Source organism: Papaver somniferum, chromosome 7 (genome assembly GCF_003573695.1).
Source record: "Papaver somniferum cultivar HN1 chromosome 7, ASM357369v1, whole genome shotgun sequence".
NCBI classification, from domain to species: Eukaryota; Viridiplantae; Streptophyta; class Magnoliopsida; order Ranunculales; family Papaveraceae; genus Papaver; species Papaver somniferum.
The window spans coordinates 17,255,472-17,327,560 of record NC_039364.1 but is presented as its reverse complement, the minus strand read 5'-3'; the positions used below and the strand labels follow the sequence as shown (position 1 = coordinate 17,327,560).

General features: G+C 35.5%; 2 protein-coding genes and 2 long non-coding RNA genes across 6 annotated transcripts; 3 read left to right on the top strand and 1 right to left on the bottom strand.

The window, feature by feature from the left end:
• The first annotated feature begins 2,421 nt into the window (after positions 1-2,421).
• Positions 2,422-4,106, top strand: LOC113293828. The gene is made up of 3 exons (XR_003332596.1): positions 2,422-2,525; positions 3,073-3,120; positions 3,499-4,106. It is a non-coding gene; the product is annotated as an uncharacterized LOC113293828 (long non-coding RNA).
• Positions 4,107-12,496: 8,390 nt separating this feature from the next.
• Positions 12,497-14,859, bottom strand: LOC113300555. Of its 3 annotated transcripts, none has more exons than XR_003335832.1 (7): positions 14,534-14,859; positions 14,150-14,283; positions 13,703-13,983; positions 13,549-13,624; positions 13,333-13,404; positions 13,092-13,193; positions 12,497-12,990 (listed from the first exon to the last, which is right to left on the bottom strand). XR_003335832.1 is itself a non-coding variant. In XM_026549760.1 (7 exons), coding segments are annotated over exons 2-7 (393 nt in total). In that variant the 5' UTR covers positions 14,152-14,283; positions 14,534-14,859; the 3' UTR covers positions 12,497-12,951. The 3 variants fall into 3 exon arrangements, 2 of the variants coding, with proteins under 2 accessions (XP_026405545.1, XP_026405544.1); XM_026549760.1 differs by having other exon boundaries at positions 13,882-13,983; XM_026549759.1 differs by lacking the exon at positions 14,150-14,283 and having other exon boundaries at positions 13,882-13,983.
• A 9,711-nt stretch (positions 14,860-24,570) lies between these two features.
• On the top strand, positions 24,571-25,422 carry LOC113294235. The gene has a single exon (XM_026542641.1). It carries the CDS (start codon positions 24,571-24,573, stop codon positions 25,420-25,422), a length of 852 nt encoding a protein of 283 aa, XP_026398426.1.
• Positions 25,423-36,479: 11,057 nt separating this feature from the next.
• On the top strand, positions 36,480-39,723 carry LOC113296411. Its single transcript, XR_003333040.1, has 3 exons — positions 36,480-38,245; positions 38,889-38,973; positions 39,489-39,723. It is a non-coding gene; the product is annotated as an uncharacterized LOC113296411 (long non-coding RNA).
• Positions 39,724-72,089: the final 32,366 nt, after the last annotated feature.

The following is a 72,089-nucleotide window of genomic DNA, read 5'->3' as shown; positions in this document are numbered from 1 at the left end:
AATTTGTTTGATGGTACTTGCTACTCGGATAACCGTAGTAATTCTAGAGCTAATACGTGCAACAAACCCCGACTTCAGGAAGGGATGCATTTATTAGATAAAAGGTCGACGCGGTCTTTGCCCGTTGCTCAGATGATTCATGATAACTTGATGGATCGCAAGGCCTTTGTGCTAGCGACGCATCATTCAAATTTCTGCCCTATCAACTTTCGATGGTAAGATAGTGGCCTACTATGGTGGTGACGGGTGACGGAGAATTAGGGTTCGATTCCGGAGAGGGAGCCTGAAAAACGGCAACCACATCCAAGGAAGGCAGCAGGCGCTCAAATTACCCAATCCTAACACGGGGAGGTAGTGACAATAAATTACAATACAGGTCTTTTCGAGTTTGGTAATTGGAATGAGTACAATATAAATCCCTTAACGAGGATCCATTGGAGGGAAAGTCTGGTGCCAGCAGCCGCGGTAATTCCAACTCCAATAGCGTATATTTAAGTTGTTGGAGTTAAAAAGCTCGTAGTTGGACTTTGGGTTGGGTCATCCGGTCCGCCCTTTGGGTGTGCACCGGTTGTCTCGTCCCTTCTACCGGCGATGCGTTCCTAGTCTTAATTGGACGGGTCGTGCCTCCGGTGTTGTTACTTTGAAGAAATTAGACTTCTCAAAGCAAGCCCAAGTTCTGGATACATTAGCATGGGATAACATCATAGGATTTCAGTCCTATTACGTTGGCTTTCGGGATCAGAGTAATGATTAACATGGACAGTCGGGGGCATTCGTATTTCATAGTCAGAGGTGAAATTCTTGGATTTATGAAAGACGGACAATTGCAAAAGCATTTGCCAAGGATGTTTTCATTAATCAAGAACAAAAGTTGGGGGCTCGAAGACGAACAGATATTGTCCTAATCTCAACCATAAACGATCCCGACCAGGGATCAGCGGATGTTGCTTTTAGGACTCCGCCGGCACCTTATGAGAAATCAAAGTTTTTCGGTTCCGGAGGGAGTATGGTCGCAAGGCTGAAACTTAAAGGAATTGATGGAAGGGCAGCACCAGGAGTGGAGCCTGCGGCTTAATTTGACTCAGCACGGGGAAACTTACCAGGTCCATACATAGTAAGGATTGACAAACTGAGAGCTTTTTCTTGATTCTATGGGTGGTGGTGCATGGCCGTTCTTAGTTGGTGAGGCAATTTGTCTGGTTAATTCCATTAACGAACGAGACCTCAGCCTGCTAACTATCTATGCATAGGATTCCCTCTGCGGCCAGCTTCTTAGAGGGACTATGGCCGTTTAGACCACGGATGTTTGAGGCAATAACAGGTCTGTGATGCCCTTAGATGTTCTGGGCGGCACGCGCGCTACACTGATGTATTCGACGAGTATATAGCCTTGGACGACAGGCCCAGGTAATCTTTGAAAATTTCATCGTGATGGGGATAGATTATTGCAGGTGTATTGTGGCATCTGGCGTTGTTATCGTAGCATCTGGCACAACAATGTTGAGCGTTAAGGCCGTTATCGTAGCATCTGGTGTTTGCCCATCTAGGTGTCTTAAGATATACCTAGACCTCCAGGTGTATGCTCGCCTGCGACCAGGGTCACACTCTATGAACGGCTATACCTCAACATGCAAACTTGTTACATCATCCTCTTGGTGGACACATGTCCCCTGGGCAGGAATAAAGTGGATTTGCTGCGATAACGGTTGCGAATGCGTAAACCCTGCTAGAACAGTTCATCCGCTCCCTGCTCATAACAAAAACGACACGCAATGTGTTAAGGATTTTTCCTTATGTTCAGGTGGGTTGTGTCTCGACGGGGTGGCATCCGGTGTAAAAACTTTCACCGCATTCTTGGAGATACGGTCGTTACGCGATACTATCTCTAGCCTACCTGATACTTGTTATTGGAAAAGGCTTCTAGTTCTGGCGGGTATGGGGATAAATCAGAAGTTGACATGTATCTTTCTTATTTATTATCTCAACAAATGTTTTCCAAAAACAAAAATGATAAAATATATTCAGTTAAGATAACTAATATCCTCTCCAAAAATATAGAGCTATCCTCACCGAAATCCCAAGGTTTCAATTTTGCCTTGTACACGGACAAAGTTTAAGTTTTGCTGAGTTGACGGACAAAATCGGTTGCCCGTCCATATTTTCTAAGTTTTGCTTTTCTATTCCAAGATTACCCCTTAACCATAGTTAGTAGGAGACAACTATAGTTACTTGTAATATGGGTAGCTTTTATAACCCGCATCCAATGGGTACTATAGTTACTTACCCTTTGTTTACCGACTCTCCTTCTTCTCCTCTGTTTTCTTTTTTTTTTTCCGTCAATCACTCCATTACTCCCGTTTCTTCTTGTTCTTATTCTTATTGTGCTCTACAAATGAAAAAATATTTAGCTTCAAAATCCAATTCTTTCTGAAACCATAATTGCATATTAAGCATTAGAACTTGCTTTTAATTTCTTTCTTTTTTACCATGGCAGTATAAATCCCAAAGAGAAACTATGGGTTCTGGTAAGTAAATCTATCATAACTCACATTTTTATTTATATTTTAAGATTAATTGTTTGATGAAAAATTAGTGTTAGCCATTTTGTTAATTCTATTAAGATTTTAATCTTTATTTTATTTTATTTTCCTGTGTGTGTGTTTATGGTATGAATGTAGGGATTTTTATAAAGCTATGGGTTCTGTTTGGTGATTTTAGGATATGGGTTCTTGATTTTGTTTTGTTCATCAGAAGGGTTTAAACTTTTTTGATTTGAGGGGTATTTGATTTATGGTTCATCAGAAAAATTATGGTCTCCTTTAGGAATCTTTTGTTCATGCAATTACTGATTTGGTGTGTTGGTTTTTGGAGAGAAAAAAATGATCTGATTGGTGGCCAGAAATAGCACATTCAACTTGCTTGTGCTCCAGATCAGTTAAAGATTTTTATCCCTTCTTTTTCAGTGAATTAATTGTTGTAAAGTCTTGGATTAGTAGATGTAGCTTATAAGCATGTACTAAGTAGAGGTGAATAATAAAGACTAACAACTTTATGTGATCCTATTTTCTACAGGATTTCGTTGAAGAAATATTTTACAGGGAGCATTCCGTTGGAATAGCTGTAAGTGTACATCATGTGCTTAGAATTACCCTTCTTTTTTGGACGACCATATGACTCAGTTACCCATTTTAATTTATAGCATCGTCTGAACTATCTACCCATTTTAATTTAGACGACCATGGGACCAACATACTTGATATATTTTATACGAATTTCTTATTGAGGCATCCAATAATATATGGTCCTTGCAAAATCCTGGTTTAGCTAACAGAATTGTGCAGATGAATATTTTTGATTGGTTTCTTGAATGGTTTCAAAATCCAATTGGATCTGACGAGCAAAAGTAGAAACTAATTCAATCTGTAGGTACAACAATGTGGTTTATTTGGAAGAGCAGGTGCAACTTGATCTAAGGAGTAACCATGCATAACTATGCAGGGGTAAAGCAATGGATGAGGAACGGGCGGAAGCAATTGGAGCCTGGGAAGCTATTTGTTGGCGAAGGAAAGAAACATCACTCATCTGCATCTGGAGGGTGATAATGCTCACGTAATAGCAACATAGAATGGAAATACTTCAGTGGTTCAGTGCACAACTAATTCTATTGTTAAAGATTGCTTAACTTTATTCGTTGAGATTGATGAATGGAAGTGTAGTCATGTCATGGTAGGATGAATATAATTGGGTATCACAGCACATGGTTGTATAAAATAAGTTGAGTCATCCGATCCTTGGGCGCATACATTAAAATGGGTAAGTGATGCAGACCGTCGAAAATTGGTACTCGAATCAGATATATTGGGTCTCTAATCGTTTGAATTAGTTTGCAACATGGGAGAGCTAAGAAAAACCAACCATTTTCACTTGCCATAATCTAGAGATGGTGCAGTTATTCTTTATATTACAAACTCAATGCTAATACACGAATCTGAAAAACATTTCAACTGATATGTAACAACATTTTTCAACAATAACTGCAAAACAACTGGATCATCCAAGGATTCTTCCTAAAGTCTTCTCCATCAGCTCCAACTCTCCTCTTCTACCCAATAATCCACACCAAGATATCCAACTCCACTAGCTACCGCTTCCTTCTGCTCATTGTAATCATTGTAATATCTGACATTGTTCAAGACCGGATGGTTCAGGTGGTCTAATGTTGGTGATCTTAAATGATCCAATCACAAAGGCTTTGAAGAGCAAAACAATACCGAGAACAAATATGAGATGTTTGACATGCTTATTCAACGTAGACACGACACTCCTGGGTACAATATAATACTAACCACACTGCATTCATACAGTAAAACCAACATAAAAACATCAATAATCTCAAAATACGGATTGGGTTCTCAAAATATACAATTTACCTGCACATTATGTCTATGTGAACGAACCAGAATCCTGTACTAGACAAAAAGACTACACGAACGCATGGCCTACAAGAAAACTTTAATAATTAGATTATGTAATAAGGAAGAAGTGTACGCCTGATATTGGGGTACCCCTTTAATTATTCAACCGAAAATGGATTCTCAGAGGTATTAGATAATTTTCTCGATCATGACAGTATGGAAATGAATAAAAACATTACTGGTTCATGTACTTCAGCACGATATACCTCAAATTCCGATAAACATACTTGGTGTCCTCTGGTTTAATCATACAAATTAGTTACTCCTTGTGACACTTCAAACACACCAAATGAAAGAAGTGAAAACATAACATATGTGATCTAGCTGAATATTCGTACTAAAGTGTTTTTTCTATCGGTCAATAGGAAAAGATTCATCGAAAAAGAGATACTTAAGGATACCTAAACCCAATAAACACAACTGACACAAAAAGAAAAGGAGACCGAGATTGAAATCGATCACCTAAAGGATAGGACAAAGAAAAAGAATAATAAACATTAAAAAAAATTATATCTTAATAAACATTCTACGAAAAAATCATATTTTATTAACAGGATGATTTATATTTAATTTCAGTAGAAAAAACAGACAGAAAGAAGCGGTTGACTTTGGGCCATTGGGGAGAACTAAATTGATTATAGGAGAAATGATATTTTGAAGTATAATAACCAGCCCAAAGTGTGAGCTCAGAATATTTTTGAGTTATTTTGCGACTTAACAAGGTTCTGAAGTACAGGCCATCAATAATCAGAAGATAAATATTTATCATTCTTCCTCTTATTTTTATTTTTCTAACAAGAACAGTGGGTGAAAAATGAAAAAGCTCAAAGAAATTTGTTCCGAGGTAGAGTTATACCATTGCAGCATTGCTCACAAAGGATTATATGTTCTTGCAGATAAAACAAGACCAGTTGCTTTTGAAGAATAGAGAAAAAACATTAAGGTTGTGCTTGGTACAGAAGGAGTTTGAATTCTAGGGAGTTCCAACTGCCTAGAATTTAAACTACCTTTAAAATGAATTCCATCCTTTCAAATTGATGTATTTGGCATGATTATGAATGAAATTGATGATTACATTATTTTTAATATTTTTTATTTAAAAAATTACTTAAATATTATACATTTAATATTAAAATATCTATAAAATAATAATATTTAATAGTAAAATATTATTAGAAGTTATTTATTAAAAATATTATAATATAAAATATTATTATTTTAATAAAAGAAAATTATTATTAGTAAATAAAATACTATTAAACAAAAAACGTCAAATAAATATTTTATTAATAAATTGTTTACATTTTTATTATTTAGGTGGTAGCCGAGTGAAAAATAAAACTACCTAGACCACTACCAGCGTCATGGGTAACTAAACAACTCTTCAGACTCTTGAAAAACATACAGTATCTTCACTAAGTTCCCTTAAGGTAGTAAAGGCTAGAACACCCCAACCATAACCATGCGCAACACATTCATTCAAATATTTTAGTAGGTTTATGCGAAATTGCTTTCGAAATAGCCTGGCTTGGGACGAAAGCATGAACTCCATCTCCAGTTAAGGGTGAGACACCTGTGATATCCATACACAGTACATCTTGGCCGTTTTCCCAGTTGAGAACAAGGATATTCGCTGGACGTAAATTCTTGTTATTATGTGACAAAAAACTCAGAGAAACTTCTTTGCGTGCAGGAACACCAGCTTTGTAACAAATATTCGCAATTACATCACGAACTAAGTCATGGCGGAACTTTAGTCCAACATCTTTAGCCCAATGAAGCACGTGATCACCAAATATATCCATAGGCCTATTGCAACAAGAGCACAACACGTCCTCAACAAATAGAGGGATACCAAGGCGATAGCAAACTACTGATCTGAACTGTGTGGGACCAAGGCACTGATCTAAACCACTGATCGGAACAGCAAAAATGTAGTCTTGAGCATGTTTGATCTGGTTGGATTGCCAAAGAATGGAGTCTCTTGCAGATAAAATAAATTGGTCGGGGATTTGATCTGGTTTTGGCCAGGTTGCACCTGAGTGCATCATGTGTATTTTTATAGGAAATAGGTTCATACAAGGTGCACCTGGGTGCATAATGTGTATTCTTGTATGAAATAGGTTTTGGCCGAGTAACACCGGGGTGCATAATGTATCCTCGGCCTGATTTAATTTTTTTTTCGAATTTCATATCAATAATGGATCATGTTTTGTAGAGATTTTCAATCCCTTTTCAAAAACATAAATTTTATTAAAATCCGAATCTATTTCGGAAATTAAGAACTTTCTCGCGATTAATGTCAAATTGGAAAGAGAAAATAAATAGGAGAGAGGAGATAATATAATAAAGAATAAAGGCTAAAGTAAAGGGTATATATGGCTAAAACTTTTTGTGTCTTTTTCACCCATACCCATAATTTGCTTGTCCATCATTCCCATACTTTATGGTTTGTGGTCATATGACCCATTTTCCGCAAGACAAATCACAACTCGAAGAAGTACTAAAAAAAACACCCTTTTGTATCTTAATAATTTATTGAATATTTGTATGAGTATTGTGATGGTCATGGTTGATGTGCATATATATAAACCGATAAACATTATAGGGAAACTTGGAAATGATTTATATTAGTTACATGATTTAGATGCATTTTCTACTGAGACAAGACAAAAAAAATTGCACCAACCATGGGTTATTGGAGAGAATTAGAACTAATTATCCATGATTTTGAAAGTTTTTAACCACAAAAATTTTGTTAGACACGATAGGTTTTACATTCAAAGTTGTTGCCGACCAAGGCATTGAAGGCTATTATGATTCATTGATTTCGATCCAGTCAACTCAGTTAGTAACCGATCCCATTTTTTGTTGATACAATTTAGTGTTTTTTGAAAAGAAAGAAAAAAAGTTTTGGAATGCATGTTGTGACCGCACTATTATTTTTCTTTATTCAACAACAAGGGAAGTTAAGTTTCAAGTTGGAATTTAGAATTTCGATCTGTGTACTTTTTTCACTTATATTACTCAAAAAATATTTAGTTGCCACAAAATTAGGGATTAAACCTTAAGGAACATTAGGATTGTTGGATTCTTGGTGAGGTGGTAAACTTGGATTTATATATGAACTCGAATCAATTCACCAAAGACCCAAATTGACAAGAGAGAAATTTTTTAGAGATAAGAGAATTTACAGAAGTCTACAAAGGGTAGACAAGAAAAACGAGCTAGAAAAAAACAGACTCACAATTGTTTACGGTATAAGAGAAGTTACAATAAACTCTCTTCCCAAAAGCATTATCCTAAGTTAACATTAGAGTTTTAGCATCAAAGGCTAGTTCCTTATCATTTTTAAAGTTGTATTTGTCTTCAAAAGTGGGGTAATTTTGTTCTCTCGACAACACTCATATCACAGCATCTGGGATTATCTCCCAGAAAATTTGACCAGAATCAAAAAGATAATTAAGAAGCCATGAATGCGCGAAGGACATCATAGTCTCAGGGAAAACCCAAAACCAGTTCTTAACAGGGGTAACAACAGACCAAATGCTTGTAGCGACCTTACAATGAAGTAGAATGTGATCTTGAGATTCAAAACTGTTTTGCTTTGTTTTGCAGCATACCCAAAGAATTAATCTTTCCATGCACAACACACCAAACCATGCAACAAATATTAGGAGGTACTTCAGTCTTCCAAATAAAATTATGAGGAAAATCTTGCATCTTTTCATTTAAAATCATAAGAGAATACAAAGATTTACCGGAAAAAAGCCATGTAAAGTTAAGTGCCCATCTTCTAGTGTCTGGTAAATTGTCTCTTGCAGGTGGATTCGAGACATGATGGAGATCATATTAGCAAACTGATTAGTTTCTTGATTAGATAAAACTCTTTGGAAACCAACCTCCAAGATCTATCTGCAGTAATGTGATCAGCAACACTACCAAAGTGTAACCTGTCTAACTTGTAAATGGAGATAAAAGAAGAGGCCAAACAAGAATTCTCTGTCTACTTATAATGCCAAAAAATATGTGACTACCAGAATGCAGACAAAGAGTTGAATTTGCAGAGATAAGAGTACCAACATTGGATATAGTTAGGGTTGCCAACGGGTACCCGATTACCCGAACCGAACTGGATCCGGATATATCGGGTCCGGTTCCGGGTCCTAACGGGTAATAACCGTCGGGTACCCGAATATTCATATTTTACTTGTTAGTTTTACTTAAAATGGAAAGATTTCATATAGTTTCGCCTAATTTTTTTTATTTATCCTTTGTTTTCCTACTTTTAATCTTAATTAGAACATTTACATATATAATAATAATTTTGTATGAAAACATATTAGAATCAAGCTAACATAACAAATATAAAAATTTATTATCAAAAATATTACAGGGGGTTAGTCAATTGAGATTTATAGAGATATCGAGAGTATTTTTTGCAAGTGATTTGGGGAGACTCTCTATAACAGGGTATAGTCAAATGAGATTTCAAATGACTTTCAGAGAGTTCCCAAATCTACTGTTAGTAACCGGAACAATGAGCACGTATTTTACCAGGTATTCATGGTACTTTAATTTAGATTATAACCTGCATAATAAAGTAACCGGTAGATGTTTTGAATTTTTTATTAGATATTGTACATTTTTTTTGTCTATACGAAATCAACTTTTTTGTCTCTGCAAGTTACAAAGACTCTCTAATATATTCTTAGAGAATCACTAGAAAACTCTATATTTTTAGAGAATCTCCGGGAGTCGCTCAAATAAAAAATCAATGAAAATCTATATAAATCTGAATTGACTACCTCCCTGTAAGTTTATTGATTTTGGGGGACTCTCTGAGATATTTTTAGGAAATCTTAGTGAGTCTCCTAGACAAAATATGTAGAGAAATTTTACTTCACATACATCAAATAAGAAGATTTATTTTTTTCAAAATTCAAATAGATAATAAATAAGTCAATGATTTAATACAAAAAAAAACAACAAGAATATAAGTATTCAAAAATTATAATCATATGCTTGCCTAATAGAAATTGTGACTATTTTGTCTACCGAAAAATGAAACCAAAGCGAACACAAATTTAACACGACGCATAGGTTGAATTCTCGCATAATATGGTGTTTTTGAAAGATAACATTTATTTTCGCATGAAGTTTATTGTAACTTATTTGGTTTTTTATTTTTTTTCTTTTCTTAAATGACCAAAAGTCTCTCCAAATATCATCTATTTTGGAGAGACTTTGTTTAAACCTTTTATGGTACATTTTCATATAAAAGTCTCTAAAAATCTCCCATAACCTTAAATCATTGATTTGAAAATCTAAATCTAATAACAGAAAATTCTAAAGACTTTCAAAAAGTACACATAATTGAGGGATACTAAAACTAACTGGGGGATAGAAGAAAAAGACAAAAACATGATTTAAATAGTAAATCAAGGTCACCCCCATCCGGATAATTTATATAATTCATAATCTATCTCTTACTAATCATGTTTAGTAGTTAAATATAATTATTTAAGTTAATAGATTAGAATGATAATCATTAGAATAAATCATTATCATTGAATTTGTTGATGCAACAACATCAAATCAAGATATTTATGATCATGAAGGTTTAGGTGAAGAACCAATCCACGAAAGTAAACTAGCTGAACATATAAGTGCTCCAATTACTCATATATAGATATCAATGTATTGAAATTTGGTTTTTTTCATTGAATCCGCTATTGTTGCGCCTGAAAAACTCAGTGCCGGCATGGTATTCATACTTTCACCATGCCGATACACAATATCCCTCAATTTTGAAATTGTAAGTACATTACCGGCACAAAAAGTTCATTGTTGAGCATGCCGGTAGTAGTGCCGGCATGGTCGATTCCCAAATGTACCGTGCCGATTTGAGGACAAAAACATACAGAAAATTTGACTGAAATAGTAAGTATCAGCATGGTATTCATACTAAAAAACCATGTCGGCACTAGTATCGTCATAGTATTCATCAAAAAAAAAATACTGGCACTAGTATCAGCATGGTAATCATCCAAAAACAAACCATGTCGGCACTAGTATCAGCATGGTATTCATCCAAAAAAAAATACTGGCACTAGTATCAGCATGGTATTCATCCAAAAAAAATCATGTCTGCATTACTATCGGCACGATATTCATCCTAAAAACCATGCCGACACTAGTCTCTCATCATGGTTGGTGTTTTAGAACGACTCAAAATTTATTCATAATAGACACTAGTCTCTCATCATGGTTGGTGGTTTAGAACGGCACAAATTTTATTCATAATAGACGATGCAGTTATCTTCGCGTAAGAAGGCAAAAGAACCAAATGGATTGAGTAAGTGGGTGTCTGTAGAGGGTGGTCAATAAAATCTTGTACCCCCAGATGGATAGAATCTTACTTACGAAAGTATTCTGTGAGTGGAAATTTACTCGGTGATAAATGAAAAAGTTATCTAGATTAACCGTACTGACTACATGACATGTATACATTTCCCAATAGCCGGTTATGAAAGGATGTGTATTTGGGACCAATTTTTTTTTTTTCTTTTTTTGAAGGAACAGGAGCAAATGCTCCCAATTTCATATATTAATAGGAATGTTTACAACGATCGGATACATCATAACAAAAACACATGAACAGGTACAAAATCTATGTATTTTAAACTACAACAAAAGTACTAAATCCATGTAATTCGTTGAGGAAATCGATGCTTTTTGAGGGAGTGTGTGAAGTTTCTGATTCTACCATTTGAATTATTGTTCTTCATCAAGAACAAATTTATCTTATTCTTCAAGATTTGATGCTCCTACAACAGAGGAGTAATATGCGTTGTATATCGAAAACACTATCATATCTGGTAGCCATGGATCTTCACAGTAATGCCGATCAACGTCAAACCAATGTGATTCGCCCTCGAAGATGTATTTAAAACGATTGAAACAATAGATAGAATCGCCTTGAAGGCTATATCAAATTGTTATACAAACATATAATAAGAAATCAAGATAACATACATAAGCCATCTGATTGATGAAAAAAAAAAGATAAAAAGAACCCTAAAAATTGTTGGAACAACAATTTGTTTTATTAAAACTGTACAAACTAAGTAGATTAACCTTGATATGCCCAAAAGATATGAAAACTAAGATCAAATTTGGGAAAAAAAAAAAAAGAACCGGGGAGTTTTTTTTTTTTTCCAACATTTACATTATGTGAAAGTAGAATTAGTGAAAAAAAGTTACGACTGAAACCCTCTCTCCTAGCACCCGTCCAACAAAAAAAAAAAAAAAATTTCTCTGAAACTTCTTTCTTCTCCTTCATCTTCAACCTAGATTTACTCGGATTTACCGGATAGATCGAGGTAGTGTTTATATAAGTGCTTCCTATTAGTATGTAAGTATTAAATTTATAATAAATATAATTGTTTAGATGATTATCATATTTAATGGTTTGTTTTAGGAAATTAGGTTACTTATTTATATCTCCATAATAATTTCATATCGGCCTTCAAGACGTTTCTATCGATTGTTATAATCGTTCCAAACATATATTCGAGGACGATTCACATCAGTTTGACGTATGTTTATGAAGATCCATGGCGACGATATATGATCGCGATTTCGATGTATTGTGCAAATCACTCCTTTAAAGGAGCATCTAGTCTAAATAAAAAAGCTCACTACAAAAACAGGTCCTATTAGTGAGGGTTCTTAAACCGTCACAAATATAAAAAACCGTCACAACTAGCAAACAATCCGTCACCAATAAAAATTTGCGGCGGAGGGCCAGCCGTCTAGACTAGTGGCGTCACAAATGTCATTTGTGACGGTTTTTATGTTTTTGTGGTGGTTTGGTCAACCGTCACTAATAAATTTTCTAATTTTGAGATTTTTCCCCCGTCGCCAATTTTACTCCACCGCCGGCCGAATTTTCCCGGTCAACGTTAACTGTTACTGATTACCGGCGCCGGATTTTACTTTCGCAGAATTCTCAGAAATTTTAGGTTTTTCAGATCATAAACTTGGATTACACTTTCAGAACAAAATTTTACAGAGTTTTACATTGAAACTTGCATATATGCAAGTAAGATTCATGTTTTACTGATTCTGGACTGATTTCAAGTAAAATATGAAGTAAGACAGAAAAAGGACTCGGGAATGGGTTCCCAACTCCCCTCCGAACTAATGCATCCTAAATACACCAAATACAAAAATAAAAAATGTACCACAGATCCTTGAGCACTAGGCACAGCTGGAACATCACGAAAAAGTACTCAATCAACATACCAAACTGAGTTCCCAATCTCCAACATGGTTCCTTCGAAGCACTTCAACATTTGAGTACTCCAGCAAACGATCAATGGTATCTCCAATAATTGTTGACCTCAGGTGGCCAATATGCATTTGGAGAAGAAAAATCAACCACTACTTTACTGACTCGTAACTTCGGAGCTCATATTCCAATACCTTTCTCTAACATATTTTGTATAGTCTACAAGATAGATATATCGTTAAACCAGTTAATTCTCTATTTTTGAAGGGAAAAAACATTAAAAATGAATAAATCAGAATATATTACAGCAGAACACATACCTTAGCTATCCATTTGTTTGGTAACGTTATATTCACAAAGCCGGGTCCAGTAACAGAGCTAGACTCCATCATTTCTGATTCTGGCAGATTTTTCTGAATGGCCTGGAGAAATATAAAAATTTAAATAAGCATATGAAACTACACAAGCGATTCGATCCCAAAGTGCACAAATTTAAGTTTATCAAACAAAATCAAGGCTGTCATTTTACAGCAACAAAAAACACATTGGAGAATTAATTACCTGTCCTATTGAAGGAGGACCCTTGAATTCAGTTTTCTGTACATACAACTGGTAATCGCCGAGAGACCATATCTAGACAAAGTCAGTGATAGGATCACAGACAAACCAATCTCACACATTAACAATTGCGAAGTTGATGAAAAGCAAAAACCGGAACAATTAGAGCACAATCAAAATACTATTTGACACTTCAAAATTCACACTAGAAAAGCTCACCCTGAATAAAAACTTTGAGAAAATAAACATCCTGACTTGTCTAAATCGTTCAAATTGAATACAAAGATCTTCAGGCCTAAAACATTAATAAACCATTAGTAAATACAAAATCATCAAGAATCCACAAATAAAAAGTACATAAAAAAGAGGGAACCTGCAGTTGATTGTAAAAAAATTTGAACCAATAAACTCCCGTTATTTGATTCTTTCCTTCCACCATATCCACCACCACCACGAATAACAGTTGGATTTATATCAACACAAACTGGAACGATATAAAATTTTCTACGGGCACTTAACCCTACAACTGGTACAATTATCGACCACTAATACCTTGTTGCACCTAGGGCATGAAAGATAGTGCCGGCCATATTTTGGTAGTATAGTGCCGACCATATTTTGGGTAGTGGAAGTGCACACAAAGACATTAGCAGCCTGCATAAATGGCCGAAATATTAAACAAAATGAATGATATATAATTCAATTTAACACCACATAATATGATGTGTATAAGATGGCAAGGATATGAGAAAAAATGTATGCAGAAAATCTCTCAAACTCAAAATCAAAAGAATCTCAGAACCATTGCCTGCTTACATACATCAACAATTAAGCGACACATCCACCACCACCTCCATATTTCCTTCTTGGTAGTGGAGAACTCCTTCCCATATCCCCTACCTCCACCATATATAACCTCTCCTTAGTAGACTATATCCCCTCTTCATGATTTCCCTGCCATTACTCATTCCACACAATTACATAATTTAAAATTAAACTTAAAATCCCTAATTGTGTCAAATCAAAATCCTAGATGTGAGAAAAGATACCTAGAAAACAACAATTAGACCTTGAAATCAAGTTTCTACGAAATCAAAAGAGAGGGATTAAAGAATTTGAGATCTGATTCTTCTAGCTGTGAACTCAGCATCGTTATATACTAATAGATCTACATAAAAATGAGTAAAAAGTTAGGGTTTCTCACCATAGCATGAAACTTCTCAAGGTTGTTCCGCAGGAAGAGAGATTTGAAGTCACCATAGGAATCTCATGATCAGCTCGCTTCTTAGCAATTTTCGGTGAAGAAAAATTTCAATCAATCGATTGCCAACATTAACTGCACAAAATCCAAGTAACAAATAAAAAAACCCTCAAATTAAGTTAGCAAATTGTCAACTTATAAAACCCTTGATTTGACAGCAAAAAGTGTGACGGACAGAAGCCATTAATGGAACAACATATAAGACATGGATGAGATGATAACAAAAAAGAGATAGAAACAGAGGAGATGAGATGGTAACATGGAAGAGGCGAGACCAAACCTCTCTGTTTTTTTTTTATTATTTTATTAGTAAACTTTAGTGAAATCATTTAGACTGTCGGAAGTGAGAAACCGACGACAAAAACTGCTCATTTGACTAACTCTATTATTTTCTACGGTTGGTCAAATCACCCTGACGCCCTTAAAGCCTATTCCTATGCACATGCTAAAAAAAAGAAAAATTTGGCATGCCAAATAAGTTTTCCCATGAAATGGCAAATTTAATTAAAAAACATATATATAATCGCGTTGATTGGGATCCTAATTAATAAAATATATATTTATATTTGTGTGGTGGGGTATTTATAAAATATTTAGTATTATAATATAGTAAGTGGACCCTTTAGATATAAAAATTTGAATTCTTCAAAATCTTCATTGTTTTCGGTGTTCGATTAGTACAAGGTTCAATGATTTAATCATTGTTAATCTCTAATCAATCATTACAATCCTCTTTCATCATCGAATAATTACTTAACTTTTAATGTAATCTTGCCTATATCTTGTCTTCTTCTGTATCTTTACTTTTCTCCTAGTCTTTTTACAGTTTCAGGAGTTAACCAATTTAGTCTTTAATTTCTTCAACTCTTAGCATCGAGATTCATTACTGATTCTCTCATGAATCAGCATGTGAATCTCCTTCGAATGATCATCTAAAGGATTTATGATTTCAATTATTATCGTTATCCTTATTCGTCAACTGTTTTTTGACAGTTTTATCTTCAAAAACTGCTCATAACTTCTTCTCTTATTGGTTACTTCGTTAATCTTTTAAATAGCCTTCAAGGTTTCTTTTCTCCCTGTATTCAGAAAACTACATCATGTCAAGCAGTAACTTCCTTGATCGCTACTTACCCTCCAATCCATCATCTTCTGACCTTCTCAATCAATTTGCAAATCTGCTTTCCCGTGAATCTTCAAATGCTACAACCAATATTAGTACCAATTTCCCAGGCACAAAACTGAGACACCAAAACTGTCTTGTCTTGAAAATTATTTCTCCCAAAATCTACTCCATTAATATGGTTCGAGAAACTTTACAAAAGCTTTGGAAGACAAATCAAATTTTTTATGTATCTGTCTTTACTAATGACACATACACTAGTGGAAAACAGAAGTTCCGCGACCATCAGAACAAGTCATAGTTAGACGACGAGTTTTAACCGTCTCTATTGGGGTCTCTATAAAGCATAACTGTTTTGTACGACCCTTAGCCGTGGGTCTCAAAACAACGACCGATTTTAGGGGCAACGGTGTACAGACCCTTAGCCGTGGGTCTCAGATTTAAATTAAAATATACAAAAAAAATAATAGATTCAGATTTGCTGAAATGTCTGAATGGCTAAATCTGAAATAATCTGACTGTATCAAAGTCAAGTCAAGTCAAATGGAAATCAAATTAAATTCAAATGAAACCGAAACTTCAACTCAAATTCAAACTCAAACTGAAAATTCAGCATTCATTATCCATTGGGTTTAAAATTACAAAAAATGATTGAAATCGTGAGCTCAGAGCAATACATATGTTCGAGCTAGCTAGTAGGTTCTAAGATTAAACAACATGATTAACTAATAGACAATTGATTAAACAACAAAATGTTAAAATTCCCATCTCCCCAACTGAGCAGATACCTCATAATGGTGTATCTGTAGCAAAAGTAAGTTATGATTCTGAAAAATAGAAGAAATAAAGGGACATAAATGTGCATAGCCAAAGAAATTAGATAGGATGAGTATGACTTACCAGTAAGTAAGTGATGGGTATGACCACTTCCTTCAAATTAGACTTAAACCATGCCTACAGCAGATGATATATTGATTAGTCAAGAAATTGGATGGTAAACACCAAGGAAGAGACAACAAGAAAAAAACACCAAAAATTATACTTAGCATCTAACTGATATGTTATGGATATTAATCATACAAACAAAACCATTGTTTATGCCTCACTTTATAGTCTTTATCAACTAAAGAAATAAATGAAAGAAAATGTAATGGTACTAACAATTAGAGAACTTATCAAGCCAAAAGAACCAAATCATGCATTTGTACAAAAAGTTAATTAGGGACACCCAGTTTGAGTTGTTCTACAAGATCAGGGACTAGAAAATTAAAGATAAGTTAGGTATAAATTTAGTTCATGTTACCACTATTGCCAGTTCCGAAGACAAATTTAAAACATTGTTTTAACAATAGTACGACCATACCTAATCAAATGTTCAAGTAAGCATCCACTACACAATAATTATTGTACATAAGTGCATTAGGATAAAAGAATAGATGCCCAATGCCTAAAAATGCCGACACTTGATGATACTAACTTTGGGGTGGGGCTTAATGTTTAAACAAAAAGGACATATTAAGACTATTAAGAAGCAAATAAATTGAAAGAATAACAAGGGAACATTCATGTTACTACAGAGTGAAATTATGCACTTCTTAATTCTAAAATATATAATCCAACAGTCTAAATTGAATTCCATCATTTGAACGTAAAGTTTGAGAATAAAGTTTGAGCCTAGTTAGCTTTAGGGAAAATATGAATACCTAGTAAGGAAAACGAGAACCAGTACGACTGGCAAAGATTTTAATAGACGGTTGACCCAACTGCACCTATAATCATACCTGAAGAATTCATTTAGAAATCAGATATTAAGCATCACATTTCAGTTCCTAAACGTGACAGTAAAACACATGTGTAAAATGTAAAACAATATACAAGAAACCATATTATTATCTGAGCTTCTCTATAACAAAGACTAAATTGGTTGATAAAAACTTAGTATAAGATTATCGGCTACTCTAATTCACCGTCAGTTGGTTAATTAAGAGGGTGAAGAGGGACTTGGCTCCACTGTGCTGGATAAGAGCGCTTGACTTACCATGGTTGTTGATCCTAGCCTTGACAGAAGTCAATGGTCCAAAGCTTTCGGGTACCGATGGTCAAGGTGTTCTCATTTGTACTGAAACTATGGGCAAGCTTGGAACCAACATCTGTATTGGTCAAGGGACTGTCAATGTGGCAGTAAGAAGCATTGAAAAAAAAACACACATCGACAAAAGAAAACAAGGAGCCTGGCAATCAAAAAAAAAAGAAAAAAACTCAACTAAAAACAAAGAGTCGGTCATCCATATGAAAGAGCTCAAAAGAAAATACTCACAAAGTGACAGCAACAATCAGGTCAGCATTTACGAAGCTCACTCCAACATTGCATTTGGTGAGGTTACCGGATGCAGTGTCGTAAGAAAGATCAGTACCAAGAGCAAGAAGGGGTGTTCCTACAACTCCAGAGAAATTGACCATGGGGTTTTCTGTCAAGCCAATGTTAGTACTGATGCTGCTGTACTCATGTTGATACTGAAGCTCGAGTTGTTTCCAGTCAAAACACTCAGAGATGTGATTAATCACTAACATAACCCTGATGTTACGATCATCAGAAACACAATACAGAAAAACACAATACACACCTATTCCCTTAGATGGAGATCTTCAATGCTTCCTGAAATAGAAAGATACCATGAACTCTCCGACTACCTCTGTGAATCTCCACCCTCTGTAACCGTACACTACCTTGCTTTCTGTTACACTCATCTTCTCGTTGAGCTGTGTGGTCCACCATGAGAGCTTCAGCCAAACCACCTCTATGCAGAATAGCCACTTCCTAAAGCCTGTAATTATACCTCGCTGACATAAGGAGCTTCCTTAATAAATGTACGATAAACTGAAGGGACACTACAATCAACATTTAGTGGTACCATTTGCATATACCTCGAACTAAAATTCACATTAATCCTTCGAAAAAACCCCAAATAATAAAAAAATATACACACTCCTAATGTATCGATCTTACCTAAGCACCTGGATGTTCAATTTCTAGCATCTTCATAAGCAAATCATGGAGCAAATGTTCATCAACACTAAATTTTGATTGCAAGTTTATTACATGGCCAATGACAAACTACCACATGAGGAACCTCATCTCTAAAACTTAAGAATTTTTAGAATGCATCATGCTTAATGTGCATACGCACTTTTTAGTTTTTAGTGATTCACCCTATGTATAACTTCCCAATTTGATGGCTTCCCCACCAATGTCCCAAGAAAATGCTTAAACTGCAAGTTGGGAAATCTCTTGAAGGATTGACGGAAATCCAGAAAAATCTGAACAAATAAACAAATAAATTTCATGGCATATTAAATATTTCCTTTTAAGGTGGGTAATGAGGATGATTCTGTATCTTACCTAAAAATTAGGAAAACCCATTACTCAAAAACATAAACCCACCTACATACAAACAACAACAACATCAAACACAAACAAATCTTAGAATCCTAAAATCAAGAGAACACTGTTAACTAAAGAAACACCATGAGAATCATGAAATCAATACCAAACTATGATGGGGTTAAATCCAAGAGTCATGAATCAATCTAACAATTATTAACATGAGGAATTAATAATCATGTACTTATGTAATACAATATAGTTATGAATCAATCTAACTCAAGGATTGAAATCTTAGAATTTAAATCTTCTCAGATTGAAGAACGGGAAGCAAAAACTGAAAACCTTAAAAAAAAATATGAAAAGCTAGTTCTAAATAGATCGAAGAAATCAAAGCTAGCTCTGAATAGATCGAAGAAATCAAAGAACGCTTCAATCCAATCTAATACCAGGAAAATCAAGATCTTGAAAATTCACCCTAACCCTAATAATAAAAATTAAATTTTTGTAATTGAAAATGATGTATAAAATTGAGTCATAGATGATTACCCCAATGAATCGTAAGAAGGATTTAATCACTGAAATCGATTATTTGTTTCAGGGTATTGACTTCTATTTCACCTTCTGGATCTGGATCCGGTGTGGAAGAAGAAGATGATGGAGGTCGATCGAGAGAAAATTAACGTTCACACTTACGGAGATAGAAAAAAGAAGTGATGGAAATGAAGAGGAGTTCCGATGTGAGATGTATGAGAGAATAAAGATAATGGAAGATAAAGAGATTGAGATGAGTACAGACAAATGCATCGATAATAACGAAGTCTCTACTTCCAAATCGAGCCGTCCATTCATATATATCAATGGCTCATATCTCAAACGTTTCTCAGCCGTTCATCTAACAACAGATACGTCACTAATCATGGTTAGCGGAATGGGTCCCTGAATGAGGATAAAATAGTAAATATTCAGAGACGGTTTTTAAGGGATTCCGAATTATTTTTAAATGAGAGACCGCTGTTTGTGGTCGGCGGTCCGGCTACCGTCATTGAGGGTGTCTGATGTGGGTGGTAAAACACCCATTTTCCACTAGTGTATACCTTATCAAATTTGAATCCCAGGCTTATGCTGTTTTGATTCTCGAAGGAATTCCATGGATAATTAAAGATGATCTCTATGCTTTGGAAAGATGTGTTCCCAACAAACTTCCTGAAGAGTATAAGTTCGAAACTGTTGAACTAGGTCTCCAAATTCATGGATTGCCTGTGGAGAATCTATGCTCTTTATACGTTTATGATCTGATATCTCAGATTGGGGCTACTCGGCCAATTCCAACCTATGAATGTTCATCTTGGGGAAGATTTGCAAGGACAAAAACTCATGTTGCAATCAATCATCCACTTCCTAAAGCCATTCCCTTTCCACTCCCTGGAAAATAAGATTATGCTCTGGAGATTAGATATGAACGTCTTCCAAGATTTTGCCTATTCTGCGGGTTAATTGGTCATTGGATGAAGTTCTGTCCAAAAGTGTGTTTCTATAAAGATCACGTATTTAACAACTTTCCAAGTTACTTTCACGAAGAAGCGATGGGATTGGTAAAGCCAACTTATAAGCCTTCAATATGTATCTCTGGTAGAATTGCTGAACAAGACAAACCTGTGTTCAAGGACATTTTTGTTGTTGGCGATCCCCAGTACAACCAAACTTAAGCAAGAGAGGGTCAAATAAACAACAAACAACATACTTCTTCATCTGTCTCTAATAACCATTCCTCGAGGGGAAAAGAAACGATGGATGAGTATAGGAGTGCGCATAACTGTCCTCAGAATTCTTATAGGTCAGGCGTTGGTCCTTCTAAAACATCAAGACAAAACTATGCTATGACCAGGGTCCTAAGATCTAAAATCATGTGGCAGATATTGAAGTTTCTGAAAGAAGTATCTGGATCTAATTTATGTCTTCACTGAGAATATCCTAATCGTATACTAGATAACAAATGCAAACAACTCTCTATTGTAACTCAGTTTCCTCCAAAGAAAGTTGTTGCAAAGCCAACCATCTGCCTCAAATTATGTTGATTGGAATATGCAGGCCATATCTCAGGGAAATTCTTCCTCAATTCGCATAGATGGCAATTCAGGTGCTCAGGGTTCAAAAAGGGGTCAATAAGAAGATTATCTAAGGAGAAATTCTCCTCAATCTAAAATTCAAAGGAAATCTTCTGCAAAAAGGTCTATTGCAAACGGTAAGGCGGCTATTCCTCAAATGCTGCATGATAAATGTTAATAATGGCCTGGAATTATTGGGGTTTGGGGAATGCCCCAACAATGAGAGCGTTGCAAACATTCCTCAGAGGTGCGAATCCAGATACTTTTTCTATCAGAAACTAAAATGTCAGAAGAAACATCCTTACTGCATGTTAATCGCTTTGGGTATCAACATTCTTGCATTGTTGCATCAGTAGGGAGAAGCGGAGGATTATGGTTGTTATGGAAAGAGGATGTAACTATAGAAATAGTTTCAAAATCTTCGAATCTTATTCATGGTATTGTTTCGTATGATACAGCTCGACATCCATGGAATATCTTCTGCATATATGGCCCTCCGGTAACTTCTCAGAGATCAAATTTTTTGGCAAAATATGACTTCTTATGCTCAAAGTTTCGATGGTCCAAAATGTTTCATTGGTGATTTTATTGCAATAGCTTCAAGTGAGGAAAAATTCGGAGGTCTTCCGGTTGTGGATTCCAATATTTCTTACTTTAAGGATTTCATTCAATTGAATCTCCTTATCGACTTGGGTTACAAAGGTCCTGCTTATACTTGGACAAATGGCAGGGACATGGAAGGCTTAATTCGTCAACGATTAGACAGAGTTTTGGCGAATTCAGAATGGTGTATTGGTTTCCACAATGCAGCGGTTCTTCACCTTCCTAGAATCACAAGTGATCATGCACCAATCCTTCTAAATACCAGCAGGAATGTTGCAAGACCTCCCCCATACTATAAATTTGAAGCACACTGGTTAACTCATCCAGAATTCCTTGATAAAGTTAATGAATGTTATTCGCAGGAGGAAGATGAAGACATCCAATCTAAATTGAGAAAACTTGGATTTTCTTAACAGCTTGGAGTCGTAGAAGAATAGGTTGCATTAAACATAAAATTGCGATACTCAAATCTAAATTGTTAAGGATTCAAACATGGCGTCCGTCTGTAGCAAACATTCAAAAAGAAAAGTTAATAGCGGCAGAACTGGATGATTATCTCATCATGGAGGCGACTTACTGGGATCGACACATGAAACCACAATGGGCTAAATGTGGTGATCAAAATACACGTCATTTCCATCTTTCTGTTCAACAAAGACGTCGGAAAAATACTATCAGTTATCTGCGTAAAGGAGATCAAAGTTGGACGTCAGACCAGGGAGAAATATCTCGTGAAATTATTCATCACTTTCAATCTTTATTTCAGGAGCAAGCATCACCAGATCCTCCTCACTTCTCTATTCAGGGACAACCAACTTCTAATCTTGATAATGATGCAATTTGCATGATTCCAACAATGGAAGAGATTTGGTCATTTACAGTTAAGATGGGATCCTATACTTCTCCGGGGCCAGATGGTAACTCACCTGTTTTCTACAAAAAGTGTTGAAATACGGTCTGTAATGATGTGTTTAATTTAATAAAAAATTTCTTTGAGTATTCTGTTTTTCCTGATTTATTGAATCACACAGATATCTCACTGATTCCCAAGATTAAGAATCCCGAAACACCTGCAGATTTTCGACCGATATCGCTCTGTAGTGTGCTGTATAAGATTGTCGCCAAAATCTTATCCAACAGAATAAAGCCATACTTGAATGAATTTATCAGTTGGTCACAAAGCCCTTTTGTTCCAGGGCGTCAGATATTGGATAATATCATTATATCAAAGGAATTATTGCATTCAATGAATTCTTCTAAAGCTTGTAATGGACACTTCGCTCTCAAGGTTGATATGGCCAAAGCGTATGATCGAGTTAATTGGAAATTTCTTGTCGACATGCTTCACATAATGGGAATTACTGGTAAATCTCATTCTTTAATAATGGCTTGTGTAACGACCTCTTCTTTCTCTGTCAACATCCATGGTTCTACTCAGGGTTTCTTTAAAAGTGAAAGGGGTATTCGTCAAGGTTGTCCATTATCGCCTACCTTATTCATTATTTGTTCACAAGGGCTGTCCTTATTAATGGAACAATATGAATCTCAAGGTCTATATCAGGGCTTCAAATTGAATTCAAGGGCACCAATGATTACTCACCTGATGTTTGCAGATGATCTCTTTTTCTTTGGAGAACATTCAAGGGTAAACGTGAATAATCTGAAGAAGTTACTTCATCAGTATGCAGAATTGTCTGGACAACTCACCAATTACAATAAATCTTTTATTGTCTTCGGCAAGGGGATTCAGCATTGGAGAAAAGAAACAACGATGCAGGATCTTGGGGTTAGAGAGATGACTTCAGATGATAAGTATCTTGGTATATTTCCTTTAAAGTCAGATTTTAGGATATCAAGTTATGAATTTCTTATTGATAAATTCAACTCCAGATTACCGGGTTGGAGGTTTCATTATGTGAACTCTCCAGGAAGATCAATATTGCTACAAACAATTCTATCTTCAATCCCTATTTTATTCATGGGAATATGTTTACTTCCCAAAGGTATATATTTCTCAGGAAATCGATAAAATATAGAGATGTTTTTGGTGAGGGCATACTACAGAAGAAAGAAAACTTCATTTTATCAATTGATCCAAGATGTTTTTGAGTAAAGAAAATGGAGGTCTGGGTTTTCGTAATATTGAACTCATGAATTTGGCTCTTATCTGTAAGCTTGCTTGGAGATTCCTGGAAAATGAAGATGCTCCATGGGTGAGACTTTTGGCAGCGAAATACATTCATGATAAGTCTTTCTGGTTTACAGACAAGCCAATACATTGCACTGCGATATGGAGCAGCCTTCTGGAAGTGAGATCAATTTTGGAAAATAAGATTTTCTGGCAAACAACTAATAGGGAGAAGGTTCATATATGGGATAGTCCATGGCTGCAACAAAGTATGGATCACATAATCTCCAAACCTGATAACCTTTCTATTAACATTGAAAGGGTTTCTGATCTGATTATACCGTAAACGAGAACGTGGAATATGCAGTTATTAGATGAATTATTCCACCGGTTACAGTATCTCATTCTGAAATTTATCTTAGCACTGAAGACAATTCTGGAGATAAATTGATATGGTCTTGTACTCCGTCAGGAAAATTCTCCACCAAATCCTGCTACAAGCTCCTGATCAACAATTTACCTTCTTCCTCTAATATTGGTTCTTTCCCATGAAGGAAATTCTGGTCGTTTTCGCATCTTATTCCAAAGATCCAATACTTCATCTGGAAGGTACTTCATAACGGAATTGCTGTGAAAATGAATTTGTCTAGGTTTGTCAATGGTATTCAAACAGATTGTCTTTTGTGCTGTCAAGAGAAAGAAACGGTTTTTCATTTATTATTTGAATGTATTAAGACACAGTTGGTTTTCGAGACAGCTGGCTTGGGTGCTTACAGTATCTCTCAAGGATCTGATATCTTGCAGATTATAAAAAACTGGATGGAAGATAATATGGATCAAAAATTTATTCGCAAGATGTGCATCCTTTGGAATATTTGGAAATCCAGAAACGATATTGTCTTTTCTGAAGGTAGGTTTTTGGTTGATATCATTTTAAGGAATGCTAATCGAGATTTCAAGTTATGTTTGGATAATATTACTGAAACTGGTCGCAATCATATCACCCGGTTTCAACAGTGGAATCCTCTGGATTTCCCTTATATCAAAGTCCACATTGATGCGGCTTTCATCCCCAATAATGCAGCAGCAGGGGCAGTGGCTATGGATCATAGTTCAACCTTCATGGGATGTGCTTGGATAACTTTTGATGCTACTTCTCCTATGCTGGCAGAAACAATTGCGTGCAAATTGGGAATGGAATTCAGTTTAGAAAAGGGTTTCAAGAAAATCATAATAGAAGGTGATGCATCTAATGTGACAATGGCAGTGCAAGGTGATATAAGACAGATTCCGTGGAGTATTCGATCAGAAGTACTTAAAATTAAGGATCTAATCTCTTCATTTGATAATGTAAAATTTCAGCATGTTTTCAAAAGTGCAAACTCTATGGCACCCTTATTATGTCAACATGCTATGCATGACTCTGTAAATAGAAGGTGGAATGCGAATTTTCCATCGCTTTGTATCTCTTCAAACCTCACTCACTGAGGTAGTTTAATAAATGGGCTCTTATTAGAGCCCTTCCCCCTTCAAAAAAAAAAAATTTATTAAGAAAATGAAAAAGTAGGGGAGAAGGAGAGATTATATATGATTTTTGTTATAAGGAAAGCAAAAATGATTAGGGAGAAAGCTGACTGTGGTCAAATAATATTGATTTCAGGTCAATATGGGTGGAACTATAAAATCCTTGAAACCCACCGATCACACGTTACTTTTCCACCAAAACTTCTGTGTTATTCGTTTAGGAGTTTTATTTTAAGTTTTTCATCCAACCTTCAAAATAGGTAAAAACTACTGATTTCATATCACCCAATTTTGTATGCATGGGTTAAAATCTCCAATCATCTTCACAACCGCAAATAATCAAATATGAATGGGTTAAATTCTCTCGGATGACTAAAAGAGTCAGGGACATGGGATCATTAGTTGTGTTCCACGGTAATTATCGGAGAAAGTTTTTCAACGAGAACACAACATTTCCAATACTGTGTCATCACATCTTCTCAAGCCATTACCAAAACCACTACTTGAACGGAAAAAAAATAGTACAAATTAATACAAAGGAGTGATAGAGATCAGTAGATTTTTTTTAATCAGTTGATCCTGCAGAGAGTATTTAATTAATGATGGTTTACATTAGTTGGTAACAATATGAAGAGATTTGTTAATTACAGATAACGAATCAATTAGACATCAAATTTGGAGATCCAAATTAATTAATGGTGAGAATGGAGAACCATGCTTGCTAGACACCGGAGATGATCTTTGGGGATAACGATGGTGGGAAGAGAAAAAGCCGACAAATACTGAGGGTGCCAAACTGTTTATATTTCAGCCCTAGTCCAGGAAAAGTCCAATCTCTTAGACCAAGAGTCAGCTTTCCCCCAAAACGTTTTAACTTTCTCTATAACAAAAGTTTTATATACATATAAAATTACTTGGAGATAGTCTGACTACCGCTGGAGATGGTTTGACCATCGCTAGATGGTAGCGATGGAGTCTCTATCGCTCGATGGAAACTATGTTTCATATGCCTATAAGACAGGACTGACATATAGGCATATGAGTTTGGCAGTTTGGCATACCCATAATGGGTGCATATATGCCAAATATCATGTTTTGGTATGTGCATAGGAATAGGTGAAGACAAAAATTTCTGAATGAAGAAAATTGAAGAAAAATTCAAATGGTGGAATCTGAATTTTCGCACTATCCCTAAATCGATCTCCTCAATGAAATACATGTTTTTAATACTTTTGTATTTTTGCATTTATTCTTTTTTGATTATGGTATAGGTGTTTTGGCTTTCACTACTTTGGGAGAGCTTAGTGAGGATTTTGTTTGTTTTTTCAAGCGTCTTAAGAATTGTTTAATTAGTAATGATGATGGTAGTGGCTTAGGTTGTTTTATTTTTCATATATTGGGTGTTGCTATTCAAAAAGGAATTGGTGCTCCGCTTGTTGCTCGGATACCGACCAAAAACTCCTTTGTGTAATTTCTTCTGAAAGTTTACAAATCACTTTATAATTAAGAAAAAAAAGTATTTTTGTTTTTATTCATGTATCTCAATTTCTACGTATTGTACTTGATCGGTGTAAACACTCGCATTTAATATATGAAATTAGGAGAGTTTCTCTCATTCCTTCAAAAAAAAAAAAACATTTTCATTATGTGATCTCATTCTAATAAATTTTTAGCTATATATACGAAAAAATCTATACCGGTTATTTGGGTTTTTTGGGAAGAAATAAATAATTTTTTTGGGTTTGAAAAAACCAATCTTCCTTTGGGTTAAAGAAAAATCTAGCTAACAAGGTTCTGAAAAAGTTTTGTTTAGAATAAAAGGAGCTCTCCAAACTTGCGTTCAAATGGGTTTTAAAACAACTTTGTCCGGAGCTTCTTATGATTTAGATATGTTTTTCTTCGTATGTTATTTTTGTTTGTATGTTATTAAGACATTTATTTCCATTTTCCAAGTATATCTGGGCACAAAAGTTTCCTCCAAAGATTTGCTTCTTCCTATGGTGTCCGCCTCAGAACACTCTACTTAAAATGGATGTTTGGAGTCGGAGAGGCATCGAAGTTAATCAAGACTGTCTGTTTTGCTCCAACAATCAATCTGCCAATCACTTATTACTTCAATGTGATTTTGCAGGCAAAATTTTGTCTCACTTTAAAGCTAAACTGAACTGGGAATTTATAACGACATAAGATATTTTCACTATGTTACGCTCATAGGAAACCAGCATGCCTTCTAACATCAAGGCAATGGCCTTTCAGAAAAAGGCAAGTACAGAAATGACAATTCAAAATAAGATCAAGTGCACGTTATCCACTTGGTGTCTTGTGTTCAAAAACCTGGAATCTCCAAGTTATAGTGATGTTTTGTTAAACTGGCCAAGTATGTATTTTGATTCTCATTGATCAAGGAGTACTCTGCTACTTCCTCGTTTTTTTTTTTTTCGAGAGAAGGTTATATTAAGAAGAAAAAAAAAAGAAAAACCAAAGGATTATGTTACTTCCTTGCTCTTTCTTTTATTTTGTTCTCCTTGTACTTTGGGAGGGTGGTACTAGTTTTTTGTATCCTTCTTTTTTTATCAATAAAATCTCTTCTTTATCGACAAAAAAAACAAATAGTTAATTATATCCTTAGCCAAAAAGACAAGAACAAAATAAAATCAAATTTTCACAATTCAAACAACAAAATGATTTTAAAATAATTTATCACATTGACTCCGAGAGAAGATCCAAAGGCCATCTAGAAATCATTTCTATCTTTGGAATAGGTGAAAGTAAAATTAGTCCCAGATATTCTCTCTAAATTTTAAGTTAATGGGTTTTGGTATTAAATGGAGGCAATGGATCAGATGTTGTGTTGAATTTGCAAGGTTCTCTATTCTTATTAATGGTAGTGCATCTGGTTACTTCAAAAGTAAAAGAGGAATTAGGCAAGGTGACTCAATTTCACCATTCTTATTTCTCTTAGTGGGAGAAGCTCTCACTTTTATGATTAGAAGGGCTCAAGAGAAGGGTATTCTTTCTGGTTTTAAAGTTAAGGATGGTGGTATGCTTGTTAGTCATTTGCAGTTTGCAGATGACACTCTTATTTTTCTTGATGCAAATGTTGATCAAGTTAAAAATCTAAGACTTATCCTTCTTTCCTTTGAGATGCCTACAGGTCTTAAAATCAATTTTTCAAAAAGCCGAATCTTTGGCGTGGGTTATGAAGGTGATCCTAATATCTTTTCTTCTCTTATTGGTTGTTACAATAGTGTTTTTCCTACTATGTATCTTGGTTTTCCTATGGGTGATAAGTGCGGTGTTGTGGCTAAATGGGACAAAGTGGTGGATGAATTCATAGCAAGATTGCCAGTTTGGAAAAAAACCTCTTTTGTCCAGAGCTGGTAAGATCACTCTTATTAACAGTGTGCTTTCTAGTCTTCCAGTTATTACATGTCCTTGTTTGAAATCCCTTCTTCTGCTTTAAAAAGCTTGAAAATATCATGATATATTTTATGTGGTGTGATAACAAAGGAAAATTCACCCTGTAAAATGGAATGCTTTGTGCAAAAAGAAGGGGGCTTAGGCATTAAGAACTTGAAGTTGGTTTACCAAGCTCTTATCTCTAAATGGTTTTGGAGATATGCAACTGAGGATGATGTTTTTTGGAAAAAAATTATAAATGAAAAGTATGGTCTAAATGATGTTGTGTGGTCTCCTAAATTACCAAAGTGTACTTATCGCAGGTCTGTGTGGAAATATATTATGAAATATAATTTTTCTTTTCTGAAGTTTGTCAGATTCAAGGTCAACAATGATACTCTTGTTAGATTTTGGCAGGATAATTGGTCATATGAACACCCAATCAAAACTTGTTATCCAAACCTTTTTTCTCTTTGCAAGGCTAAGCATCTTTCTGTAGCTACAATGTATGTTTTAACTGGTTATTCATTAGATTGGGATCTTAAAACTCCTAGAAGATTAAATGTTGCTGCAAGGATAGAGTTTGAACTTCTTATGACTGATCTTCATTCTTTCCGGTTCAACTTAAGTAAGGAAGATGAACTTTTTTGGCCTTTTACTTCTAATAAGTGTTTCTCTGTGAAGTCAATTTATGATAAACTCTCTCTAGAGTGAGACTATGCAAGAGTCAGCTGTTTTCAAGTTCATTTGGAGCTTAAAATGTCCTCCAAAGATTGGCTTTTTTCTTTGGCTTATTTCCCATGGAAGACTTCTAACTATAGACTTCTTGTTAAGAAGAAGAATCGACTTGCCTGATTCTTGCTTGTTTTGTGCTGCTACAGAAACAACATCTCATCTTCTGCTTCATTGTTACTTTGCAAAAAAGGTTTGAGATACTTTGACTGTCAAGTTAAAATGGCTCCTTGCAATGCCTCAGATGTTCTCCCTGCAATGCAAGCTTGGCATCTTTCTCTGTCTGACAAGGTGAGGAATGATATTTGGAAGCTAATACCTGTTGCTATCATTTGGTGTGTCTGGAAGGAAAGAAATGATAGGGTCTTCAATGATGACAATCCAAACTCTGTTATTGCTATTGGAAAAAAAGGCAGCTTATGTTCTTTTTACTTGGTGTCTTGCTTTCAAGGAGTTTGAAGGGATTGATTCAAAGAAGGTGATGAAACAGTGATGTAAGATTTACTTTGACATTGTTTGATTCTGTTTAAAGTGCTCTTAGACTGTCTTGAGCACTTTTCTTTTCCTTCTTGTCTTGGCTAGGGTGACATATTCCTTTTACGCCTCTCTTCAATATATCTTTTCTTTATCTATCAAAAAAAAAAAAAAGCAACTGATAATATATGTAATTTATAAATTTATTTTTAACAGTACTAATGAAGCATTCTCAATAAAAAATTGTGTTCACTACTATGTTCATTATGTCGGTTGTTGCAGGCAGAAGCGAAGTACCAAGCCAAATGTTCATTTTACAGGGGAAATTTAAAGAAATGTGCAACTTTTACGCTATTATTAAGATCTTGAGTTTTCTTTTTGTTGTGAAGCATATCCTGACATTTGTCATAAAGATGCCCACTATTTTGCCACATGAAACAGATTGTTTTAAATTTTGCTTATTGGTTTCTTAAATTTTGAAAAAAGTTGTAACGTTAAGTAATTTCTTTTTCCATAATGATAACTAATTTACTGCTATCCATTCTCTCGTCTGGATGGATTAGAATTGTGCACAATGAATGTTAGAGATAATGCAAATTTCTTCAAACATTTACTGGCTTAGATATTTATTACCGAGTGTTGTAGTTCGAAATATATCCACTTTATTTCCATTTTTAACGACAAGACACACTGGTTTTCGTTTTTTGATACACAGATTGTACACAATACCAATCTCATTTGATGTTCTTGGTTTTTAAGTGTCAACATATTCTGCTTCAAAAATAAAATAAAAAATCAACATTTTCAAAGGCCGAGTCTTGTTAGCCAGTCCTTCAATTGGTGTTTTGCAATGAACGATCAACTGTCCGATCTGGATTGAGAACAACTCTCCATCCAGTGAACCTTTCACCACATACTAACATCGATTCCACGGAGAAAGCTTTACCAGCAATACATGGCGCTGACATTTATTTTTCTCTCGGACGCACGCGGGCTTTCAAGAACTGCTCTTTAAGTCTTAACTCGGAAAACTTTTTGCCAGGCGAAAGGATGGAACCCCCTTTACACCTGCTCCTACTACAGGTCACCTCTAATTAGACTTCATGATACCAACTTCACTCCGGACAGTTTTGTACGAATTTTCTGATTCCGTGATCCCGTCCCTGGTGAGAGGAGTCAAATAAGTTTTGTCTCGGATGAGTCATATACAAAGTGAGCCAAACTCAGCTGAGCCAGATATTACTGACTCACCAAAAACCAACAGATTCAATCAATCTGGTGCCATCGTGATGAGTGAGTGACACATACAACGGTTGAAAATACAACATGTGTGCTCTAACAAAGTATTCATACTTTGATTGTGCGAAGTACGTATCCTTGAAGGCGTGAACATATTTTTTTTAAAGATTTTTTCTTTTTTTTCTGAAAAAAGAGGTATTAAAACCTCAGTACATCAATTGTCATTACATCTTGATCCCAGATTTGGATGTTCACAAAGTTTAATAAATCCCATAATCTGTCTTCAGTCCAGATATGCTTGACATTAAAATTATTAGAGAATAGAGAGAGTTTTACTATCCATATGATTCTATTTTTTTCACTAAAGTAAAATCCTGGGCTATAAAGTTCATTTCAAACTTTTTAGTATTTCCAAAATCTTCCCTGATCATGTATCTTTGTCTACGAGTTTCCGCATACATTCCCGCCAATAACACTAGAGTCGGCTCTGAATCGCTCCTCAAGGAGATCCTGTGGCCACTCCAATCGATTACCCGTTGGAAAGCTGCTTCCGCTCCTTCCCTTTCTAGCTCCTCTAAGATTGTGCTGTCAGTGGTAAGACCTCTGGCTTCTGAAACTGCACCTGTATGATCCACAAGTATTAGACCAAGAGCAATGTTGTCCCGCACCATTTTGCGGGTAGCTATCCCGTTCAAGCGGCTTCTTTACCGTTAGATCACGCTAAAACCCAGATCTAACAGCCTTGAACCCTTTAGGAAAAATGGTGGGTCTTTTTCTAAAAATGGTGGGTCTTTTCTGAATTCGAATCTAACCGTTAATTTAATCATCTAACGGTAAAGAAGCGCGCTTGAGCGGGATAGCTACCCGCAAAACGGTGCGGGATAGCATTTGTCGTAGACCAATGCCTGCTTTAGAGTTAGAGTCTAACATAGTGGCGTACGATCTATACTTCCTTCCCCCTTTTTTTTTAAGATTAAACTCTGTGGCGTACGATCTATACTTTTTCCCATGTATGGAAGTCAAGTCACGAGAAAAAAATATAAAGTATAGCGGGAGAATAAAATTAAGTATAGCGGGATTACTAAACCATTAGATATCGGAGACAACTAGAATTGGAAGTATAAGTTTGTCTGGTAAATCGAAGGATCCATTTTATATTGGGCTCGACCATTAGGATTGAGAACAAATGGCGTGTTGGATGAAGTGCATTTTGAAGATATTATTTTTAGATGGGGAGAATTTTGGGAGAAACTGGGGAGCTAAGTATCTGTACGCATAAAAACCACAACGCCATGGTGTAAGAACTCATAACGTTGTAATTTCTTTATTCTCGTGCCAATATTAATCTACTTTTACTGTTTTGGTGACTTATCAAAATTTAGCTCGCATGAGTTTAGTTCGGCTTGTATTTTGTGTCAATCTCATTAATGCTATTTGCCCCTACTGTTATCCGGGTTTTTCCTGATCATATTGAACTCCATTTCATAATGGAACAGTTTAACAGTATCTTCAAAAGCTAATGATTATCAACCAAGCTCCTATACAAACAGAATTCAGAACTTCATGTCTGAACGCATTCTACTCGCATACTCTTAAGATTAACAACTAACCACTACAGTTAAGGTGTGGGTTTGCCTGGTTCTATGAAGACCTTGGCAGATATGTGTTGGAGAAAATGAGTTATCTAATAAATGGATTTTTGATCTTGGTGTGGTTTGATCTCATGACCTGAGGGTTTAAGGATACTAACTCATTTTTGAGTGAATGAAATGGAATTTTTAGTCCCACATTGTGGAAAACTAAAGAGGTGCTCCACTATATAACCATGTGCTCATGGATATGTTGTAAAACAATGTGGGTGAAGGTGGACCGTGTGGGGCGAAAAATACATGTTTCGACCCATGCGTGCATATCGTTCCCATGCACACATGGTTATACCATGCACCAAGTTCCTCTTCTACTCGTATTTATTTTTGGCGAATTTTTCTTTAGGAATTTATTTCAAAAATATTTTCTTAAGAGTTTTATTTGTGGGAAATTCCTTTTACGAGTTTTACTTGTTTTTGAAGAAAACCAAAACCTAACTTGATTTGCAAGTATCTCATCCTATAAATATGACTCGAAATTCTGTTTTCAAAACATACAAGCATCGACTATCTCTAGGTCTACTTTTCTTCTTGTTTCTTATGCGTCGTTTTACTTCCATACCTGTTGCTGAGTTCAAGAGTGGGTAATTTGCGTTGTGCTAACTTAAGTTATATCGGGCAGTCTTATCCTGGACACATCTTCGCACGTTGGGGTTTAGCATTACTTCAGAGTATACCCACGAACTAATGTGTTAAGGACAGCTTGTTGAACCTGTGATTCTGCCCTCATCAATTTGTTCGTGGTAGAGTTGTTTGATACGGTTCTTTATATTTATTGTTTGATACATCTGACGTTTCTTCTATTATTGCAAGATACCAACAATATGTGGCATCATTATTTATTCTCTAGTTCTGGTAATTACTTATGGGATTTGATTCCAGGAGCAATTGTTAACACGATATGAAGAGAATGGAATCGTAGACGCTTTGAATCTCAATATCATTATAAAACAGATGATGATTTGGTTCACGAAGCTATATCTTCGGTCCTTACAGCAAGACATCATGTTAATTTGAATTTCTCAAGTTTTGTGCTTAACTCTTGGGACTCAATGTTCGTGTAATCTGTAGTTTTCTTTTATTTTCTTTCATCTACCTATGGTAGAAACTTTGCAAATTGTCCTTCTTAATAAAACTTATCTTTTGATGAAAAACAAACAACCAATTAACCACTACTGCATATATCTTAAAATATCCCAAGTCCCACCTTCCATTTCTGCTGATGCTTTTGTTTTTAATATTTAAAGCATCTCCATCTCTTAGTCTTCAAATTACTATAACAAATTTCCTTTTTCTACTCTTACAAATAAAATGAAGAAGAAATTGAAAGCAATTTTTAATAATATCATAATTAATTTTAATATTTGTTTGATTTGTGGGTTGGGCATTGAAACAAATAGTCACTTATTTTTGCATTGTAGAGAATTTCAGAAGTTGTGGAATTATTTTCTTGAAAGCTTTGAGTTGTCTTGGGTTTTCTCCGACTCTGTCAGATCCAATTTGTGGGAATGGTCTAAGAAGAAAAGCAAAAAGATGATTAGAAGAATATGGGATCTCTTACCTTTTGGAATTTGGTGGACAATCTGGAATGAGAGGAATGCTAGACTTTATGGAAATAGAAGAAGAACCTTGGCTCAACTCATAATCTCAGTCAAGTGTACTTTGTATAATTGGTCTAGAAACAATAATCTTTTCGACGGGTACTCTTTGAGTACCTTGATTTGTAATTGGAATGCTGTGGTTGATAACAGCTAACTGTTTTCTCTCTTTAGGTGTCATCACTTGATGAATCCTGAATTTTTCAATGAATTTGCCCTTTTTCTTGTCAAAAAAAATTTTAATTAATTAAGCAAATACAGGAACTGTGGATGTTTTAGATACGAAATTCGGATTGAAAATCCTAGTAATGTTAGGATGGGTCTAGGATGTTCAGATAAACCTAGTTTATTATAGACAGTAGTCGAATCACCGAAGGAGATTGTGGGGCAGTGAAATGGGAAACCCGAAAGGAGGAAGAACGAGTTTAGGAAAATAGAAAAAGAAGAAAAGTAGAGGATATATATGAGTAAACTGATATTAAAATATTATCCTAAAAAGGATATCAGGACCATGAAATTTGAATTTTTGGTTGCCAGACAAATACCAATATTTTTTTATTTACTGATAAAGATCAAGATCAGCAACCAAATCTAAAAGCTAATAAGTAAACTTAAAAGGAGAAAAAGAACCAGAGAGATCCTAATCTAGAAATATAGATCCAAACATAAATATTAGACGTAATACTTGGAGTGTGCGGCTACAACACACAACATCAGCACATGCAGCTAAGTTCAAGTCTACATAAAGCCAAGTCCAAGTCCTTTGTTATATACCAGCTGTAATTTGTTGTAAAGTCCTACTCTTATGCTATAACTTAGTCCTGTAAACTTCCTAGTCTTGTGTTGTAATCTTCCCTGTAAACTCATACAAGTTGTTTAGATTAGTTGATTACTTCTTATGTAACCAGTATGAATACACAATGGAATATAACTCTGTCTACATGATTGTGAGATAATAAAACCCATAACCTAGAATCTTTGATGGTATCATATTGATCCATCCTAGGACCTATTTCAATTCCTTCCGCACATATCATACTCTGATTTCTCACAATGGTAGAATTTGGTGATCAATCACCTCCTCCCAGTCTCACTCATCTCAACACTGAAACCCAAGCCAATCATTCTTCAGGGAATCTTCGAACCCTAGACCCTTACATAATCCATCCTAATGAAAATCCTGCAACAGTTTTATTTTCTCCACTTTTGCAGGGAGATAACTATGGCTCATGTGTTAGGGGAATTACCAAATCTCTGAACGCTAAAGGAAAACTCGGCTTTGTGGATGGTTATCTGCCTCCTCCAAAGGATGAACTGCAATATCAGTGCTGGAAACATTGCGATGATCTCGTTGGGAGCTGGTTACTCAATTCCTGCCAGCCTGATATCTGTGCTAGATGTTTATACGCACCATCATCTCATGCGATCTGGAAAGATCTCCATGTGAGATTCTGCATATCTAATGCACCTATCTTGTTTCCACTCAAATCTGCTATAGCTGCTATTAGACAAGAGTCAATGTCTGTTTCTCTGTATCACACAAAAATAAAAACTCTGTGGGATCAATATTGTAAGGACTCTCAAGCTCGTCAACGCTGTTAGACCGGTCAAGTGACGAATTAGCCGATAATAGCTCGATTAATTTAACACGAACGTTAATTAATAGGAATTAATCTAACAACGATTTATATACAAAACTAGTATATTTAGATAGATCTCGAAAAATTATGCGGAATGGACTACTCGAACGTGTCAATCAGATAGCAGACAAAGAGGTAATCATCCGATTGGTTTGAAGGGCAAATTAGTCTTTTCACAAATAGACCGACATGGAGTTCCCTTAGAGAAGAGAGTGGCTGCAATAGTATTATCCTAGATCTTATCTCTAGCCTAACCGAGAAGATAAACTCGGTTTCTCTTTCTTCTTCTTTCTTATTTGTCATTCTTCTTCTTTCTGTCTCTCTTCTCTTTCTTCTATCTCTGTTCTTCTTCTGTTGGAGACCGAGAGATGATTTTGAGGTAGGCTTGAGAGAATTATTTTTTGAGCGAGAGAAGATTAAGTAGAAGATGTTGATGTTATTGTGTTGTGGTAATTGAACTTAAGAGGAAGTTTATTCGAGAAATTAGCGAGTTAGGGTTTCTGGATGTGATGTTAGATTTGTATAGAGCTGATGATGATGAATTTGTTTTTTTATTGAATGAAGAGCAACTGGGTCGTTTTTTAATTGATGTTGTGGAATAGTTTTGAGAAGAAATTGAAGAGTTAGGGTTTCTGAGATGGAATCGAAGTTTAGGGTTCATGAAACCAATCGATGTTGATGTAATCAAGAAGTTAGAAGATGATTTTGTTCTTAATTGACGTTTGTTTGAAGCTGCAGTGTCGTTTGAGGATTGAATCAGAAAGCTAGGGTTTGAGTTGGGTTTCATGCATGGAAGAACTGAGTTGTAGATTGATGATTAGAAGTGGGTTTAGTTTCAATTAGGTTATGAGAGTGGGGGATTGTTGTTAGTCTGAGTTGATGGGTTGTTGAGTATGAGATGAATTTCTGAATCCAGTTAAAAAGAAGAAGAACCTAAATTCAATTGCTTGAGTGGAATCTTCTTGAGGTAATTGTCTTCTCAACAACTTAGTAAATCTATCAATTTCAGTTAATGATTTTATGGATTACAGATATTGTAAAGTATGAATTGAAACTAAAAATTATGTCAAGTGTGTTGGGGATTGGTTCTGTGGTTAGTCTCAACTGAAATTGCAGAAAGATAGGAGTATGAATGTTACAGATTATAGTGATGGTTGTTTTACTTGAGATGCAGATTTACTTGAGATGAAGTTATGTGTATCTGAATTGAGAAATGGAGTTTAAGGAAGGTGTTGCTGCTATTGTTGTTATGGTTTGTATGAATTAGTGATTACAAGAGATTGTATGAGTACCTGTGGTTATTATGATCTCAATTGAAGTAGCACTATGATTGAATTACAGGTCCAGTGGACTGGATGGTGTATGTTTGAACTGGTGGTGGTCATTGGTGGTGGTGGTTTTGCCAGTTACAGGATATGGGAGAAGTTTATGATGCAGTGTTTTGCAATGGGTCTGTAATATAAGTGGTTGTCTGTGTAAGTAATTACAGTTTGTTGAGTTTGACAGATGTTGTTGAGATGTGGAAGTGGATGGCTAGGGTTGTATTTGATCTTACTTAAAGTTGTTAATTAATTCAATGAATGATAAATGAACCTTAGATGTATGGAGCATGAGCTCTATGTAACTGGAATTGTAAGTAGTGCTGATTGGATGCAAAGAACTGGGGTTGCAGTTGATATGGATTATTGTAGCTGTATTGATATGAACTGCTGGTGGAGTTGAAATAGAAGATGTGATGAATGTATGGCTGTGAGAATGATTACAAGTGCAAGAGAATGTGTTTGGAGTTGGAATTGGGTATGGTGCTGTTATTAGAATCTCTGAGCTTGTATCTCAGATGATGAAGAGGTGTGTTGGTTTTAGTTAGTGGTGGTTTTAGTGGAATCTTGTTGTTGTAGGGGAGATGCAAGTGCAGAGCATGGATGTTGGAGTTAGACTTGAGCTGAGATGGGTAGTGAGTGAACTAAAGTAAGAAGAATGAGATAGTAAAGATGTAGATATTGGTAACTGTATGGTTGTAGATGGCAACTTCAGTGAAGGCTTGCATCTGATGTTGCAGGTAAGCTTAGTTTAGTATTGTAATTAAGTTATGAAGTTTGTTTAGTATGAATGATTCTATGTTGTTTTGTTTAATGAAAGTGTTACACCGAATCTGGTAGAATTAGAGTCCATCGTTGAATCAATAGTTAGACCTATTAGTCATTCCAGTCAGTTTACCTGACTCGGTTTATCTGACTGAGTTGAATCGATGTTAACTCACTGAGTTACAGATCCTGCCTGAGTTGACTCAGTTGACTTGATCTTGATAATTTATCCAGGACTTTGACCTTTGACTGGACGTTGACTGTTAGTTGAACCATTTAACCATCAGTGACTGTTAGTTGACCCAGTTGGGTCAGCTCTTGTGTAATGGGCCGAGTCTAGTGGATTTGGGCTTAGTGCTATGTATCCTTAGTTAGATATTTTGGACCTTTATGGTCTGAATTGATCTTTGGTTGCTTCTACAAAGTTGTAGATAATCATAAGACATAGCTAATGGACTATAAAACCAACCTAATTGAATTAGTAAACCTTAGATATGGTAAAGATAGATAATAAAATGGTGTAGAAGAATAAATGGGCTTGGAATAATTAGTTAGACTTGTTTAATACTTGTGTGAGCCGTTTCGGCTAGATTCTTAGAGTTATTGTGTGATTAACAGTTAGTCTGTATTAACAACGATCAATTCAAAGGATGAACCAGTGGATTGTGGATTTCGAGGTGGGCATGACTTGTCATCAAAAGAGGTGGGAATCTATTAACTCTTTTGTGATTATTGTTGTTTTCTTTACAAAAGTTTGTTCTTAACAAATTCATGCATTATATGATTGTGTATTCCATGCATTGTTTTATTTAAAATTCCGAAAGTGTTGTTGATTTCTTTTAATCTTTCCATTGTTTGGAAAAGGAATTGTAATGCTTTGTTTGTCTTCATGAATTGTTTGGGAAATAAGAATTTCCATTTGATTTTTTGGAAATAAGATTTCCATATGTGGTATATAGGGTACTGCTCCTTCATTTATTGGTGCGGGACGAGGTACCATATTATTATCTTGGTGCGGGACGAGTCACCATATTACACATTGTTTAGTGGAGTTATTTCCATATACATGATTGTTTACCTCTGTGATTTGGTTGTGTTTACTGTTAGAGAAAACATGAATTTTTTTTCAAATCATTTCAATGATTACTTAAAAGTTAAATGTTACTCCTACGGGGCATCCCTTTTAGGGATGATGTTCTCACCCATTCCCACTTTCAGTTTCAGAGAAAGATGCAGAGTTGCGCAGCGAAAGCATCGAGGATTTGATTTCGTTTGTTAGTTTACTTCGGCTATGTTTATTATGTTGTATATTCTATTTGTAAACCAAATGACTATTGTATATGTATCATTTGAGAGAAGTTCTTGTATATATATTTCTGAGCGGGGCTAGTTCTTGGGTTATGTTTTTGTAGCAGATTTCTTAATCGAATGTTTAAGTAATTGATTTAGATTAGTGCCTCTTTATTTAGTTAATATTTTGGATTAGTCAGCTGCTGGCTTAGGGGGCTACAAATATGACTCTCTTCTGGCTGCCACCGAAATCTCTATTTGTGGCGCTGGAAAGTCTCTCCTTGAGCGACTCAAACGTGACAGAGCCATGGAGTTTTTCCAGGCTTACATGGTCGTTTCTCTAACCTCAGAAGTCAGATTCTATTTATGGATCCTTTTCCCACTGCTCTGCGCATCTTCAACATGGTGCATCAGGAAGAAGAACAACATCACATCTAACCTCAGAAGTCAGATTCTATTTATGGATCCTTTTCCCACTGCTCTGCGCATCTTCAACATGGTGCATCAGGAAGAAGAACAACATCACATCATTGCCAGTCCTCTTCCCGCTATTGAAGATGCTGCTCTCAACACCAACATGCATCATTCACAGTCTCCTCATACAACACCTCCAACTCATCACAAACGCCCTCGACCACATTGCGATTACTGCAATCGTCATGGTCATATCTGTTATCGGTGCTACCGCTTACATGGTTTTCCATCATCCTATGCAACAAAATCTACTGCTGCCAACACTAGTGCAACTCAGGAATCTCAACTTATGCAACCTGATGCCATTCCAGCGTTCTCAGCTGAACAATACAGTCGTTTTCTTGCTCTTATCAACCCTCCAGGAGAGGATACATCAATTGAACCTCGCGTAAATTTTGCTGGTAAGATTTTTAATACATTCTTTTCTGAACCATGGTTTTTCGACAGTGGTGCTACTCACCACATATGCAATTCATTATCATATTTTACTTCGTATACTCCTGTTAATACTCTAATTCAGATGCAATTTCCTGATGGAACTTTCTCCACAGTAAAACATATTGGTGAAGTTGTCTTCTCACCAACTCTGAAATTGTCAAATGATCATTACATACCCAATTTTAAATTTAATCTTCTCTCTGTGAGTCAGTTGACTCGTTCTTTGAATTGTGTTGTCATTCTCACATACAATTCCTTTGCTTTTCAGGATCTGCTCACGAACAAAGTGATTGGTCAGGGTGATCTAAATGGGGGTCTTTATCAGCTCCGAGTCTCTGCATCTCCAGCAACATCACCCAAAGTTTTTTTTTTAATAAGACGTCATTCGACATTTGGCATTGTCGTCTAGGACACCCTAGTTTAGAACGTTTCAAGTTTTTATGTAGTTCGCATGATTATATTCAGTATAAGTTTTCCATTATTTGCGATGTATGCCCTAAGGCAAAGCAGACTAGTTTATCTTCTACTCGGTGTTTTGAACTTACACATTGTGACATATGGGGTCCCTTTTTCACAACATCTACTACTGGTGCAAAATACTTTCTCACTATTGTTGATGATTTCTCTGGATGCACTTGGGTATATATTATGGACACCAAGGGAGAAACTTGCAAGTTTATCAAAAAAAATTCCCGTCACATTGTTACTCAGTATTCTCGGAGACTCAATACTATCTCTACTGGTGATGCTTTACCTTATTTACCAGTCTTGCAGCGTTTTCAATCAGATAATGGATCTGAATTTTTATCTAATGAATTCCAGACTTGGATCAATGATAATGGAATTCATCATCAGAGAAGTTGTGTTCATACTCCGCAGCAAAATGGGATAGTCGAACGAAAGCATCGACATTTTCTGACTGTGGCAAGAGCACTTCGTTTTGAGGCAAATCTACCAATCACCTACTGGGGTGAATGTGTTCTAACGACATCTTATCTTATCAGAAAGATTCCCACTCCAGTTCTCTCTAAACGATCCCCTCATGAAGTTCTCTTAGGTACATCACCTAATTATCGTAATCTTCGTGTTTTTGGTTGTTAATGTTATGATAGAAATACTAAAATTACGAATAAATTCGATCCTCGAGACAAAACAGGTATATTTCTTGGCTATCCATATAATCATAAAGGATTTATCATATTGGACCCTGATACAAAATCTACATACGTTTCTCGTGACATGAACATATTTTTCCTTTTAAAGATGCCAAAGTTTCTACTACAGATTTTTTTCAACCTGCATCTCAAGAGGAGTATTTTTTTGATGATACTCCTACTTCTTTTTCATAGTTTCTGGCATCTCAACCACTGGCAAATCCTAGTATGGAACATTTTCCAATTATGGAATCTTCTTCACACGTAAGTACCTCTTCACCTCGGTCACATTCGCCAGATGTTGTTGAATTATCAACTTCCAGCACTGACGCTTATTTACCTATATCTCCTGGTACTTCTGGTACCGACTCTTCATTAATTCCTACAGACGATACATCTTAAGTTTCATTGCGTAGATCGACTAGAGAACACCATCCTCCTAACCATCTAAAGTATTACATATGTTCGGTCAAACAATGCACATCTCAGTCTGCATATCCCCTCACAAATTATATTTCTTTTGATCAATTTACTCCGCAACATCGTGCATTTATTTCCTACAGTATTTCTAATGATGAACCACGCACATTTACGGAGGATATGAAAAATCCAAAATAGTGTGATGCCATAGTAAAGGAGCATATTGTTCTACAAGACAATGATACTTTCACTATCACTACTCTTCCATCCGGCAAATCTGCCGTTGGTTGCAAATGGGTATTTAAAATTAAATATCGTCCCGATGGTACAATTGAACGCTATAAATCACGTCTTGTTGCTAAAGGTTGCACACAACAAGAAGGTATTGATTATTACGACACTTTTGCTTCTGTTGCAAAACTAGTTACTGTTCGTGTTTTACTATCTATAGCTGCCATTCATAATTGGCCTCTTCATCAGCTTGATGTTAATAACACTTTTCTACAAGGCGATCTCATTGAATATATTTACATGAAACTTCCTCCAGGGTTCCATAAAAATGGAGATAATCGTGTTTACAAAGACAATAAGTCTTTATATGGGCTAAAGCAAGCCTCTCTCCAATGGTTTTCTAAGTTTTCTGCAGCTCTACTTAATGCAGGCTTCATTCAATCTCGGGTTGACTATTCTCTCTTTACTTTTCATTCTGGTGCAGTCTCTATTTATGTTTTAGTTTATGTTGACGATATTATTATCACAGGTAATAGTGATATTCTGCTATTCAGGACCTAAAACATAAACTTGAATCTCAATTTTCTTTAAAGAACCTTGGTCGTTTAAAATATTTCTTGGTCATTGAGGTATCTCGTTCTCCCAAAGGTATTTTTCTTTGTCAACACAAATTTATTCCTGACATTGTTAATAATTTTGTTCTTTTAGGTGCTAAGATTTCTCCATCTCCGATGGAACAACATCTTAAACTTCTTCCATCTTCTGGTAAGCCTCTGCCTAATCCTAGTGTTTATCTTCATCTCATCGGTCGACTTCTTTATGTTCAAGTGACTCGTCCTGACATCACTTATTTTGTTAATTATTTAAGTCAGTTTGTGCAGCAACCATGTTCTGATCACTTGGATGCTGCACATCGTGTAGTCCGTTACCTTAAAGGTACCGTTAGTCATGGCATATTTCTCTCTACTTCAAGTTCTTTGTATCTTTCCGGCTATACTGACTCTGATTGGGCTGGTTTCCCAACAACTCGCCGATCAACGACAGGTTATTTTACCATGCTAGGAGATAGTTCTATTTTTTTAAAGACTAAGAAACAGCCGACAGTTTCTCTTTCTTCTGCTGAGGCTGAATATCGAGCTCTTGCAAGGCTTACTTCTGAATTGCAACGGTTACATTATCTATTCAGTGATCTTCGTATCTCTATACCGAAACCTATTCCAATTTATTGCGATAATTAAGCTGCTATTCGTATTTCTGAGAATCCAGTTTTTCACAAAAGAACTAAACTTATTGAAATCGATTGTTATTTTGTACGTGAAAAACTGCTATCTGGTCTCATCAAACCTACTCATCTTCCATCGGCATTACAATTAGCTGATTTATTCACAAAACCACTGGGAGTGGATCATTTTCGACGACTAGCCAGCAAGTTGGGTCTTCGTCTAGATTCTCCTCAGGCTCCAACTTGAGGGGGTATTAGACGTAATACTTGGAGTGTGCGACTACAACACACAACATCAACACATGCAGCTAAGTTCAAGTCTACATAAAGCCAAGTCCAAGTCCTTTGCTATATACCAGCTGTAATTTGTTGTAAAGTCCTAGTCTTATGCTATAACTTAGTCCTGTAAATTTCCTAGTCTTGTATTGTAATCTTCCCTGTAAACTCGTACAAGTTGTTTAAATTTGTTGATTACTTCTTATGTAACAAGTATAAATACACAATGGAATATAACTCTGTCTACACGATTGTGAGACAATAAAACCCATAACCTAGAATCTTTGAAAAAAAAACAAACTTCGATTAAATCATTTCATACAGTAATTGAGACTAAGAAATAAATTGGGTTGAGATTTTTCCGCTCAGATCTGCTCCGAACAGAAAAATCTCAAAACGGCTAGGGCTGGTGGGTTTTTTCAGTTTTCTGAAGAGAGAGTTTTCTGGAAGGAGCAAAAGTCAAGAACCAATATTTTACTTGTCTATATCAGGTACATGAGTTCGCATCCAAGGGATAATTAATCAATTTAGTGATTGCTTAAGATGTTCATGCGTTAACCACCGGTTGACTCATTGTGAACTAGCTATGAAGCTGTGGATTCGCTTCTTTTTTTTTCTTTTTTTTTTTGAAACATCGCTTCTTTTCTTCATTGCAGATAAAATGGGTTATGACAGACAACTTTGAATTACTTTTAAGAAGTTGGAGATCATGAAAATGCAACAAATGGAAATTGACCATCTGGAAGGTACTACCATTTACCATTAGTTGGGAACTTTGGAAAGAAGGGAACTCACTCAAGATTTCATGGTAAGAGCCAAGTCTGACAATGAACTGGAAATGGCAGCGCAAAAGAATATGTCTTTGAATTTCAGATACAGAGGTTTTGAAGGGGTATTCTACATCACAAGTATTGTTCAATTGGGAGGATGCGGTGGATCTGTAATCAAACTCTTTTTCTCCTCTCTAGTGGTCAATCTGTTGACCCTTTGTAAATACCATTCTTTTTTTTTCTCTCTTTACATCTTTTTTTTCCTCAAAAAAGAAGAAGATGTTCATGCATTTTGGATGTCCCTCGGGCTCATTTGGCATTTTACTACGGATTGATGTGCTGCTATTCAAAGTGGCACATGATAGTGGAAGAATATAACATGTGTGCTCCATCGAAAGATTCAACTCGAAGTTATATGATTTACAGTTCTCATCCTTTAAATTAAATTAAGGCTTAGTTTGGTATTGCTGCGGCTTTTGTAAGAGCACTTTTCTTCTATACGTTGTTGTGCTGTGCTGTGAGAAAAAAGCAGTTTGACGTTTGGTAAAATATTAACTAAAGTTAAAGCTAATTCGCTACCTTAGGAACGTTATAGTTACGACCGCCGTTCACCGGGGCTTCGGTCGCCGGCTTCTCTGTCATCAGGTCACCAACTTCCTTGACCTTCAGGCACTGGGCAGGCGTCAGCCCCCATACATGGTCTTACGTCAAAATGTGTTTGCTAAATATCAAATTCAAACATTGTTGTTGTAGAAAATGACAAAAACAGGCATATATTTGAAAATAGTTTTATTCGATTTTATTGGGTTTAAAATAATTAATTTTTCTTACTATTTAATATAAATATATATAACATTAAATTTACTAATTTTTACTATTATTATGATTGTTAAAAAGAATATTTTATTTAACCACTTTTTGATATATATAATTTTCAAATAAAAAACCAAACTAAAATTAATTAAATAATTATTTAATATTTGTTTTTATTTTTATTATTGATAAATGAAATGAAATGGTTAATGAAATAGTTTGAAAATAAAAAATAGTAAACACTAAAATATAAGAAATAAAAAATTGATTGTATATAAGTTTAAGGGTAACTTTTGTCATTTATAAAATAAAATAAGGACAAAAAAGATAAATCAATCATTAAATTTAGGTGGGACCAAAATGCTTTGGATAAAAAACACTTTGATCTTTTTTTACCAAACACCAATTTCAAAAATTATTGACATATATAGGTTTTGAAAGTGCTTTTGGAAAAATAAAAACATTACCAAACCCAACCTAAGAAAGACAAAAGTATGCAAGTGAGTAATTACTAAACTATAAATCATTGGAGAAAACTAAATTTATCAATTATGCTGGTGTGACAATCTAGATCAAAAAAATTTCAACCTTCTTAGCGTCAGGCAATCTCCACACCAATATTCATTTATTAGGATTGCTTGGATCGGTACAACCCCAATAAAAATAGTAATCCGGCCAATTTTTCATATGGTAGTATGTAGCACATGAAAAGTTATGTTAATATAAAGGTTCGACACAAAGATTTATTCCTTGTTTATTGAAGATTTAAAGATTTTGTGTACAACAAAGGTCTAGACGATGCTGGGAAACTCTCATGAATGAGTGATTAGTTTTGTAATCTGCACTTTTTATTTTATTTAATATAACATTTTCTTCGGAAGAAGAAAAAAGTCTAGACCATGTGGTTGGTAATAATTTTTATTATTTGAGAAACAAAACTAGTAGTAGAACACCAAGGTGACCAAATTTGGAGTACAAAAACTCCGTTCAAATGTTGAGACCCATTAAAACTCCATATTAAACACAATTGATATAAAAACTCCAAATTTTTAAAACTTGATACGAAAACCCCAAACAAAATTGGTTTCATCGAATTATATGTTGAAACCAAATTTGGTTTCATCATATTTTTTCCAATTTTTTTATCATGAAACCAAAATTTGGTGGTACTGTTTCTGGTCAGTGATGGTGTTGGTTGGTGGTGGTGCTTTTTATGGTGATGGTAGTGCTAGTATATGTCGGTGGATATGGTGTTGGTTGCTAGTAGTGGTAGTTAGTAATGGCAAGAACACTTTTAGGGTTTTTGTGTTACTTTTGCTATTTGGGGTTTTGTGTTACTTTTGTTTTTGATGGATTTTTTGTGGATGAATAGTGACACCTTTGGGGTTATAACTTACGGCCCGTTTGAGAATTTCCCCTTTTCTTCAAAAAGTGAGGATTTTATAAAAGGTTACTCCAGAAATTCAATTCTAATTTCTATCATTTTTTTAATGGGATTTTCATTTTGAATCAATACAATCAGTTTTGACCAAAAACACAAACAACAACAATATAATCATTTGGTGAATGTATTTCGCATGGTTATAATTCGGGTGTTTTAGCTTTCACTACTTTGGGGAAGCTTAGTGAAGATACTATTTGTTTTTTCAAGAGTTTTTTTAAGAACTTTTTAGTTTGTATGATGAAGGTAATGGTCTAGGCATCTTTATTTTTCATAGACTAGGCATGGCTATTCAAAAAGTGGTTGGCGCCCAGCTGGTCACTCGGTTGCCAACTAAAACTCTGTATGAATCCGGTTAAATTGCAAAAATAATAAATATCATTTGATCCGTCCCAGTTATTTGTTTAACTTCAGAAATAAAAAAAATTGACAGCAAAACTATGGTAGTGATACAAAAGGGCAAATCTTCAACGTGCCATATCTTTTTCTCCTTACAGTGAATGTATCTAGGGGTGTGCAGAAAAACCGAAACCGCGGTTTTCACCCGCAACCGTCCGTTAAATTGCGGGTGAAAACAAATCCGCAAGAGTCTATGGATCGGACACGGTTGAGTTTTCAAATCCGCAAGGTTTAGCGATTTGGTTGCGGTTGGACTTTGAAATCCGCGGATTCACCCGCACCCGCAAAAATTGAGTTTTAGATTTTAGATTAGATTAGACATTTCTAATTTAATTTACTGGGAATAAGAGGTTCGTCCTCTTCAGAGAACATTTCAAGATCTGCATAATCTTCTTGAAGAAACTGAAGGTTTTGAAGCTTCTCGATGCTTGCATGTGATCCACTCCGTGCGTTGTGAGAATTACTAGAAAAAGATGTTGTGCCCTCCTCTTGATACTGAATATAAACACAAAACAAGTTAGCAGTTAATTATCCGCTAAAGGTGGTCTAATGTGGACAAGAATCCTGCTAAAGCACTAATCCATGAAATTTATCCTGTTGTTTGTCAATTCATAGAGGAAATTAAATTCATTTTCAAAAACAAGGTTCTACATCAAATGATTAAAGATCACTACACTTATCAATTGCAGTGTTAATTAAGATTACTACCTAGTAAGTATATATTGTACGCATAATGTTGTGCAACAAAACTTTGGCATTTGCTTCATTGTTATTAATTTATTATCATGGGAGTGAGACAATGAGTTAACATAAACAGAGAGATCAATTACCCATACGAAGGGATTTTCACAGATAGGTAGACTTTTTTTTTTTTTTTTTTTAAATTCTAGATCCGCGGTTAATCCACATCCGGTCCGCATCACCCGCTAATCCGTGGATGTCAAATCCGCGAGTGATTGGTCCGGTTACGGTTCAATTTTCCAAATTCGCAACTTTAACGGTTTGGTTGCGGGTGACCCTTAATCCCAACCGTCCGTCCATTGAACACCCCTAAATGTATGATCCCTTTGGTAGAATAGCATTGTATGGGCTTCTTTGGTAGAACAGTATTGTATGGGCCTTATAAGTAATGATTTTGGGACAACCTCGACTCCTTGATTGTATTGCTAGCTAGTCTGGGTAGGGGTGAGCAACAGACGGACGGTTGCGGCTTAGGGATCACCCGCGTTCAATCCGTTAAAGTTACGGATTTGAAAAATCAAACCGTGTCCGGTCTAATCACCCGTGGATTTGATATCTACGAATCAACGGGTGATACGAACCGGATACGGATTAACCGTTTTTTGCATCATTGGAGTTGTGGCTTGATATTTATCTGCATTCAAGAAAATTGGAGTTTGGGTCTTGTATTTGGTCTTTCATTGGCTTCAATGGTAGTAGCATCGATTATCTTTACGCGGGGAAGCTATCTTTAGCATTGGTTATCTGCACTTTCATGAAGTTTCATCTGTGTTTCTCATCACGGATCTGGAGATGTCATTTTCCTCATTTCCTAAAGAAAATAGGTTTTTTTTTTTTTTAACATGGTTGATTCTATGTTACTTAGGTTTACAGTTCGTGGAAGGAGACCCAGTGGTGCTATCAGAATTATATTCAGGTAGACAAGACCTTCCTAGATTTTTCTTTACCCTTTCCATTTAGCTTATGGGTACTTTACTTTGTGGGATGTGCTATCTATACTCCAAAGTTAGACTTGATGGCGCTTGGGGCCATGCGAAATTCTATCTTCAGAAACTTCTTATGATCAGAAATAGGAGAGGCATTCCATCCATCGAGACTAGTCTACCCAAACAGAGTGCTCAATATGGATTACGGTATTGATGTATGCAGTTGTGAGTGCTCAATTCTTGACCTTCATCACTAAGCAAGGAAGCACCATGATTAATTTCCTTTATCGCCCTACGGTGTGGATGAATCTACGGATTTTAAAGTCCAACCGCAATCAAACCGCTGAAAATGCGGATTTGAGAATTCTACCCGTGTCAGGTGCATAGATCTTGCGGATTAGGTTTCGCCCGCAATTTTACGGACGGATACGGATGAAATCCGCGGTTCCAGATTTTTTGCTCACCCCTAAGTCTGGGTAGCATTTTGTTCTAATGGAATGCAATGAGCCAATGACTACCTAAAATGAGAAAATAATTGGAGAACCAGTAGCGCTTAGGCATAACAAAAAATCAGGATTTGCTAAACATAAAGCTGATAACAGCGCCAAAAAAATAAAAAGGAAAGAAAGAAAATCAAACAAGCCCACGACTTAGTCGGTTAGAATGTTAGATCCTTTTAATCTAGAGCTTCTCCAATCGGATGTGTGTAGAGATAAATGTTAAAATCCACATCGATGCACATCCATTTTCCCTAAAATCATTTTCCAATCCTGATGTAATAAATCATGTAAGTATGACTTCAAAAAGAAAATGTCAAGGAAAATGTTTAGAATCAATGTATGCATGATTTCAAAAAGAAAATGTGATATTGTCTACCATCATAGTCAGTTTGTTACTATGATATTAGATTCAAATTTGTTACTGTGTAGACTTTGTAAAAAATAAAAGTTGGTGTCAAATTGGTGAGATGATGTGAGAATGGTGAGATCATAAGAGAATAAAAGTGTAAATGGATCCTCTCCCTCATGGGAAAGGATCGATTCGTATGGCTATTCTCACATATCTTACAATTCGAAGCAAATTTTGTTTGTAACATTCCAACAACAAGTTAGTTTTGTTGGTGATATATTTCTCTTACAAAAGCTCTACACACTCGTAAGTAATGATCACAACCCGAAATGTATAGTATGAAATACTAATAGGACCTAGAAATCATATATTAGAACTAGTTTAGTCCAGTTGACTGTGTCAACTGTCTATTTGGTCCTTTTTTAAAATATATATTATTGTTTCGTCATAGAAATTATGGTTTGGTCCTAAAGCAATGTCATGGATGATGTAATTGTCATCTTGTAGTGGCAGAAATGCGCTTTTAGATTAGGACCATATATATAGGAAAAGTCAAGAGAAAAGGGCTTCGGATCACCTGTCCCCTATTTTCTTGTCTCTCCCTGTCCCCGCCAATCAGACTGCAGCACCTGTTGATGCTCTAAAAATGTAAACGTAATAATTAACGGCGTCTAAATTACACAGTTGTCTTCATCGGTGTTTTGAGAGGAAAAAAGAGTATGATCCTGCAGAAAATGTATGATAAATTTATGTTGATATAGTTGATCTCCAGTACCACTCCAGTAAATGTATGGTAAATTTCCAACTTATTAACATAAAATCCCGAACCAATTAATTATAGTTTCATTTAAATCAATCCAGAAAAATAACTAACAAAATTGAAAGTAAGAATTACCAATTGTACTTGTGCTCATGATTTTATAACCTAGGAATTACTGGTTGATGGTAGGTTTAAGGACCTAAATTTTTGAGTAGTAATCTGTGATGATGATTTTAGTTCTGGATATGAAAACTCTGAACCTTCTTTTTCAGTTTTGAGTTTTTTTTAATTAATCACAACATATTTAATCATATATCAAGTAAATCTCTTCTTCTTCTTCCTCGCTTGGATTGGTTGTTCTTTGATGGATCATCAACACGGGTTTATGGATCTGAACCACGTTTTTTTTTTCTTTTGTTTTCTCAAATTTTGATTTTATATAAAATCCATTGCTTAAGCTACAAAAAATCCATTAGCTTAGAGCTTTGAGATATGCTATTCAATATGATCAGAGAGATCACATAAAATTCTTCTTTAGGAAGACGAAGAACCAAAGAGATATCAAGATACTTTCGTGATCAAAATTAACGACGTTTGGTCAATGTTAATTTTTTCCGTGAATCACCGATAAAACAATAGCATAAAATATGTGGCGATCCGAACCCAGAGATCCGAGCCCAGAGAAAAGAAATCATTTTCAGATTTACTTTCTCTCACCTCTTTTTTTCTTTCCAGGTCTACTTTTCTCTCTTTTTTTTTCCTTTTCTGCCGCTGCATAGAATCAATGAAAATATGTATTTTTCTTGGGTTTTTAATTTACAGAGATGATGTGAAACAAGAAACATCTGAAGATGATGTAAACAAGAAACATAGATCGTGTTGTTTTGCTATTAGATGAACTCGTGATGTTTTTTTTTTCTTTCTGCTGATGTATGATGAAGATGATGAAGATGATGATGATGAATACTTTCAAGATCTGTTGTTGTTGCTGGTTAAGATGATAAACACGATAACGATGATGAAAACAAACTCGGTTTTTGAAGACCGCGATGATGGAAGATGATGTTGTTGCTGGTGTTTGAAGATAATGGAAGGTGATGTTGTTGCTGGTGTTTAAAGACTACGATGTTGCTGCTGCTGTTGTAGACGTCGAAGAAGATGAAGATGATGATGATGATGTTGTTCATTTTTACAAATGAGATTGTTTTTTTTTAGGTTTTTATCAGGAGTTCATTTCTGGAATGAACTCTGGTTTATACAGGTTTTTATCAGGTTTATATATAGGTTTTTATCAGGAGTTCATTTGACGAATGAACTCTGATTTATATGTTTTTATCAGGAGTTCATTTCTGGAATGAACTCTGGTTTATATAGGTTTTTATCAGGAGTTCATTTCTGGAATGAACTCTGGTTTATATAGGTTTTTATCAGGAGTTCATTTATGGAATGAACTCTAGTTTATATAGGTTTTTATCAGGAGTTCATTTGACGAATGAACTCTTGTTTATATGTTTTTATCAGGAGTTCATTTTGAGGAATGAACTCCTGATAAAAGGTGATTTCTTAAAAAATAAGTAGAAATCAACAGGAGTTCATTTTGACGAATGAACTGTTACAAAAAATAATTAGAAATTAACACAGAAGGATACTTTGGTCCGTTTAATATTTTTAAATAATTATGGACCAAATGGAAAAGGTAATTTCTAAAAGGATTAAACAAACATGGGACCACCTAAAAAAGGACCAAACGATATTTTTCCAAAATGTATCACACTTCCAATCTACCACTTTAAAAATCAATCGTTAAAAATCAACGGTCGAAATTAGAATTGATATCTCGAATATACTATTTTTTTTTGTACTAGTTGGTGATGAAGTCGATGGTTTCAGTGTTGGGTTTGCAGAAATCTCCATTGCTAAGCTTGGTGGTCACAGTGTCAGTGACTGTTCTAGCAGGATAGTGGAAGACTAGAAGTTGCTTTCAAAAACTAAAAAGTTTAATTTTGGGCTGAATTCAGGATCGAGCTTTGGGCTCTAAATGATTGGCAAGTTCCGGTATGGGTTTAATCGGACTTTTCTTTCATTTTATGGTTTTGTGTCAGATTCTCCCTTTTTTTAGAGCATTTCCAATGGAATTTGGGTATCTAAAAGAACTCACACACCTAATATTTTAGAGTTTAATTTTAAAAATATTCTCTCCAATGGTAATTGTATAAGTAAAATTTTATCTTATTCTGAATTGAATTTGGACGAGAGTATCTATTTTTAGAAAATTTCATTCAAACCCACATCATATTGTTTAACTTTTGAAACTACTTTATGTGATCTGGCTTATAACAAAAAGATAATCAGATGCATATCCAACCTTCGTTGGAGATGGTTTTTAAAACATAAATATGTCTCTAAAATGATTGTAAGTCATATTAATACAACTTTTTTTTTAATTATTATCTCCACGTACGAAACGCATCCAAAAACCATTGGAGACGCTCTTTGACTGTCAATTAGATGTTGGGTATTTATTTCATGCTTTTTGAAAGGTTTTACAAGGGTTTCTGCATGTGTTTCTATAAGAGTTTTTATTACATGAGGGTTGCATTTTAACAGTTACTCTAAGCAACAATTCTAGTGTTATGAATTATTTTACGCGTAGTTCTTTTTTTAATTGATGTGTCCCCGCAAAAAATTCATACTAGGAATGTGCAGATGATCCTGGGTTAGTGTACATCAACCATTCATTGAATTAAGTTTTATTAATCAAGTTAGTTGATCCAAATAAATTCTCAAAGGAGAGAAGATAGAAAAAAAAGAAAAGAAAGAGATATGTGAATCATGATGGGCTATTAGAGAAAACTAAAGTTGATTACAAAAGAAATGGCATGTTGTAGCTCAATCAATGGAGAGTGCTTTGAAGCACCCAAATCCAATATAATTAGTTGGGTGACATAAATTTACTTTAGGTAGTAAAACTTTGGAGGATGATTAGGAATTTGCATGTATTAGAATAATTTTGTATAAGAAGAGAGATAACATGTAGTATATGTTAATGATCTCTACCCCTCGAGAAGCTCGAGCATAATTTGCGGGGATTATTTATCTTAACTCAAAGGAGAAGTTTGTGTTTCATTATCTTTTTGTATTTTGTATCGTGCTTTTTAGTTTGTATGAGTTAAACAAAGAGTAACTCTTACAACACACATGGCCAATCAAATTATTGAAAATATTTCCATTTGCTGAGTAGATTTACTCAAATAATAATAGACTTTCTTCTTACTTTATTATCATCAACATTGTGGATATTAAACCATTTTTGTTAAAAATATACCATTATGTAAATAGTAATCCTTGAATTTTCAAGTAAAACTTTGTAGGATGAAAAAGAATATTTATTAAAAAAACATCTTATTCTTTTAAAAATCTAAGTTATATGGGCTTTCACGTTGCACGGTGATCCTCACCCTTCCCTCCCCTAATTGCTCAGAAATTCTCTCATTTTGCGCCATGTCATTCCTAATTTTCCCTTCTCCCTCGCCATGTCACTTTCCAACTCATTCTTGGTGGAACAAGAATTCTCATACTTTTCTTCTTCTTCTATGACAAAAAAAAAAGAAAAAGGAAAAATTAGACGCAGGCCCGGAATATTTTCTTTTCTTACCGCCAGGCCCACAATTACTTTTCTCTACAGTCACACCCAACATTATTTAAAATTTTTAAAAACGTGCATAGTTCCTCAATTACCCTTCAGCGGTTCTGGGAAGTTCTATTAACTCCCGAAAACGGTCAGAACATTTATTCCTCTCACCCATTTCTTTTCTCTTCTTCTCATTTATTCGTCATCCGTTTCTCACCAGTTTCTTTCTCTATTCCTATTCCTCCATAAACACTGTAACGGATCTGCAAAGATTTTCTTCTACATCATTCAAACAAATCAATCATTTAAAACCGATGATTCAAGTTGATTAAACCCTAAAAATTGATTTCAAATTCTAAAAAACCTTAACCCTAGAATTCAGTAGAACCAAAATGGATGAAACACCAACAAAAACACGTCTTCAGAAATCAAAAGAGAAGAAATTAGGTACTAAAACTAGTTTAATCGATCTTATTCTTGCATGCATTCGGTACATTTGATTTTTTTTTTCGATTTTAATTTTTGTTCTTGATGTTGAAGGGAAAACCGAAGGAAAAATGAAGTCGAAGAAACAGAAAAAACCCGGTGAGATTTATGATTAGCTTCATGTGTTAGTGTTTGATTTTGTTTTTTTCAATTTTTTTTTATCTTCAATTTTGTTACAGTAATTGCCGATGATGAACCAGAAAAAAAGAGTAAACCTAAAAAGAAAACTATTTCTGGTGAGAGTTTCACCCTGAATACCCATAATTTGTTTTGAGTTATCACTTTATTCTTCTTCGATTTTAACATAATTTTCTCCTCAATGTGATTTTACCTGTTGATGTTGAAGATGAACAAGAAGAAACTGATAGTGACAAACCACTGAAAGAGATGCAAATGAAGACAAAGAGAGATGCTCTGATCAAATTAATGTGTGTAACTTGTTATGCAGATGGATGACAGGTTATGCTTACAAAAAAAAACATTGCATAACACCCATTTTTAAGTGTTTCTTTTTAATTTTCATCTATTTAAATTTTAACATCATTTTTACCTGCTAATGATGACAACCTAGAAGAGAAAAAAGGGGAAACTGCTGGTGACCAGCAACAAAAGGAGACAAGAACCAAGTAAAAGCACGGCGCTGCGAAGAAGAAAAGAAAAGTCGCGGGTATGCATTTACGTTCCTTCGTGTGTCTGTGATTCATCTGCATAACAAAATTCTGTAGAAAAATGTGCATAACAGGTTCTGCTTACCAAAGTTACTGCATAACCTAAGCTTACCAAAGTTACTGCATAACTTAATATGAATAGCTTATTTATTTGTTTGTTGAAAAGATCCTGAAGCAACCCCGTCAAGGAAGTCGCAGAGATTAAAAGATCAGGTGTCACCTCAAGTATCACCTAGTTCACCTAGGCCTGAAAAAGCTACTAAGGGAAAAAAGAAAGCAAAGAATTCTACGCCAAAGGAAGTATTAGGTGATGATACAGATAATGAGGATGATAATACAAATGATGCCGAAGATGGTAAGATTTGCTTGTGGTATCTTCTGTGTGATATATTGTTTAATTGGTGTCATTGATTTGTTTCAATATTGATTTGGTCTGTTTCAGTGAGGAAAGCTGTTGATCATCATAAGAAAAGAAAAAGACATGAACCCAAACAATCGAAAGACCTGAAAAGGATGAAGAAGAAGCAAATCGAAAGATCCGAGAGTGAAGAGGAAGAAGAAGAAGAATCTAATAATAAATGTGTTTTCTATAAACAAGGTGCGTTGAATTCCTTCCTGTTCCTGTTATGCATCAGTTAATAAATTTTTGTCATCATTTACCTGCTTGTTTGTATGTAAAACACATCATGCTTGTTAAAAAACCAAATGCATATCATATTGTGCCTTCTTAAAAAATATGCAGAATATGTTATGCATTCAACTGTTTGTTTATGTAGTATTAACTAGTAGTGCATGATAGATTATGCATGGTAAAAGATGTACATAATGGTTTATACAGATGTCTGAGAAAGAGGCATGTATGGTTATGCAGTTCTAAAATATTAAGGTGCATAACTTATTTTAAAATATGAATGCATAATAAGTTATGCACCTTAAAAAATAAATGCATAACATATTAATTATCCAGTTCCAATATTAAATGCATGACTAGTTATGCATTTTTTAGACTTGTTGCATCCCAGGTTATGCATATAAAAAATGTTGTTATATTTGTTATGCATTCCTTTGTTGTTGTAAAATAGCAGTTCTAAAATGCATTTTTTCTGTTCTTTTGTTTATGCAGTTAAACGTAAAACCAAATCTGTAGTTCAAGGAGGTACTTAGAGAGCAGGTTTCCTAAGGGTAGGTCACTTTTTTGGTAAGATAAAATACAGAGGTGGTTTGAATCCGTTGCAGGCTAACATGATTAATGTGTGTGTGTTTGGGAAGTTCTATAACTGGTTATATGCTGCAAACATGGCATACTTGGATGGTAAGAGCAACAAGATGATGGATGAAGTCTTTCTATCATATGACCATGAAGATTTGAATCAACATTCATTCAAGTTTTCTGAAAACAAGTCCATAGCATCAACGTTTAGTGAGCTTGTTGTTACATTTCTGATTCCAAGAATTAAAGGAGACAGAGGAAATGATATTCTGACTTCGAAGGCAGAGACAGAGATGACTCAGTCACTTTCCCTCGTCAAGCAATTCCCATTCAAAACAAAGCCAGGATTTATCAGCATAGATCCCAAAACACGGGTAACAAAGGTGTGGATAGATGATATTGAAAGGCTGGTGTTGGAAAAAATTGATAAGAAAGGTCATGAAGAGGAAGTTGTCTGCCTTATCTGCCTTTACATGCTAGTCATCTTATTCTTTTGTCGTTCAAGTGGAGACAATTTAGACGTCTCGTATGTTGGTTTGGTTAAGGATTTGGAAACCATGGACTCTGTCTCTTTTCCTGATCTTGTTCATGAACACCTGATGGAGAGCATCAAGACTGTCAAAAGAGACAATCTTTATATCAGGAATTGCAGCGGTTGCACTATATATTCTCTTGTGAGTTAGTTTTTTTTTTACTTTCATAATATCTGTCAGTAAATATTACTTTCTTGGATACATAATATCTTATTAGTTATTATTTTTTGCAGCTTTGGTTGGCTGAGCATCTAACATAGATGAGATATCATCCGAAATCCTCAAGGTCAGTTCCAATGCTACACCGAGAGCTGCAAAATGGGACTTGGCAGCAATGAAGAAAGCAATGCTCAAGAAGAATATTACATTCTTAGAGGTACATGTTTGTGAACATTTCATGATTTATAATTGACCTTCATCCATCTATGACAGTATCTCTAAATTCCTTAAAAATGAATGCATAATAAGTGACGTTAGAAAAAATGATAACTGCATAATAAGTTATACACCTTAATAAATCAATGCATAACATGTTACCCAACCCAATATATGAATGCACGACCGGTTATGAATTTTTCAATATTGAAAAGGAATTAAGTAGGGTTGTGTTTTTAAATGCATAATAAGTTATGCACCTTAACAAATCAATGCATGACATCTTATCCAGTTCCAATATTAAATGCATGACTAGTTATGCATTGTTTAGACTAGATGCATCACAGGTTATGCATATAAAAAATGTTGTTATATTTGTTATGCATTCCTTTGATGAGTGTCATTAATCATGTTGCAGTATAATGAGAAATTTAGAGATGAGTACAGTGCAATGGAGATGGAACGCTGTGAACCAAGAAAACCAAGAAAAAGGAAAGATATATATGATCTCGTCGCAATGAATCTTGAAGAGAAAAGGGACAAGTATGAAGAAGAATTTCTGGATGCGATAAAGATCGTTGAACAAGAAAAGTGTCCCCCCGATAGTGCTGAAGCAAGGTTGCATAATGTTGAAGCAAATATGAATGACATGAAGAAGACTCATGAGAGGAATAGACAGAGTGGAGTAGACTTCAATGAAAATTTGTATAATTACGTGAAGGAATTGCTCGTTGATTGTGGCAACATAGAAGTGCAGGAGGAGGAGTCAGGTGGACCTAGTGTCAATGTATCATCAGCTGAGCCAAGCGACCCACTGAGCCAAAACTTTCCAAGGAATGAGACTCTTGTTGAACTGGTATCTTCAACTGAACCACCTACACAAGAATCAGTGCCAGAAGTTATCAGACTAGATAGCCAAGACCAAACAGCTAGTCAAGGTATCCAGTCTTCACCTTTCAAGTTCATGGACATGGAAAAAGCTGTTAATCTCTTCAGCGACGACAAGGAAACAAAAACTCAAGTGAAATTGGAGACAACACCCAATATAGAAACAACATAAGAAAGACTTGAAGCACGGGAAAGAGAATTTTTGGCCGATGGTGATGATGACATTCTTCCAGAAACTCAGAAGAAAGCATAAGAATATGTAGTGCCCACATTTAATCTGCATTTATCAGAACCTGCTTCTGCAACTAAAGATGATACTGGTGGACCACAACATCAAGCTGAAAATCTGCAACAACCTGCTGTTGAGATACCACAACATCAAGCTGAAGAACCGCAACAATCAGAAGAGCCAGTGGCTGAAAATCCACAAAAAGTAGCTGTTGAGATGGTTGTTGATGCAGAGAAGGAAATGACGGTTGAGAATCCTTTAACTCCTGGTGTCACACAAGATGCTGAAAAAGAAAAAGGCTATAATGAAGATGCTGAGATGGAGATAAAAACACAAAACCTGGTACCTAAAATATAAACAGATTTTGTATTTCGAAACTTTTAGAAAAGCAACATAACATCTTTATATGATATTTTTATTAATGTTGAATCAATTATGTACTACTTATTATTTTTAATCAACTATAAACTATTTATTATATTGTTGTTTTGCTGTTTAATCAACTATTTACTTAATTTCATAATAAACTGTTTATGTCTAACATATTTTGGTTACATGAATCTCTAGGAAGAAGAAGTAGGAGGGAAGTTTGTACCAAGAACAGAATTTTCGAAGAGGTCACCATTGAAGAAAAAGTCAGTAGTGAAGGGAAAAGTCAACCAGGAAAAAGAGGATGGGAAGCAGGAACAAAAAGATGAGAGCCTGGTGGAAATCGGAAGCAAGATAAAAAGAATCAAGAAGAGGACATCAGGTGATGAGAGAATAATTAGTGTACTCCTCAAAGATTGTTACCTAGGGAAGCATCCAAAGAAAATAGACAAGCTTGTAGATAATGAAGTTAAAGAAGTTAATCCTCGTACTTCTGAAAAAGGTCCGTTCACAAAATTACCACCGCTGGAAACAATGGAATGCTTTTTATATTACAAAGATACATTAGAAACATCCTCCATGGAAGTACTGCAGAGATACTTTGAGCATTCCAACAGCCTGTGAGTACATCAAACTACTTTTATGCTTGTTAAACAAATCGATGCATTACAGGTTATGCTTCTTAAAGTTAAATGCATAACAAGTTTGCTTTATAAAAATTCAATGCATAACAGATTATGCATTTAATATTTCAATGCATAACAGTTTTTCACAGTTTGTGGGTACATTTGATTGTCAGTTTTTTAAAAATATGAATGCATAATAAGTTATGCACCTTAACAAATCAATGCATAACATATTATCCAGTTCCAATATTAAATGCATGACTAGTTATGCATTGTTTAGACTTGCTGCATCACAGGTTATGCATATAAAAAATGTTGTTATATTTGTTATGCATTTCTTTGACTGTCACATAAAAAAAATAAATCTTATTGTGTCTTCTGCAGCAATTCGTCTTGGTTTCTCAGAGAAGGAGAATCATATGAAGACCCGTACCTATGGTATATTCGGATTCACGGAGATGTAATAACACAGCTGCTGAAAAATCAATACCCGGAAGAACATGTAATAAGCTTCTACAGTTATATGTTGTTCCGTAAGCGAAAAATCGAGAAGGATCTGGTGAGTTTTCAACAAAGGTATGCTGAGGCGGCATTCATGAGGCCAGATGCTTGGGTAAGTTAAACAACTACTTTTTCTGCATGAAAAATTATTCATCATTGTTTTACTGCATAACCTGTGATACCCACATTGTTACTTCTGCACAATAAGTTATTCATCATTGTTTACTACATTTGTTGTGCAGTATTTTGTTAAAAACAAGGACAAAGATGGGATTGCCAAGTATGTTGAACGATTCATCTTAAATCTACCTATTGTAGTTGAGAAAATGTTCATTCCAATGAACTATATCACAAAGGAAAACCCTGCTGGTACACATTGGACATTGTTAGAGTATGACTTCTCTGAGGGTGAGTGAAACTTCTTCAACAGTCTTTCGGGCTATAAAGTTAAATGAAAGCATCAAGCACTCCAGATGGAAAATGCTTGTATCCCTTATTTTATCCAAAAATATGACAAACTGGGAGTCTCATCATATGTCGTGGATATAAAGAGAGAGAAACTTGTATACAGGGATATTCTTGTGCCCAAGGTCCATGAACAAGGTTCTTACCCTGACTGCCTCATATTTGTCTGCTACTATATGAAGATGAGGATGAAGTTAAATGGCCAACAGAAATGGGAAGAGTTGACAAGAGAAGAAGCAATAGCGAAGCCAACAAGAAGAGACTAAGTTTGGCATTGAAAATGCTGTCAGATACTGGTAACAGTTGGGCCATAGATGCCAATGAAGACTTTGGGATGCAATAGATGATATTGTGGCTTGATAGGTATCTATTGATATGAAGCGAAAACTTTTAGTGGTGTGTAATGTGTAAAGCTTAACTTCAGTCGGTCATTATTAACTCGTAAGTAGTGTAATGTTCTGGTATATCTTGTTACATTACTATGAAGATAAAAAAACTTATATCTTGTCTGAACAACTTATATCTTGTCGATGTTTATATATATATTTATGTTATTTCCATGCTTGTTTCAGTGCTTGTATTTGTTGCAATCTTATTTCATTTAACTGTATTATGATAAAGAGGGGGTGCTTCCCCCTCGACCCCCGATTATAAAAATAACATGATATAAATCTTACAAGGAAAATGAAGGAACAACAGGTTACATATAAACATCTAAATATCATGTTATGCAACAAAAAAACCCTGAAATAACATGTTATGCAGAATAAAATAAATGTGCATGACTTGTTATGCAGATGCATGAAGGAACCACAGTTGAATGACTCGTTATGCATCCATCTTTAAAAGAATAAATGCATAACATATTGTGCATCTTCAAAAAAGAATGCATAAGAGATTATGCATCTTCAAACATAATTTATAACACGTTATGCATCATCAAAAACTAATGCATAATCCATTATGCATTTAAGAATAAAAATGAAAACATTATCTGATAGAAGCAGAAAAACACACAGTGAAAAAATAAGTATTTTTCATAAAACCAATATAAAAAAGAAACTAAGTAAAGAAAAAGTACTTGTTAATAAAAACTAATGCATAAACTAATGAAAGAAAAATGAATAAAGTTCAAACATAAAAGTAATAGTCTGAAGAAACAAACAAGATAATTGCTCTCCTTTAACTTCCCTTAGGCTGCTTCGGCTCATTCGGAGGCTTCTTGTAACAGGTAGGATTCGTACATGTTTGCTTGTTATGGTGACCAAGCTCAAAACAATTACCACAACGCATATCTCTCCTGGGCGTCTTCTCATATCTGCTCAAATGCTTATTAGGTTGTGGTCTCCCTGAAGGACTCCTAACATCAAGTACATCGATAATATCATTACCTTCATAAACTTCAGGCCTGTTATAGTTCGGAATATGATGAATTGCATGGCTGTAGGAATTATTGAATTATGAAGTAATGAAATAAGGTTCAACAAAATCATATGGATTAGAACCATACATTGTTATCGATGCGAAAGCATGCACACATGGAAACCCATAGACGCGCCACCTCTAACAGGTACATGTCCTTGCCTCAAGGTTAACACTACGAGAACTCTCCCTTCCCTTCACTTCATAAACATGAGTATCGGACTGTATAAACAGCCAGGTTAAACCCTTATCAATAAGAGCCTTCATCTTATTTTCATTCTTCGGTGTGAGAATTGTTATGAAACTATTACCAGTATTCCTACTTTCTGACATCATAATCATCACATCCTTCTTTATTTGATCCAGAAGAGCATTTGCAGGGAGATTCTTGTGTACCTTCATCCAACTATTGAAGGATTCAGCAAGAGTAGAAGATGCCCTACCATACCTACAACCCTGGAAAAAGGCATTTGACCACTTCTATGGAGGGATATCTTCAATATAGTCTGCAACCCAACCACAACCAAGGCCCCTAATAGTAGAGATGGAAGTTTGGAAACCTTCGGGACTAAGAGCATACGCAACAGCTTGAAATGAATCAATAACGGCATCATGCCTTTCGTCAGATGCATTAATAGGTAAGTTCATATTAAGATGATAATAGCAGAAACTATGAAAGGCTACAGGAAAGTAAAATAGAATCGCTCTCTTTAATCCTTCTGCACGATAAGATAAAAATGTGATTGGCCTTTGATCATGATCAAGAACATTACTCAAATTCCTCATGAACCATTCCCAGTTATCATTATCTTCACCAGGTACCAGGTCCATGGCTAGTGGAAAGAACCCTGCACAGAAAAAATATAAAATCATGCCAGCGTCTACATGAAGTATGTGCAACTAAAAAAATGTATAATGGCTCATGCATGTAAACTAAATGATGCATAAGACATTATGAAGCTAAAACAAAAAATGTATAATGTCTTATGCATCTAAACAGAAATAATGCATAACCAAAAAAGTGAAAACAAATAATGCATAGTGTCTTATGCATCTAAACTAAATGATGCATAAGACATTATGCATGTGCATAAAAAGGATGCATAAAATCAATAAGTGAAAACCATAATGCATAAGACATTATGCAGCTAAAACAAAAAATGTATAATGTCTTATGCATCTAAAAATAAATGATGCATAACCAGAAAAGTGAAAACAATAATGCATAAGACATTATGAAGCAAAAATAAATAATGCATGAGACATTATGCACATGTATAAAAAGGATACATTATCAGAGAAATTACCATTTTCAGCATTGATAGAGGTTGCAGCCATGAGGCATCCTCTATATGTACCTGTAAGAAATGTAGCATCTACATAAACCATGGGGAGAAGGTAACGGTAACCATGGATGCATGCCTCCAAAGCAATAAAAAGACGCACAAACTTATTTGAAGGTGCCTCATCTTCTAATTTAGTAGAACTATCCTCGTTTGCTTCAGGTTCATCCGTTTGAACTTGAAAATCAATCCAACTCCCAGGATTTGTGCTGCAAATGGAATCTACATACCATGACAGATGCGAATACGACATGGCTTCATCACCAAATATATCCTCATACACTTTTTCTCTTCCATTGTAAGCTTGGTAATATTTCACATTAATCCCGTAGCTAGTTTTAAAAAAAAAATTCAAATCAGAAGCTTTGGAACTCGGATCACTTCTAATTTCATCCTTGATCAGACTAGAAACAAATTTACTGCTGAGCCTGTGGAAAAGCCTTTCACATCCAACGTCACAGCTATGACTGCTAACATACTTCTTAACCTTAAGCATAGTGTTTTCAACATCAACATCACAAACCTTATACTCCCAAGGGAAGTTTTCGTTAGAGCATTTTGCATAGAACCTGCTAGGTTCATTCTTAGTATATACAAGAACACGCCCAACTTTTAACTCGTACTTCTTTACTGCAATACGTACCTCTGCTACACCTCCAAAAAACACTTTACCAACTTCACCAACTAATTTATCCCAACCTTCAATCCTAAGAACCTTGTTAACAGGCACAGAACCATCTTCAAGGAAATTCACCATAGCTTGTTCGGGTTCAGGTTCTATTACACGACTACTTGATGCTCTACTACGACTTCTGTAAGAATTACAACCAACTTCGACAAGTAAATCAAAGCTCTTCTGACCTTTACAGTGGAAACGAGATACAAAACACTAAAGAAGAATATCAGAATCAACTCGCACAAACTTGCTTCCATCATTAAAAGAAAATCTGACATGATGCGGAAATAAACGAGTCCACTTCTGGCAAACGACTATCTTCAAAGACTCCAAAGTTGTGTTGACATCAACAGGATGTGCTAAAAATTCACTGAAGTAGTGAGTTACAGCTAATGCACTACCAACATGCATTTTCACCCCACAAAACACAAAGAGAAAAAATGAAACATATCTATCCTGCATATTGCTTCACAAAAATTCTTACTCAAAATTAAAAGATCAAATCAACAACAACAAACAATCTACATTAACCATAATCAGATGAGAAATCAACAGGATATCAAAATCAATAACAGATAAGAGATCAAAAATAAGAATGGAAAAACAAATCAAATAAAAAATCCAACAGAACAGAAGCAAAACCTAGTAAATTGGTATATCAACATCGGAATATGAAATCGAAACAAAAAAATTGAATCGAAAAGATCTACATTGATGGTAACAAACTCAAAACCTATAAAATAAACAAAAATTCAAAAACAAGCTTAAAAGATCTAAAAAACGATTCGAAAAACTAAATTAAGCTTTGAAAACCTAAAATAATAGATCATAATCTTACAAAAGCTAAAACATAGAATCGAATCACGATTAAACAAAAATCAGAATCAAGATTGGAATGAAAATGAACGAACCTGAAGCTTTGCTGAGTAAATTGAATCTCGGTAATCAAGGACAAGTGAGGCTAAAGGTTGCTGAGTAAATTGAATCTCGGTAATCAAGGACAATTCTCGATAATCAATCTCTCGATCAGAACAAGTGAGGCTAAAGCTTGAATTATCTTTTCTGAGTAAATCGAATATCTCAATCAGCTCCTTCTCAGCTATCGATAGTTCAATCTCTCAGCTCTCGCTCGTATTCTATCTCCTTCTCAATCTCTCAGAAACTGAATCTCTGAATCTAAATCTCTGCGCCAAAATCTCTGAAAATGAAATTGAGGCTAAAATGGGAAATAAAAAAGAAAATAAACGAATTTTGAAAAATCTGGGCTTGCGAATAATTTGTTGGCCGATATTAGGTGCGCCCGTGAGATTTTATGGGTGTGGGTTTCGTAGTAGGGAAATGTGTAAGAATGGGTCTCCCTATAGTTTTCACAAAGAAAAAATTTGGGGAAAACCCTAAAACAGCTATCATCTTCGCCTCCGTTCTCGAAACAAAAAACAAAAAAAATAAACCTAGGAAATCACATGTTGCCTCCGTTCTCATTGTTCTTCCTGATGGGTTCACTGTTCTACCTCCTTTCTTCCAGACGAGTTTATCCATCGTTACTCCGATTCATCTTTAATCTTAAAAAAACAAATGGATTCAGGTGTGCATTCACTTTTTTTTTTCTTATCTGGTTTAAGTTATTTTTTTCTTTTCTTATGTTGATCGTATTTATTGTCTGTTAATTAGGGCTTTATTGTTTGTTTGTATCGGATACAAAATCGATTCTGCTTTGAAATTGATTGAAGTTGATTCTAGGGTAATGTAATTGAAGAGGATTTTGGATAAATTGAAAAAACGACTCCTTAGGATGTCTAATAATATTAAAAAGAGGATATCTAGACAGGGCTTCCTAAGAGCCCCGTAACAACTTTTTTTTCCTTTCAAAATGGGTTTAAGTAATCCAAAATCTGAAGTTGAAGCAGTCATGAAGTCTCGAGGATGTCCTTTATGTATGTGTTTGTTAGTTAATTAGGTTCATGTTAAACATATGCTAGGTGGGTGTATTCCTTTTTTGGTTCATATATTTGGTGACGTACCCACTTTCCATTCGGAAGTTTCAAGGAAATTTGAAAGTATGCTAGACCTGGAGATTGGTGTTAATGATCTTACACCTTTGGTTCTGTTAGTACGTGATATATTTCCTATTAATTAACACTTTAAGTCTTCCCAAAGACTCTCAAAAACTTTAGTCCATAGGCTACAAACTAGGACTTTAAAGAGGTTTTGAACTCTTCTTTGTTTGTTAGGATATATTCAAAATATGTAACAAATCCAATGTTTTCCTAATATAAATAAGAATCAAATCTCCACAAGTATTTTGTGGAAGATATTCACCAAAACCTTTCCTAAGTTGGTATCAGCCTTCGATCCAACATCGTTTCCGCATTTATCAATCACCCAAAACTCTTCTTTCAACACAGGCAACGCAGCAACAACCATCAACAAAAAACAACAACAATGGCAGCTAACACAAATAGCATGCGCAATATCCAGATTCATCACCTTGTTACCTTAAACTTACAGAAACAAATCACTCTCTTTGGAAAACCCAGTTCCAACCCATCTTAAAAGGCTACGGTCTCACTAGTTTCATAGATGGAAGCAAAGAAATACCACCTAGAACTCTGCCAGATTCAGATGAAATAAATCCTCTCTTTGCTGAATATGAAATACAGGATTCTCTACTTGTTGGTTGGCTCAATTCGACACTAACACCAGAAGTTCTGTGTCATGTCCGTGGAATTAGCACTGCCAAAGGAGTCTGGGATAAACTTGAAAGCTACTTTGCTCCTAAAACAAGAGCTCACATGATGATCCTTAAGAAACAACTCCACTCTTTGAACAAAGGTAACAAGTCTCTCAAAACGTTTTTGAATGATGCTAAGAATCTGTTTGAACAACTTGCAGCTACTGGATATGATGTATCCAATGATGAAAAGATGCAGTCCATTAGCAATGGTCTGAATCAATCCTATGATCCAATTGTCACGGCACTGAGTACGAAAGATGACATGGATATGGAGTCCTTTTACTCTCATCTCCTGACGTTTGATATGCGCATTGAGCAGCAACTGTCTTCCATCCAGCAACCCGCTGTCAATGTTGCAGCCTCCCGATCATACAGGTCACCTCCCAGCATGAACCAGCAAGGTCGTGGTTCACAGCCTCAACAAAGTTTCAATTCTGTGCGCAACCAGTTCCCAAATACACAACGACGTCTTAACCAGCCAAACCGTGGTCAACAATCAGCAAAAACATCTGAGGAGCCCTGTCAAATATGTAAAAAAGATGGCCACCAGGCACCACGCTGCTGGTTTAGGTACGACAAATCCTCCACAACCAAAACGAGGAATCCGTCTGCTTATATTGCGCTTCCAAGTTCAGATCAACATGCTAACTGGGTGACTGACACCGGCGCTACACATCATATGACTTCGGATTTCAGAAATTTGTCTATCCCTCATGAGTATGAGGGGACAGAACAAGTCCAAGTTGGTAATGGTAATACTGTTTCTATTTCTCATGTTGGTAATGCAACATTCAATCTACATTCCAGGCAATATTTGTTGAATAATATCTTTCATGTTCCCTGTATCAAAAGAGACTTGTTGTCTGTTTCTCAGTTTTGTAAAGACAATAATGTGTTTTTTGAGTTTCACACATCTCACTTCTTTGTGAAGGACAATTTGACGGGGGAGCTGTTGCTGCGCGGCCTGAATAGGAATGGTCTTTACATCTTAGATGACTTGGAAAAGTTTGATCATATCATCAAACCTCAAGTACATGTTGCTTCATCTCTGCCAGTGTGGCATCAACGTATGGGTCACCCAATGATAAGAACCGTCTCAAACATTTGTCGTCGATTTTCTTTACCTGTTTCGAATAAATCTTTTGATTACTGCAATTCGTGTCATGTAAGCAAGATAAGAGATTACCTTTTCTCTTAGTAGTACGTTCTTATGATACTCTCCATTGAGTTTAGTTGTTTCTACATTTGGACTTCACCAAAATTGTCTAGAACTGGTTTTAAATATTACATGTTAATTATGGATGTCTATTCCCATTTCACTTGGATATTTCCTTGGTTCAACGTTCTTCAGCTTTATCTACATTTATTCTCTTTCGAAAGCAAATTGAAAATCTGACAAATCATAGGATCAAAATTTTTCAGTCTGACAATGCTTAGAATACGAAAAATTCACTGCTTATTTGAATGAGTCCGGCATTCAGCACAGATTCACTTGTCCGCATACTTCTGTGCAAAATGGTATTGCGGAGAGGCGTATTCGTCATGTCACTGAGTCTTGCTTAGCACTTCTTTTTCCCAAGCGTCAATGCCCTACTCCTTTGGTCGGATGCTTTTTCAACTGCTTGCTTCCTAATAAATCGTCTACCAAAATCAAAAGTGTCTCTACAACTCCTTTAGAATTGTTGTTCAAAAAGAAACCTGATTACTCTTTTCTTAGGGTCCTTGGCTGTCTATCATATCCTTGTTTGCGCCCTTACAATTCCAATAAATTAGAACCTCGCTCTTTTCCATGTGTGTTTATAGGGTATAATAATGCACATAAGGGATATCTTTGTCTCCACCGGGAATCAGGAAGAATATATGTTTCTCGTCATGTTCGGTTTGTTGAACAGACATTCCCCTTCCAGGCCAAGCAGCAGCAAGGAACTCCGTCATCCCAAGGTATGTCACCCTCTGACACCAGTGTCTTTCTTCAGCCTCCTTTTCATAATGTGTCCATTGGAGATGAACATGCACAATTGCCTGTGACTGCTGCTCCCGTTTCTACTGAGGACACCCCATGTGTTGTCCCCACTGTTGATGAAAACTCACGAATCACTTCTCCTGTGAATTCAACTGCTGACGCTGCTACTAGTGCTCACTTAATTTCACGTGATGTCCCCACTGCTGCTGATAACTCACGCTCCAGTTCTCCTGAGACGTCAAGTGCTGACACTGCTGCTAGTGACCAACTAGGAGGTACTGTGAGTGCTCCAGTTCATGATTCTGTAGCTGCCACACGGACTGCTGCTGCTTCTGCGTCGTCATCATCTATTTAGGAGCTTACTGCGTCGGACCCAACAACAGGCGTCAATTCCAGTGTAGTTGTACCTACACATTCAATGCAGACAAGATCAAAATCAGGGATCGTAAAGCCTGCACGAAAGTTATGCCTAGTGACTACCAAACATCCGTTGTTGGAATCTGTGTTCATGGAGCCATCTTGTTATACAGAGGCTAGTAAACTACCTCAGTGGCTAGCCGCAATGGGTGATCAAATTAATGCTTTCATCAAAAATGGTACGTACTCTCTTGTCCAGTATGTGCCAGGCATGAATGTAGTGGGCTCCAAGTGGGTTTTCCGCGTAAAACAACACTCCGATGGCAGCATTGAACGTTATAAAGCTCGGCTTGTTGCGAAGGGATTTAATCAGCAGGAGGGTGTTGATTACAGTGAGACTTTCAGCCCGGTTGTAAAACCTTGCACTATTCGACTGGTTTTATCTATTGCCGTAATGAATAATTGGCCTTTGAAGCAACTAGATGTTGAAAATGCATTTCTGCATGGTCGTTTGGAGGAAGACGTCTATATGAAGCAACCCCCTGGTTTTGTTGATCCAAATCGTCCTACTCATGTGTGTAAATTGCACAAGTCCTTGTACGGCCTTAAACAAGCTCCCCGGGCTTGGTTCTCGAGGTTGAGCACATATTTAATTGCATTGGGCTTCAAAGGTTCTGTGGCAGATACATCACTGTTTGTTTTACGCACATCATCTTCGATAACTTATTTGCTTGTTTACGTTGATGACATTATAGTCACAGGATCCGACCCACAGTCCATTCATCAACTTATACAGGATCTGGGTAATGAATTCGCTATTAAAGATATGGGGGATTTGCACTTTTTTCTGGGAATAGAAGTGATGAGAAAAAATGGTGAGCTAGCTCTCACGTAGAGGAAATATGTCTTGGATTTGCTAAAGCGAACGAAGATGGATGGCGTTAAACCGGTTGCTACCCCATTATCATCTACTGCTAGATTAAGGCAACAAGGTACGGAAAAAATGTCTGATCCTACTTTATATCGAAGTGTTGTTGGTGCTTTACAATACTTCATCTTACTCGGCCTGATATCTCTGTTGCTGTGAATAAAGTGTGTCAATATATGCATAATCCTTATGTTGAACATTGGGAGAGTGTCAAACGTATTCTACGCTATCTGAAGAGCACTATAGACTATGGTTTACATCTTCGACCATCAAGGGATTTTTCTCTTCAGGCGTATTCAGATGCTGACTGGGCTGGTAGATTCGATGATCGACGATCTACTAGTGGTTATTGTGTATTTTTTGGTGGTAATCTAGTTTCTTGGAGTGCCAGAAAACAAAAAACCGTTTCCAGATCAAGCACAGAGGCAGAATATAGGGGTGTAGCAATAGCGACGTCGGAATTGGTTTGGATTCAATCGTTATTGAAAGAGTTAGGAATTTCGGTTTCGGCACCGATTTTATGGTGTGATAATTTGGGAGCCACTTATTTGACAGCAAATCCGATTTTTCATGCACGTACTAAACATATTGAAATCAATTATCATTTTGTTCGCGAATTTGTGTCATGCAAGAAGTTATTGTTCGTTTCATTAGTTCTCGTGATCAGTTGGCGGATATCTTTACAAAGGGTCTCTCGTCACCAAGATTTCAGATTCTACGGTCCAAGTTGCACATCCGTCAACTCCAGTACAACTTGAGGGGCGGTGTTAGTACGTGATATATTTCCTATTAATTAACACTTTAAGTCTTCCCAAAGACTCTCAAAAACTCTAGTCCATAGGCTACAAACTAGGACTTTAAAGAGGTTTTGAACTCTTCTTTGTTTGTTAGGATATATTCAAAATATGTAACAAATCCAATGTTTTCCTAATATAAATAAGAATCAAATCTCCACAAGTATTTTGTGGAAGATATTCACCAAAACCTTTCCTAAGTGGTTCATTGTGGAGATATAGATCCAAGCCTCCAACAACTACCACTATACATCACTCGATTCACTCCTCTTACGCTCTCTGCAGTGCCTTCTGATGTTGAAAATTCTCAGGCTATGGTTAATCAAGTAACTAGGTAATAGCTTAATATTATTCAAATCCTTATAATGGTTTTATGTTAATTGATTCCTTACTGTTGTGTTCGTTTGGTTTCTGTTGTAGCTACCCACTTTTGCTTCTAGGCTTTGGTTCTATCCTAGAACCAACCTACCAACATACAGGGTATTATTCATTACAATCTTATCTTGAGATTTATACAAGAAGCTAAATGATCAACTATCGTCAGAAATGGCGCCTGCAAAATTATGATCTCCGGTGTTTGTACACAGAGAGTCTCTGTATCATATCCAAAGAAAGCAATCAAGCACTATATATGAACATTATTTCCCCGAGGTACTTTTTTCTAACTAAAAATTGGTTCTTTAACTTTGAAGTGTTCCATTATATAGGTTAATTTGTATATTTGTATGTTGCATTTGCAAATTTTGAATTAACTATACTAGAGGAGAACAGTGATCAGTTGTAGTGCACTGGAAACCACCTCCAAAAGATGCTTATAGATGGAAAAAAATAACGTCCAAAGGGGTCGAAGTCCCTTTTGAAAATATATGCCCATTTGGGAATTAGTTAAGCAGGGAATTTTTAGAGAAGGTAACCTTCAATAGTGTTGTTTGCCTACCGACTCCAAATATTTTGGTTTGGCTCTTAATTAACTGAGGGCGCTGTGCTCCGTATACCAAACAGATTTACGGTAGCGTCTTTAAAAACTCATTTTCGGGTCCTTCCCACATTGAAAGAAGCTGGATAAAGTTGAAAATGTATCTCCCTATTTAAGCAGCGCTGTATATGCATTATTTCTCTGCTGCTCTTTTTTATATGCATACAGTGGGTCGTTTATGAGACGAACCCTCATCACTGTTGTTATAATTTCATAAGTTGAGTTTTTCATTACCTTCTTGGATAATTTTCATGTATTTTTACTTTGTTATCATGAAACTTTGTCTTCCGAGTACACTTTTATTATTTTGTGTCGTAACTCATTTATTTCCAGTTTCTGGAATTCTAGATGGTTAGCTGGAGCTTTTCGTGGTTCCAAAGTTTTTTTGATTCTTCGGATTAAGGGGTATCTGCTACGTGTGTGTTGCAAGAGAAGACACAA

Coding starts and splice junctions, on each gene's coding strand:
- LOC113300555 (XM_026549759.1), bottom strand. CDS start 14,589: ATGGTGACTTCAAATCTCTCTTCCTGCGGAACAACCTTGAGAAGTTTC. Junction 13,625..13,881: donor CATGCCCTAGGTGCAACAAG/GTATTAGTGGTC, acceptor TTAATGTTTTAG/GCCTGAAGATCTTTGTATTC. Junction 13,405..13,548: donor TCTCAAAGTTTTTATTCAGG/GTGAGCTTTTCT, acceptor GACTTTGTCTAG/ATATGGTCTCTCGGCGATTA.
- LOC113294235 (XM_026542641.1), top strand. CDS start 24,571: ATGAATTTGTCTAGGTTTGTCAATGGTATTCAAACAGATTGTCTTTTG.